General features: G+C 47.9%; 1 protein-coding gene across 1 annotated transcript; it reads left to right on the top strand.

Moving 5' to 3' along the window:
- The first annotated feature begins 16,448 nt into the window (after nucleotides 1–16,448).
- On the top strand, nucleotides 16,449–69,208 carry epyc (epiphycan). The gene is made up of 7 exons (XM_038780484.1): nucleotides 16,449–16,618; nucleotides 18,155–18,370; nucleotides 38,242–38,389; nucleotides 50,255–50,413; nucleotides 52,534–52,736; nucleotides 60,115–60,210; nucleotides 68,351–69,208. The coding sequence occupies exons 2-7, from the start codon at nucleotides 18,164–18,166 to the stop codon at nucleotides 68,516–68,518; spliced, it is 981 nt and encodes a 326-aa protein (XP_038636412.1). The 5' UTR covers nucleotides 16,449–16,618; nucleotides 18,155–18,163; the 3' UTR covers nucleotides 68,519–69,208.
- The last annotated feature ends 2,881 nt before the right edge of the window (nucleotides 69,209–72,089 follow it).

Genomic DNA, 72,089 nt, shown 5'->3' with positions numbered 1-72,089 from the left:
ATGGGTTGGTGGAGTGGGCAGTAAAGCGGCAGATAAAATTTAACACAGAGAAGTGTGAGGTTATGGTGTTTGCTCATTCTCCACATGCCTGTGCGGGTATCACCCCCGCAACCCAAAGATGTGCAGGGTGGGTGGATTGGCCACGCTAAATTGCCCCTTATTTGGAAAAAACATAATTGGGTACTCTAAATTTAAAAAGAGAAACAAAGTGGGTTATGCATTTAGGGAAGTCACCCTGGGCAGCAGGGTAGCATGGTGGTTAGTATAAATGCTTCACAGCTCCAGGGTCCCAGGTTCGATTCCCGGCTGGGTCACTGTCTGTGTGGAGTCTGCATGTCCTCCCCCTGTGTGCGTGGGTTTCCTCCGGGTGCTCCGGTTTCCTCCCACAGTCCAAAGATGTGCGGGTTAGGTGGATTGGCCATGCTAAATTGCCCGTAGTGTCCTAATAAAAGTAAGGTTAAGGGGGGGGGGGTTGTTGGGTTATGGGTATAGGGTGGATACGTGGGTTTGAGTAGGGTGATCATGGCTCGGCACAACATTGAGAGCCGAAGGGCCTGTTCTGTGCTGTACTGTTCTATGTTCTATGTTCTAGTTATAGGGAGTACACAAGAAATGGGAGGGGTAGATGAAATGAGAGATCTTGGCGTACAAGTACACAGGTTCCTAAAGGCAGCAGTTCAAGCAGATAAGGTTGTAAAGAAGGTGTATGGAATGCTCTCCTTCATTGGCAGAGGTATAGAATATAAAAGTAAGGCTATAATGTTGGAATTGTATAGAACACTGGCGAGGCAACAACTGGAGTATTGTGTGCAGTTCTGGTCACCACATTACAGGAAGGATGTAATTGCTCTGGAGAGAGTGCAGAGCAGGTTTACAAGAACATTGCCAGGGCTAGAATAGTGTAGCTATGAGGAGAAATTAGATAGGTCGGGTTTATTGGGACAAAGAAGGCTGAGGTGTACAAAATTATGAGGGGGAGAGATGGAGTGGACAGAATAAAATTGTTTCCTCTGGTGGAGAATTCTAAAACCCGGGGACATAGGTTCAAGATAAGTGGCAGAAGGTGTCGAGGGGACATGAGGAATAACTTCCTTATGCAGAAGGTAGTGGGAGTCTGGAATTCGCTGCCCGAGTTGGTGGTGGAGGCAGAGACCCTAAACTCTTTTAAAAAGTACCAGGATCTGCACCTTCTATGATCCTTTGATTCTATGAGATCAACATGCTGGCTCTCACTGACAACACCTGAATATAGTTTCAGATTGCACAGCGCCGAGCTCTATTTGACCGCCACTTCTTTCAGCCCTTCCGCTGCCTCTGCACTGTACAACTGCCGATCTCTCAACTTGGATCAGCTGCAATTTCCTCCAATTGACATCAGGGAGACAGAATCCATTATTTTTAGCTCGCCACCCCCCCCCCCCCCACCCCCCCCACACCCCTCCCCCCCCACCCCACCCAAGACCAAGCGACTGGTCATATTATTTTACTATAGCAGAGGAGGGGGCAGCGGTCCCTGGATGCACGGTGGTGAGGAAAACTGGTTCCAGAGAGTTTACGTTCATCATACAATGAAACCATTTCTGTGTCAGTAGATCCTGAAATTCCACTGGGATCCCCTAGTTTTCTGCTGCACCACAGCTGAGGGATCAACGTAACATTTGTAATAAACAAGACAGCCAATTTTAACCATTGACACCGTTTCTCCGAGGAGATTCTGCAAATCACCCTCGGGGCAACTTCAGCGTTGGATGATGTTCATAGAATTCCCACAGTTCAGAAGGAGGACATTTGAAAGAGCACCGTACCTAGGCCCACACGGCCTATTCCCATTATTCTCCTTGCGCTACCCCCCTCCCCCCCACCCGCCCCACTAACCTTTTTGGGCACTAAGGGGCAGTTTAGAATGCTCGGTCCACCTAACCTGCACATCTTTGGACTGTGAGAGGGAACCGGAGCACCCGGAGGAAACCCCCACAGACACGGGGTGAAAGTGTAAACTCCTCACAGTCACCCAAGGCCAGAATTGAACCCGGGTCCCTGGTCTTGTGAGGCAGCAATGTTAACCATCGTACTGCCCAAAAGAAACTGGTTACAATTTGCAGGTGAACAGCTGAATTAAACACCACAGTGATGAAATGACCAAACACTCGTCTTTAGTAGAAAGAACAATCCCCATGACTTCTCTACCACAGAAGGCTGTGGAGGTCAAGTTACTGAATTTGCTTAAGAAGGAAATAGATCAATTTCTACACTCTAAAGGTGTCAAGGGGTATGAGGAGAGCGCAGGAGCAGGTTGAGATAGAGGGTCAGCCATGATCATATTGAGTGGTGGAACAGACTCGAGGGGCTGAATGGTCTACTCCTGCTCCTATTTTTTTTGTTTCTGTTGTCTATAACTATGTTGCGAATTATGGTGACCTGTTTTATTTGTATTGTCATCACAATTCGGCACCTGTTGCCATGAACATTGAACATAGAACATATAGTGCAGAAGGAGGCCATTCAGCCCATCGAATCTGCACTGACCCACTTAAGCCCTCACTTCCACCCTACCCCGTAACCCAATAACCCCTCCTACCCTTTTTGGACACTAAGGGCAATTTATCATTGCCAATCCACCTAGCCCTAACCTCATCTTTCATAAAACCGACGATCTAACTGTCTCTATAATGTGGAGATGCCGGTGTTGGACTGGGGTGAGCACAGTAAGAAGTCTTACAACCCCAGTTTAAAGTCCAACAGGTTTGTTTCAAACCACTAGCTTTTGGAGCACTGCTCCTTCCTCAGGTGAACCTGAGGACCTTCACCTGAGGAAGGAGCAGTACTCCGAAAGCTAGTGATTCGAAACAAACCTGTTGGATTTTAACCTGGTGTTGTAAGACTTCTTACTAACTGTCTCCAGTTCATTCTTTTCTGAGCAATATATTCATGTTTAGGCTCATTGTGGCATATGTTCATCAGTAAATATTTAAAAACTGGCTTCCAGATTAATGCTTGAAGCTTGATTTGTAGTACATATCTAAATTTCTCTTCTGGCTGTTAGTGTACAGGGAAAGGGAGCTACCTTTCAAAAGCTGCCTAATGAGATTCCCTTCGGCTATCAGATATTCTGCCTTCAACCAGATGTACAGCAGAAAGGTCATTGAGCATTCTTTTAGCTCCCTGTTGAAGATTTTGTGTTCTTGACACCTCTGGTAGACCGTTGTCACACAACCCAGAGAAAGTATGTGAAGTATTTCTGGCATCTTACATATCTTGCACTATTTTCCTCTCAGATGTGGAGTCCAACACGATCAATCATGCTCAAGTGTCTTGCTTGACTTCAGAGTTTGTGTTCCTACTTTCCTGGGATCCCATCCGTGGTGTACATGATCTGATGAGATCCTGGACTGTCACTGAACTAATAATCCAGAGGCCCAGGCTAATGGTCCAGGGACATGGGTTCAAAGCTCACCATAGCAGAGGATAGAATTTGGAATCAGTTCAGAAATCTGGAAATGAAAGCTCGGACGGGATTCTCCGACCCCCTGCTGGGTCGGAGAATCGCCCGGGGCCGACGTCAATCCCGCCCCCGCCGTGTCCCGAATTCTCCGCCACCCGAGATTCGGCAGGGGCGGGAATCGTGCCGTGCCAGTTGGCGGGGCCCCCCGCGGCAATGCTCCGGCCCGCGATGGGCCGAAGTCCCGCCGCTGACAGGCCCCTCCCGCCTGCGTGGATTAAACCACCTACCTGACCGGCGGGAGCAGGCGGCGCGGGCGGGCGGCAGGGTCCTGGGGGGGGGGGGTCACGGGGCAATCTGACCCCGGGGGGTGCCGCCACGATGGCCTGGCCCACGATCAGGGCCCACCGATTGGCGGGCGGGCCTGTGCCGTGGGGGCACTCTTTTTCTTCCACCTTTGCCATGGTCTTCACCATGGCAGAGGCGTAACAGGCCCCCTCCCCTGCGCATGCGCCGGGATGACGTCAGCAGCTGTTGACGCTCCGGCGCATGCGTGGACTTACGCCGGCCAGCTAAGTCCTTTCGGCCCGGCTGGCATGGCGCCAAAGGCCGTTCATGCCAGCCGGTGGAGTGGGAACCACTCCGACGCGGGCCCAGCCCCTCAATGTGAGGGCTTGGCCTCTAAAGGTGCAGAGACGTCCGCCCCTTTGGGGCGACCCGACGTCACTCCATCACGCCGGCTAATGGTCCAGGGACATGGGTTCAAATCTCACCATAGCAGAGGATATCTCTACCCGCCCCGTCGGGTAGGGGAGAATCCCGGCCCTCATCTCAGTAATGGTGATCATGAAACTATCATCGATTGTCATAGAAAATCCATCTGGTATCATTGATGTCCTTCAGCGAAGGAAATCTGCCATCCTTACTTGGTCTGGCCTCCATGTGACTCCAGACCCACTGCATTGTGGTTGACTCTTCACTGCCCTCTGAAATGACCGAGTAAGCCACTCAGTTCCAGGGTAATTAGCAATGGACAACAAATGCTAACCTTGCCAGTAAAGACCACGTCCTATGAAATAATAAATTAAACATGGGGAAGAGAATGGATGAAATCTCACAGCTATACCAGGAAACTACTGCTGCAGTGTCTGGTAGTATCCACCGAAACTGTAACACATTTGCTGGCACCTGGAAATGGCGGGTTCAGGGAAGAATTTCCACAGGGTGAGGGTGGAATTGTAAATTATGCCCACAAGGCCAACGAAATCCAAGGCTGGGAACTGTGACTGGCATTTAGAGCTCAATTTGCATGTGCAAGGTGTCTACTGGCTGGTTCAGCAGGAATGCTGCACATCCCCTTTAGAGAAGGAAATCTGCCTTACCTACCTGGTCTAACCTACATGTGACTCCAGACCAACAGCACTGTGGGTGGCATAGTGACACAGTGATTATAGCACTGCTGCCTCAAAGCGCCAGGGACCGGGTTCGATCCGCCTTGGGTGAGTGTGTGGAGTTTGCACATTCTCCCCTGCGTGGGTTTCCTCCGGGTGCTCTGGATTCCTCCCACAGTCCAAAGATGTACAGGTAAGGTGGAATGGCCATGCTAAATCTCCCCTTAGTGTCCAAAGATGTGCAGGCTAGGTGGAGTTAAGGGGATAGAGCAGGGTATTCGGCCTAGGTAGGGTGCTTTTCCAGAGGGTCAGTGCAGACCCGATGGACCGAATGGTCTCCATCTCTACTGTAAATTGCATCTTAACAACCCTATCAACCTGGGTGGCAACTTTGAGGGATCTATGTACGTGGACCCCAAGATCCCTCTGTTCCTCCACACTTCCAAGAATCCTGCCTTTAACCCTGTATTCAGCATTCAAATTCGACCTTCCAAAATAAATCACTTCACATTTATCTGAGTTGAACTCCATCAGCCACTTCTCAGCCCAGCTCTGCATCCTGTCTATCTCCTGCTGTAACCTGCAACAGCCCTTGACACTATCTACAACTCCACCAACCTGCGTGTCAATGGCAAACTTACTAACCCACCCTTCCACTTCCTCATCCAAGTCATTTATTAAAAACCACAAAGAGCAGAGGTCCCAGAACAGATCCCTGTGGGACACCACTGGTCACCGACCTCCAGGCAGAATATTTTCCGTCTACTACCACTGCTGTCTTCTTTCGGCCAGCCAATTCTATATCCAGCTAAATTTCCCTGTATCCCATGCCCACTGACTTTCTGAATGGGCCTACCATGGGGAACCTTATCAAATGCCTTCCTGGAATCCATATACATCACATCCACTGCCCGACTTTCATCAATGTGTCTTGTCACATCCTCAAAGAATTCAATGAGGCTTGTGAGGCATGACCTGCCCCTCATAAAGCCATGCTGACTATCGTTAATCAAACTATGATTTTCTAAATAATCATAAATCCTATCTCTCACAGTCTTTTCCAGTAGTTTTCTCACCACAGACGAAAGACTGACTGGTCTGTAATTCCCATGGATTTCCCTATTCCCTTTCTTGAACAGGAGAACAACATTCGCCTCACCTCCAATCATTCGGTACTACTCCAGTGAAGAGTGAGGACGCAACAATCATCGCCAACGGTGCAGCAATCTCCTCCCTCGCTTCCCATAGTAACCTTGGGTATATTCCGATTGGCCAAGGGAACTTATCTATCCTGATGCTTTTCAATATTTCCAGCAAATCCTCCTTCTTAATATCAACCTGTTCGAGCCTATTCACCTGGTTCAAACTGTTCTCACAAGCAACAAGATCCCTCTCTCTAGTGAATGCTGAAGCAAAATATTCATTTAGGGCCTCCCCTCCGTCCTCAGACTCGAGGCACAAGTTCCCTCCACTATCCCTGATTGGCCCTGATCTCACTCTGATCATCCTCTTATTTCTCACACAAGTGTAGAACGCCTTGGGGTTTTCCCTAATCCTTCCCGCCAGGGCTTTTTCATGCCTCCTTCTAGCACTCCTAAGTTCATTTTTGAGTTCCTTCCTGGCTATCTTGTAACCCTCCAGAGCCATGCCAGATCCTTGCTTCCTCAACTTTACATAAACTTCCTTCTTCCTCTTGTCTGGAAGCTCCACTTCTCCTGTCATCCAAGCTCCTTCACCTTACCATTCCTTCCTTGTCACAGTGGGACAAAACTATCCAGCACTCGCAGCAAGTGATTTTTAAACAACCCCAACATTACTGTTGTGCATTTCCGTGAGAACATCTGTTCCCAATTTATGCTCCTCAGCTCCTGTCTAAGAGCAGTACAATTAGATACCTTCCCATACTGTCTGTTCCTGTCCCTCTCTATGACTCTGGTAAAAGTGAAGGAGTTGTGGTTACTGTCACCGAAATGCTCTCCCACTGAGACATCTGACACCTGGCCTGTTTCTTTGCCAAGCACCAAATCCAATATAGCCTCCCCCTAGTCGACCTATCTATATAGAGTCAGGAATCCTTACTGGACACAACTGACAAAATCTGCACCATTTGCACTAAGGAGGTTCCAGTCAATATTAGGGAAGTTGAAGTCACCCATGACAACAATCTGCTAATTCTGCACCTTTCCAAGATCTGCTGCCCAATCTGTTCCTCCATCTCTCTGCTGCTATTGGGGGGTCTAAAGAAAACTCCCAATGAAGTGACTGCTCCTTTCTTGTTTCTGACTTCCACCCATACTTACTCAGTAGACAACCCTTCCTCGGCCTACCTCCTTTTCTGCAGCTGTGATGCGCTCTCCAATTAACAGTGCCACTCCTCCTCCTCTTTTACCTCCCTACCTATTCTTCTAAGAACTGGCAGTTCTAACATTGCACCATTGTTTAAAAATTATTGGAAAAGATTCTGAGAGACAGTATAAATTATTATTTAGGCACGGATTAATCAAACTTAGTCACTATAAAATGGGACCAGTTAACTCGGTTGGCTAGGCAGTTAGCATGTGCACAGAATAATGCCAACCACACAGGGAGCAATTCTGACTGTGATAGATGTGGGGCCTGCCTCTTCACCCTGCCATAGCAAAGTCATGGCATAAGCCATGGTTCAGCGATCCTCGAATAATCAAGGATATAATCTGTAGAATGAGGTAATATGGAAGGTCAATGGGGGTAGTCATTGATGTAGTCTGCTCTAATTTTGCAAGGTTCCAGATGGCAGAGAGGTCAAAGAAGTAAAATCTCATGAGATCCAAGGAAAACTGACATTTGATCGAGAATTGGCGCATTGACAGGAAGTAAAGATGGCTGGCCAGTGGTTTGGTGACTGGAAGGTTGTTTCCAGTGTGGTTTTGCACGACCAAAAGGGAAGAATACTGAGTCCCTTGCTTTTCATAGCATGTAACAATGATTTAGACTTTAGTGTAGGCGACATGATTAAGATGTTTGCAATTGATACAACAATTAGTTATATGTTTTATAGTGAAGAAGAACAAAAAAAGGTATCAATGGTTTGTTCAGATGGGTAGAAAAGTGGCATATGGAATTCAATCCATAAAAGTCTGAGGTGATGCATTCAGGGAAGGTTAACAAGGCAAGGGAATATGCAATAAATTGCAGGACACCAAGAAGTGTAGAGAAACAGAGAGACCTTGGTGTTCATGCTTATAGATCCCTAAGGGTAGCAGACAAGTGGATGAATTAGTTCAGAATGTATATGGGATATGGTTCTTTATCAACCAAGGCATAGAATATAAGAGCAGTGAGGTTATGCTAGAACTGTATAAAACACGAGTTACCCTGCAGCTAGGGTACAGTCTGGTAATTACATTGCAGGAAGGGTATGATCACACTGGAGAGAGTCAGAGGAGATGTACAAGGATGTTGTCAGGAATAGTAAATCTTAGTTTTTAGGAAAGATTAAATAAGCTAGAATTGTTTTCTTTGGAATAGAAGAGATTGAAGGGAGATTTAATTGAGATATCTAGGTAAAATGGATAATGTTATGATCCCAGTGGAGGCCAATAACTTTAAAAAATGAAATTTGAACTTGCTGTTAATACTGAACAAGTGACATAAGAGTTCATGGTTTAAGATGTTTACTGTAATAAAAAGACTAGAAGCACTATGATTAAGCACTATTTTTGTAGGAAATTCATACTTTATACAACAAAACAGAACTTTTAACACAACCAAAAACCCACTATCAGGTACAGGTATACTATCCTTTAAATAGACATTCAATTCTCCGGGAATCAATCCAAAATGACTCTTAGCTCCCAGTCTTTTCCTGGAAATGTTTACTTCTAGAATTCTCTTTTATGTTGCATGTTTTCCTGGAAATGTTTCCCTGTAAAGCTAGGCAAATCTTCTAGCCTTAATTTAATTCCTCACGAATTTGGTCTTTCCAATCTAAGCATGAGTTCCCGCCTACATTCCCACACAACCATATTAACATAATGCCGTTAGCTGCTCTCCCTATCCTGGACATTGGCAGACTAACTTATTTCCAAGTTTCAGGGATATCAGAAATCCTTCTCTTCACAAAGACTCTCTCCATGGCAGCATTTGTATACAGGTAGAAATACAGATTATGTATTCTGAAGAGACCAACTTCCTTTTATCTTGGAAATAAATGGACAGTTTAAAAGACAATTTTTACAAACAACCCAAAATTCTCAACACCTTTCTGGAACTTTAGAGACTGCTGCCATCGTGTTCAAGTATAAATGCCTGACCGCTTCTTCTCAGTTAAACAATCCGGATCTCCTTAATCTCTAATAATAAAATCACCTAGACTTGCTGTGCAGCAGACTTTGGAAGTCACATGACCTACCTCCATTTTACTTTAAATAAAAGACACAGTCCCAAAACATAACAACATAGGAAAGATGTATTTCCCTGAGGAGAGAGGTTAATAGCCAGGGAGCATAGAATTAGGGCACAATTCTCAGGAAAAATTTCAAAGTGTGGTAGTGAGCGGGAATTGCCGTGAGCTTCCCGACGCTCGGCCCAGCGAGGCCAGCAACGCAATTCAACCTTAATTGGTCCACTTAACGAGGCCTCACGGACTTTTCATCGTCAATGAAGTCTCACCGGATGATTCACGGAGACCGGGCTTGCCAGCTCTCCCCCCCCCCCCCCCCCCCCCCCCCCCCCCCCCCGCTAACAAGGCTGAGCAGCACTTACACTTGCCAAGGTTCAGGAATGCTGACCTGGGGAGGCTCCTAGACACGGCTGAGGCCAAGAGGGATGTCCTGTTCTCCCGACGATCCTGGAGAGTCAGCCACACGGCTACCTTGGGAGTGTCACCAGGAGGAGTGACTGTCAGTGCCGTAAGAAGGTCAGTGACCTACACCGGGCAGCACGTGTGAGTAGACACCACCGCCCCTCCCCCCCAAGGAGCACCACCCCCCAAATCCCCATGCGACCACCAGCCCTTCCTCCACCCCCCTCCCTTGTCAACCCCCCCCCCCCCCCATCCCTCCTTCACACACACACACCCTCAACCACTGTGAACTATTTGTGTGGCTAACGATGTCCGCTCTGTGTCTCTTCAGGAAAATCTTTCCCATAACCATTGGGAGAGGGCCCAGACTGGTGGAGGAATGCCGGGCTTAAGAAAAGGGCAGCACGGTGGCGCAGTGGTTTAGCCCTGCTGCCTCATGGAGCCGAGGTCCCAGGTTCGATCCCGGCTCTGGGTCACTGTCCGTGTGGTGTTTGCGCATTCTCCCCGTGCTTGCGTGGGTTTCGCCCCCACAACCCAAAAAGATGTGCAGCCTAGGTGAACTGGCTGCGCTAAATTGCCCCTTAATTGGAAAAATGAATTGGATACTCTAAATTTATAGAGGGCGGCACAGTAGCATTGTGGATAGCACAATTGCTTCACAGCTCCAGGGTCCCAGGTCGATTCCCGGCTTGGGTCACTGTCTGTGTGGAGTCTACACATTCTCCCCATGTCTGTGTGGGTTTCCTCCGGGTGCTCCGGTTTCCTCCCACAGTCCAAAGATGTGCAGGTTAGGTGGATTGGCCATACTAAATTGCCCTTAGTGTCCAAAATTGCCCTTAGTGTTGGGTGGGGTTACTGGATTATGGGGACATGGTGGAGGTGTGGACCTTGGGTAGGATTCTCTTTCCAAGAGCTGGTGCAGACTCGATGGGCTGAATGGCACTGTAAATTCTATGAATCCTCACCTCCTCCGAGGTGACTGGTGTGGCCGAGGACAGATCGGTCACTCACGTGTAGGCTGGTGGACGCCGCAGAGGTGAGTAACCACTGGGCTCCACCCGGAGGACCTGTCAAACATGAGTTGTTATTGCCTTACTGACTGACCCATCCCTCCCACTGACCACATGTCCATTCTCTCACAAATCTGACAGCTGACAGCGCCAGCACATCCTGGGTGGCCCCAGAGCAGAGCTCCGAGGATGCAACCGTTATAGTTGCGGCACAGCTGTCATCCCCACCCTCCACCAGTGCAGATACACGCACTTCAGTGAGACGTTAGTGGTCAGGCTTCGGGAGCACAATCTGGGGAGCACTAAACCACTGATGATGCACATCGGGTGGAGGCAGGAACCCCCAGGTGAGACAGCAGTCGGAGGGCTGCTGGATCCCAGGACCTAGCTGGGTCCCAGCTTGACACTGAGCCTGTGGAAGTGTGTTAACTTGAGCTGCTGGAGATAATAGAGTGTGGCCGCGACATTCAGAGGGAAATATCAGCGTCACTCCAGCAGATCCATAGACGTTTGGAGGAGTCCCAGAGGCTAGGGGTGCAGAGGATGGTGCCAGCACTGAGTGGCTCTGAGGCCAAGATGATGATTGCAGTGGAGAGCCTGGTGTACGAAGTCGGCACCATAAGTGAATGTGTCCAAGGCGTCACGCAGTCGGTGACAGTCATGGCTGAGGGTCTCGGCGGTATGTCTGAACACTGGGTGATGTGACCCAATACCAGGCTGACCTCGATGATATTCTGCGGAACTTGTCCCAGTCACAGGTGAGCATGGCTGAGGCACTGCAGAGCATGGACCAGTCACTGAGGAGCATCGCTGAAGGCCCCGACACAATGGTGTGGACCATGAGGCACCACTCCAGCCAAGGGTCCCTCACCCCCCATTGAGCAGTGGGGTAGCAATCCCACCGCGCCTGGCCTCGTTGCCTGTGAGCAAAGATGGCTGCTCACCTTCTCGGCTCCCCACAGAAGCCCTTCCACCAATTTCACAATTTCCCTATCTATCTATCTATCGACCTCTCTATCTATCAATCTATCAATCTATTTATCTATCGATCGATCTATCAGTCTATCCATCGGCGCCAGCATGACCACTTGCTGGAGAGGCCTTTGGCTATGGGGTCGCTCTCGTTAATTGTATGGAAATGGGGCTTAAGTTGTGATAATTGATTTCTCACCACGTTATACCGAGGTCTCGACTTTGCCGACGGAAGCGGGCCGATTGCATTGCAAACTGTTTGGCGCCCGGCGCGGATCTCATTTTTGGCCTCTCCCGCTATTCACCTCCCTCGTTTCACTTGAGCAATAGCATAACGAGGCCGGAGAATCGTGCCCTTAAGGTAACTGGTGGAAAGATTAGAGGGGGGATGAGGGAACTTTTGTTACCCAGAGGATAATGGGAGTCTGGAATTCAGTCTGAAAGAGTGGGAGAGACGGGCGGCATCTGGCGCACTGGTTAGCACTGGGACTGCGGCGCTAAGGACCCGGGTTCGAATCCCGGCCCTGGGTCGCTGTCCATTTGGAGTTTGCACATTCTCCCCATGCCTGTGTGGGTTTCACCCCCACTACCCATAGATGTGCTGGTTAGGTGGATTGGACACACTAAATTGCCCCTTAATTGTAAAAGAAAAACAATTGGCTACTCTAAATTTTTTAAAAAGAAAAAAAAGGAAGAGTGGTAGAGGCAGAAGCCCTTGGTGTATTTAACAACTTGTATCTGCATTTAAACTGCAGGGCTACAACCCAAGTGGTGGGAAGTGAGATTAAACTACATTGATTATTAGTGGCCAACACAGAAACAATGGGCTGAATTGCTTCTTTCTGTGCTGTAATTTTCTATGATTCTATACTAGCGACATTTCAGGATTTGGTGTATAGTTAAAGGGAACTTGCCAAAAGTGATACAAGCTGTCAATATTGTGGTTATGATACTGTTTTATAATCCTATCAAACACTAACGATGGCAACTGATGCTATTTGACAACTTGTGGACTGGCATTACCAAAATAAATCCAATGGGTTCACTAATGACCTTCAGGGAATAGAGCCAACATCCCATTGCCTGTTTAGTCTACTTGTGACTCCAGAACCCCTACTGTGTGGTCAACTATTAATGGTCTCTGAACAAGCCATTCAATGATGAACTCAATCAGCCAAGAAGATCCACACTGCCTTCTCAACTTGTTCTATTCTAGACAGCCATGAGGTAAAGGATAGAGCTTGAAGTCGAATCTTTACACACTAAAAGCTTTTATTTACAGAGAGTTGCATAACAAACACGTACCTCCAAGCCCAAAAACCACAGCTTCAGTCTGCTTCAATTGTGATAGTCGGGGTATGTATTTTGTGTGTTATGTATGGATATACTCTGTGTAGATAAGGAAAGCTTGTCCATGTGTGTCTAGGGTTAATCAAAGGAGAGGTTTTAGAGTCAAACTGTGTATGGAGTATAAGGGCTGAAAGATTAAAGGTGTTAACTCTTTGCATTTGTAATGAGGCCTTATGGTGGGCTCTAGTTTATGGGGAAACAGGATAGTTCTGAAATTTATATATAAATGTTTTGGAGGAAAATGTAACTGGTCTGATTAGCAAGTTTGCAGATGACACAAAGGTTGATGGAATTGCGGATAGCGATGAGGACTGATTTAAATTGTTTGGAGACTTGGGCGGAGAGGTGGCAGATGGAGTTTAATCTGGACAATGTGAGGTAATGCATTTTGGAAGGTCTCATGCAGGTAGGGAATATACAGTGAATGGTAAAACCCTCAACAGTATTGACAGTCAGAGGGATATAGGTGTACAAGTCCACAGGTCACTGAAAGGGGCAACACAGGTGGAGATGGTAGTCAAGAAGGCATACGGCATGCTTGCCTTCATTGGCCGGGGCATTGAGTATAAGAATTGGCAAGTCATGTTGCAGCTGTATAGAACCTTAGTTCGGCAACACTTGGCGTATACTGTTCAATTCTGGTCGCCACACTACCAGAAGGATGTGGAGGCTTTGGAGAGGGTGCAGAAGAGATTTACCAGGATGTTGCTTGGTATGGAGGGCATTAGCTATGAGGAGAGGTTAAATAGACTTGGTTTGTTCTCACTGGAACGACGGAGGTTGAGGGGCAACCTGATAGAGGTCTACAAAATTATGAGGGGCATAGATAGAGTGGATAGTCAGAGACTTTTTCCCAGCGTAGAGGGGTCAATTACTAGGGGGCATAGGTTTAAGGTGCGAGGGGCAAGGTTCAGAGGAGGTGTACGAGGCAAGTTTTTTACACAGAGGGCAGTGAGTGCCTGGAACCCGCTGCCGGAGGAGGTGGTGGAAGCAGGGATGATAGTGACTTTTAAGGGGCATCTTGACAAACGGAGAACAGTACAGCACAGAACAGGCTCTTCGGCCCTCGATGTTGTGTCACGCAATGATCACCCTACTCAAACCCACGTATCCACCCTATACCCGTAACCCAATAGCCCCCCCCCCTTAACCTTACTTTTTAGGCAGACTCCGCACAGACAGTGACCCAGCCGGGAACTGAACCTGGGACCCTGGAGCGGTGAAGCATTTATGCTAACCACCATGCTACCGTGCTGCCCTCATAAAGTCAAAATTGCTTATTGTCACAAGTAGGCTTCAAATGAAGTTATGAAAAGCCCCTAGTCGCCACATTACGGCGCCTGTTCAGGGAGGCTGTTACGGGAATTGAACCGTGCTGCTGGCTTGCCTCGGTCTGCTGTCAAAGCCAGCGATTTAGCCCTGTGCTAAACAGCCTCAGCCTGAATAGGATGGGAATAGAGGGATACAGACCCCGGAAGTGTAGAATATTTTAGTTAAGACAGGCAGCATGGTCGGTGCAGGCTTGGAGGGCCGAAGGGCCTGTTCCTGTGCTGTACTTTTGTTTGATTTTTGTTCCTTGGGTGAAGTGTTGAAATTGTTGTGTAATTATTGCATTTCGCAAGAGGTTTAAAGGTAACAGAGTATTTGCATCCTACAGGAGAGCCGTGAGTAAACAACGGCAGACATTTTAAATTTAAAGAACAATTATGTTTAAAATAAAATCAATCCTAATCCTAAATTCTAATGTGTGAAAGTCAGCTAGAATTGAAACAAAATGATTCCACTCTTTAATGAAATAAATTATGAACTGAATCAATGATAATCCAAAGTCATATTTAGAAATGAATTAATTTAAATTCTGAATGATCCATTCAGAACAATGTTCAGTTATTCATATATCAAAAGTCTATGATATGAAGGCTCTCTAAAGTAAAGGCACGGTGGCATATGTACTGACTTTTCAGAATTACTTGGCCTCATCTCCATAAAAGATGTCAAGACATATGAGTCATGAAGCTCTACAGCACAGAAGGAGGCCATTCAGCCTATCTAGTTCATGAAGGCTCTCTTTAGAGCAATTCAATCAGTTCCATTCCCCACCTCAATCCTGTAGCCCTGTAGGTTTATTTCCCTCAAGTACTTTTCCAATTTCTTTTTTAAATCATTCATCATCTGCTCTTCCACCGCCCTCGTAGGCTATGGCTTTCAGATCATTGCCACTCACTGTGAAAACGTTCTTCCTCATATCCCCCTCTTGTTCAAAGCCCTACTTTCATAGAATCATAGAATTCCTACAGTGCAGAAGGAGGCAGTTCGGCCCATCGAGTCTGCACTAACCCTCTGAAAGAGCACCATACCTTGGACTATTCGTCCTGCACATTCCTGTAACCCCACTCAACCTTTGGACACTAAAGGGCAATTTAGCATGGCCAATCTGCCAAACCTGCACATCTTTTGACTGTGGGAGGGAACTGGAGGAAACCCATGCAGACATGAGGAGAACGTTCAAACTCCGCACAGACTGTCACCCTAGGTCGGAATTAAACCCAGGTCACTGGCGCTGTGAAGTAGCAATGCTGACCACTTTGCCGCTGTGAAAACGTGTTTTCATGGGGCATGGGTGTCGCTGCCAAGGTCAGCATTTGTTACCCATCTCTAATTGCCCTTAAACTGAGATTCTTGCTCAGCCATTTGCTATGGATGAAAATTTTTTACTAAATTCTATGCCGTGACAAAGAGGATAACAAAGCTCAAACTGTTCTGCCTTTTGAGCTATCGGAAGAATGCCAGGAACTTCATTCAGTGTCAACCATATTGGTGTGGGTGGAGTCACAAGTAGGCTGGACCAGGTAAGGGTGGCTGATTTCCTTCCTTAAATTACAGTGGTGAATCAGACGGGTTCTAACAACAATCAATGATGATTTTATGGTCACCATTACCAAGTTCAGATTTATTAACCAAACTTAAATTTCACCAGCAGCCATTGAAATCCTGAGCTTCTGGATTATTAGTCCAGTAACATTACCACTACACCATCATTGCCCTAATTGAACAATCATCTTTGTCTAGTTTATGTAAATTTCTCATAATCTTGGTAACCTCGATCACATCCACCCCCTTCAATATCTTTTCCTGGAAAAACAATCCCAACAATCCAACATAACCTTGTTGCTGAACCTCCCCCCCCTCAATAAATCTGTGAATAAAAGAGGCCCTCCAATAGTGGATGGTGTCAGACATGGCTTTACACATCAGAACGCAGTTGAGCAGCTGCCAGCAGAATCCCAATAGTTTTGGATTGAAGATTGACAAACAGAAAAAGTTCCAGTTGCATAGATCCAGCTTTATTGCAACAGGACGCGCCTGTGTTACGGATTCTGGGAAAGCTTTTATTCGCATAGAACACAACCCATTTGGAAATCCTACGATGCTGTGTGGCTTTTTTGACGAGACACTTGCAGAGGTAGTAGTATTAGGTTACGCAAGAGTAAACACTTTGTCCCAAGACCACTTGGTAGCAGCAGCAGCACACACGAGGCAAAGAGTCAGTTCCACTTCATTCAAGGGCAGGTCCTGCATCACATAAATGTACCTCCCTCTTGGAGTCCTGAATTCCATCATCGCTGGTCTACATCTTGATACTTTGCACCATTTCAGAGGGTAGCAGCTGAGGGTGAGTGGGCTTTTGGATGAATTTAAAGCTTCTAAATGCTTTTATGTTTTGGTTTTGATCAATGTAAAATTACAAGACAACCTTACACAAACTGTGCCAATTTTACGTGACTATTCCTGGTGTAACCTTCTGCACCATCCTGAGAGAATGAGTATGTAGTGGTGAATCAATGAAGACCGTGCTTCTGTTTGGCAAATACAAAACTGATACTGAAAACATTCATTCAATAAACAGTAAATCAATTGTTTTATTTTCCAATAGATCCTTCTTTTTATGGATTAAAATCTTTTACTAAATTCGACGCAGTGACAAAGGGAATATCAAAGAGCAAACTGTACCTTTTTGAGCGATTGGGAGAATGCAATGAGCTTAATTCAGCCAAGCTAAATAGAACCTAGATAGATAGTGACAGCCGTATGAAGTATGACTGAAAACAAGCCTACCTTTGAAGCATTTACTAGCACATCTCTCAATTTGCAAAATCTGTAATGTGAGAGAAACCAATGCGTTCGTGGAATAATGTGAGAGGTTCTGAAATCACTGGTCATCTCTTCCCATTTTATTCACATTTAAAAAGATAAACTATTTCTGAATCTGAGGTTAGCCTAAACTGTACGTTAAAATAAGGGCTGGCTTGAAGGCTGTCGCTGAGGTTTTTAGTTTGATTCCATCTACAGCCACATTAATTATATTGGCCAATAAGTGTCACAAGGTTTCATTTGTAACTCGTCTGTCTCAATAATTTACCCTTTTGGCTGAAGAGTTTATGTGAAGCGGTCTGAAAAGGAAACGACTGTGAAAACCGTGGGTTGCACAGCAGTCCTCTGCCCCCAGAGGAATTTCATATAGTCATGAGGACAGGAACGCCATACACACAGACTTGCTTTCATATGGGAAATTCTGACTGTAAATAGAAATGCAATGAAAAAAGAAATGCCAGTTAGCACTAGCCGAATATAATTTTCATATATATATATATATGTACACAAGGAGGCGTTATTTGAGATGCAAGGAGCTTTCTTGCAAAACAAGCCCTTGAATTATATTTGCTTTGTATTAGATAAGTTCCATATATTAGGTATAATTATATCATTGTTCTTTACATCATTGCAAAGAGTAATTATTTTATTATCGCAGGATCATAATCTAGATACCCCGAAAAGAACTGAGAAGATTATGTTTTGCCACACAAATTATGAGCGGAACCATTATTCTTGTAGCTTAATATGGGCAGCACGGTGGCACAGTGGTTAGCATTGCTGCCTACGGTGCTGAGGACCTGGGTTTGAATTCTGGCCCTGGGTCACTGTCCGTGTGGAGTTTGCACATTCTCCCCGTGTCTGCGTGGGTTTTGCCCCCACAACCCAAAGATGTGCAGGGCAGGCGGATTGGCCATGCTAAATTGCCCCTTAATTGGAAAAAATAATTGGGTACTCTAAATTTATTTTTATTTTTTTTAATTCTTGTAGCTTAATGCAGAAAGAGCAGTGCCATTTTCAGAAGTATTAAGGAAGCTGTTTCTTTATCTCTTCCAAGAATTGCAGAATGAAGACCTTTGCCTCGGTATTGTTGTTGGGACTTCTAATCCTGGAGGCTGTTTTTGCTGCCCCTACAAAGAATGAGGAGAAAGCAAAGAAATTTAAACAGATACAATTGCTACCTGATGATCATTTTGCAGAAGCAGAATTTTTGAATCAGGATCCAAGGAATTTCTATGAATATGAGGACGAGCTGACTATTAACGAGCCACTGGTAATGGTTTTAACCTCTCCAAGGAAAAATGTTCTGTTGCATGCTTTTCTAAACTTTGAAAATAAATTAAGGCCTGATCTTTTTAACCAGAATATATTAATCAATAAGAGGGCTTTGTCACTGTATGTAATAAACCTACCTTTTCTTCAGACTAATACTGGCAATAGCTTGTAGGAAATGTTTTATAAATTGCCCTGTGTTGGTGTTGTTTATAAGCTTGGCCTCCGTTCAGTGGTTAGGTACCCTCTAAGGAATAAATGGTTAGACCAGATGAGCCAGTTAGTGTTGAAAGCTGGTTTCCATTCCCACACCGAGTGCTCTGCTTCCATAGCTAGTGATTCCTGGAGTGGGTCGCTCGGGACTTACAGCTTAAGGGGCACCACTCAACATCAAGCGTGGCTAACTAGGAATCACTCCCACTCTTACTGCCAGCAATTGGCATGTTGGAAGGATTTTCAGGTTGACCCACTCAACTTGTTTGACCGCACTATGAACGCACCTTCCTCGGCCATCAAGTCCTGGGATAGGACTCGAACACGGAGCTTCTGGCTCAGACGCAGGTACACCATTTCACCATAAGGCCTCCGAAAGGCCACTTGAAATGACTGAATCACACTTTTTTTTAAATGTCACATAGAATTGTGTCTTACTAACTCCAGTGAATGGATTGTGTGGGAATGATGATTTTATTTGTTTCATTAGCAATAAACTAATGGCCATGGTCTCATAGACAAGTAAATACTACAGCATGTGACAGTACTACTGTCCAGTACATATTTTGTTTTCTTTAGATGGTAAGGGATGACCAACAGCACTTATGAACAGTTACATAATATGCTGAACAAATAATTGTAGACTATTAGTGTTTAGTTTAACCATTACGGTATTTCAGAAACTTTTCCGAATGAACTGAGCAGACTTGCTGTCTCCTGAGCTTATTGACAAACTTGCCTTAGCTGCTAAACTGCAACACTGATTTCAACAGTTTGGTTCTGGAATGCGACCTTTATGACCAGTATGATGGGGCTCATCGCTAATGAACCAAAGACGGCAGAGTTCAGTTCTTGGCCCATGTAGAGTCCAGGGATTACAGACAGTCAGAAGTCCTTGCCTCACAGCTGTCAGTTAACCATGCCCAGCCTGAATTCCTAGAGATATAAACACATGCTGGAAAATAGCGGGCGTATACCATGCTTACGTGGCTCTGTGGGATGTTTGATAAACTTTATAGATTATACTTTCGCAATGTCATTTTGGGATGGAGGAATAGTGTACTTGGTGCTTCCAAGTTGTAAGCTGTTCCAAGCAAAACAGTATAAAATGAAAAGTGTACTTTGAGGAACACAATCAACTTTCAGAGCAAGAACATTATAAACACTGCGCTTACCTGATCGAGCACATGACTAATAAAGAGATGATTTTCACATACAATGCGCCCTTCATGGTCTCATAGCTAATTCAGAAGAATCCTAGAATGGTTACAGCATATAAGAATACCATTTAGCCCATTTTGTCCCTGCCAGCCTTCTGTATTAGTAAAAGTTTGAAGTACTTTGAAGGTGCAGCCGCTGTTGCAATGTAGCAACTGTAGCAGCGAATTTGCACAGAACCGGCAACATGATAATGAACAGGTAATTTGTTTTAAGTGTTGATTGAGGGATAAAGTATTGTTCAGGATAGGGCGTGATTCTCCACACCTGGGAGAAATCGTGAGGCTGGCGTCAAAAACGGGCGGGTTTGACGCCAGCCTCCGCCCCCCCCCCCCCGACCAGGAACCGATTCTGGTCCCCGGTCGGGGCTAGCATCCCGCGGCCGTGAACTCCGGCATCGCGGGATTAACGAATTTCATTAAGCCCGCTAGCCAGAGTTAGCGACGGCTGACGCGTCAGATGACGTCAGACGCGCATGCGCGGATTGGACGACTCCAACCCGCGTATGCGCGGATGACGTCATCACGCATTTGCGTGAAACCCGCGCATGCGCGGGCCGGTATGCCCCTCAGCCGCCCCGCGAATGGATACAGCGGGGCGGTGGAAGGATAAAGAGTGCGCGGGGTAAGTACCCGCTGCCCATCGATCGCGGGCCCATGGCACCCTTGGCATGGCCGTGGTACTGCCGTGCCAATCGGTGCCATGGTTCTCCAGATCGGGACTTTACGGCCGTTTTTACGACCGGTCAGACCAGGTGTGTTTGACGTTCATAAAAACGGTCGTAAAGGCCTTGGAAATCGGCCCATCGGCCAGCTGAGAATCGCTGCTCGCCGTAAAAAAACGGCGGGCAGCGATTCGCGTCGGGAGGCGGGCTTGGGGGGGGAGAATAGCGGGAGGGCATCGGACCAGCGTGGCCGTAAAAATTTATGCCGCCCGCTATTCTCTGCACCGTTGTGAGTGCGGAGAATTGCGCCCGTTATTCTCCTCTTTGATATAGCCCAATGAGACCTCATATGTTCATCCGGGAAAGCAAGCTCAATGCCCTGAGCTATGTATATTATTTCTTATGTCTGAATAAAGCTCGTAGTCTTCCAGTTGAAGTAAATGTTTTATTGAGTAAGTTCGTTCTCTCTCCAGAGCTTATACTGGATGTTACATGAGAGCTGTCTGTCTGTGTCTGGTCACATAACCCGTAACAGCCTCCCCAAACAGGCGCCGGAATGTGGCGACTAGGGGCTTTTCACAGTAACTTCACTGAAGCCTACTCGTGACAATAAGCGATTTTCATTTTTTCATTTTTCATTTCACTAGCTGCCGTTCCTGTGTAGAATCTGATCCCGTCCGTCTATTTTATACCTCTCTAGAGCGCTCCCTCGAGTGATCACTTAGTTGTAGTGTATTTACATTAGCCACTTGTATACATGCAGATGTGCAGATCACTACACTATGAATTCAAAAATTCATCAAAGTATCTTGCTCCTGATCACATTTGAAAATCGCTTATTGTCACGAGTAGACTTCAAATGAAGTTACTGTGAAAAGCCCCTAGTCGCCATATTCCGGTGCCTGTTCGGGGAGGCTGGTACGGGAATTGAACGGTGCTGCTGGCTTGCCTTGGTCTGCTTTAAAAGCCAGCGATTTAGCCCTGTGCTAAACTAGCTCACTTTGCAGGAATCTTATGGACGAGAGCATTTGTGTAGGTCTAGTGAGGACAGGAACTGTCAGTAGGCATTTTCCTTAATCATTCCTGAGATGTAAGTGTTGTTGGCAAGGCCACTTTTCATTTACTGTCCCTAATTGCCCTTCAGCTGGTGGTGAAAGCTCGGCCATTTCGGAAGGATGTTCAGAGTAGGGTTTCTCTGTCCCACTGCACCAGATTTGTGGTTCAGCATGCCGTCGGGATTCTCCGTTTCACTGGCTAGTTAATGGGGTTTTCCATTGTGGGTAAGGCCCAGGCCGTCAGGAAACCCCCGCGCTGCCGGCAAAACGGAGAATCCCGATGGCGGAGAATTCAGCTCAGTGAGTCTAGAATCATGCGAAGCATAAACCAGATAAGGACAGCAAATCTCTTCTTTAAACGTGCCGCCTTCTTGAACTGCTGCAGTCCATGTAGTGTAGGTACAAACATAGTGCTGTTAGGGAGGGAGTTCCAGGATTTTGATCCAGCGACAGTGAAGGAACGGCGATATATTTCCGAGTCAGGGTGGTGAGTGACTTGGAGGGGAACCTGCATGTGGTGGTGTTCCCACGCATCTGTTGCCCTTATCCTTCTAGATGGTAGATCTCGCAGGTTTGGAAGGTGCTGTCAAAGGAGCCTTGGTGAGTTGCTGCACTGTATTTTGTGGATGGTACACCTGTGCGTCGGTGATGAAGTGAGTGAATGTTTAAGGTGGTGGATTGGGTGCCAATTATGTGGGCTGTTTTTTACTGACATAATTGTTAATGCAGTTCCAATCAACCTCTCCAGCCCAGAAAGTGCAACATCTCATTTCTGAAGGTTGTGCATTGTTTTAGGAAATTATGAAAACACATTTTAAATGAAGGCATTTTGCCTGCCTTGACTCTGTTTTCTTTTTTTTCTCTGAATCTAATCATTCATTCCCTTACTTTATTTGTCTTTCTGTACCTGATTATTGCACTTATTCGTTCAAACTCATCTGTCTTCTCCAGCTGTCTTGTATATTTCTCAATTCTTTGATCTCATTGGTTCAGCAGATACTCCCTTTGTCTCATTGCTGACCAAGATGACAGGTTTCCTGTTGTCCTGCCCACGCTGTTATCAGTTTTCATTTCCAGCAACCTTCTCGGCAAAGAGGTGTTAGAGTTTAACTAACGAGGGAACGCTGTGGGATACTATCCTTCAGCAAATTCTGGCCCAATATCCTGCTGCTCATGTGTGACCTACTTTAACAGTAGTGTTCTGTATGTTTCACCACTCTGCTGGGTTACAGTTGAAGTACTTTTCCAGCAATAACATTTCCTTCTCCGAATGCTTAGAGCTGATGAACAGCTTGCTATCAGCTTGCCATGCAGAGTGCAGGCATTAAATTTATGTTACTAGAAACAGAAAGCGACAAAAAAAAAAATTCCTTGTCCCAGACTGATGCTGGATGAAAATAACTGCTTCTGTTGTGAAAGGTGCCTGTGAGATAACAAAATTTATGGCTGAATAATTTGTGAAATAGAATAACTTAGAGACAATTTTGATTTCTGGGATGAGGGGGTTAATTATCTTCTGAGGAACGGTTGAGCAGGTTGGGCCTATGTTCAGTAGAATTTCAGAAGAATATGAGTCTTATTGAGTCAGATAGGATTCTGAGGGATCTTGACAGGGTAGATGTTGAGGGGATGGTTTCACTCATGGGGGAAATATTTTGAGTACACAGCTTCAGAAACAAGGGATCTCCCATTTAAGGCAGCAATGAGGAGGAATTCCTATCAGACGGTCATTAGTCTTTGGGATTCTCTTTCTCAGAGAGCAGTGGAGGCCAGGCCATTGAATATTTTCAAGATTGAGTTAGATTTTTGATTGACAAGGGAGTCAAGGATCATGAGATATGGACAAGAACGTGGCATTGAGGCCACAGTCAGATTAGCCATGATCTTATTGAATGGTCTTGATGGGCTGAATGGCCTACATATGCTCCTACCTCTTCTGATCTTACATGGCGTCAATCATCTCAAAATGGCAACAGGCCACAGCAAGGAAATTACAGGCCCATTAGTTTGATTTGTTTTGACAAGTTGTTGAAGGGATCACTGGGTCCACACTTTACAACCCACTGGGTGGAGAAGAGGCTTTGAAGCGACTTTCAACATGGCTACGAGAAAAAGTCACTCCTCATTAATGTAGCTGAATTTTTTGAGGAAGTTCCGAGGTTGGTGGATGTGAATAGGCTGGCCGATAATCTGTACCTCATCTGCAAAAAGCTTTGGACGACATATCACGCAATAGGTTATGTAATAAGATAGGGCTTTGTGGGGTTGGTGAGCTGTGGTTGTGCTTCCAGCTGCCTGGGCTATAAGCTCTGCAATTCCCTCCCTAAACCTCTCCAACTTCTTTCTTTCTTTAAAGATGATTCTTAAAACCTTAAAACCTTGACCAAGAGTGTGTTTATCTATTATAATATCTCCTTATGCAGATCTATGCCTAATCTTGATTGTTAATGTACTTAGCAAGAATCTTTATTAGTGTTACAAGTGAGCTTACATTAACACTGCAATGAAGTTACTGTGAAAATCCCCGAGTCGGCAGACTCTGGCGCCTGTTCGGGTACACTGAGAGAGAATTCAGAATGTCCAGTTCACTTAACAAGCATGTCTTTCGGGACACATGGGAGGAAACCAGAGCACCTGGAGGAAACCTATGCAGACAACGTACAGACTCCGCACAGACAGTGATCTAAGCAGGGAATCAAACCCAGGTCCCTGGTGCTGTGAAGCAACAGTGCTAACCATTGTGCTACCGTGCCGCCCCAAATTCTTTGGGACATTTTTACTATGTAGCGGTGCTATATAAATATTTCTTGTTGCTGTTTATATTTTTACTGTGGGGCTACCATGAGCAAATAGCAATAGACTGCGGACTCCTGAAATCAAACCATGTGGTTTGGCTCGCAGTCATGTAGTATAATGTGCTTCGGCTGGTAACATCATAGTACCTGGTTAATTATTGTATCATCTAAACAAATAGAAAATGGACACCTAAGCATTGGTGTTGTCCACAGCAATGCGTTTGAAAATGTATTCCTCCAGGCTTTTAAAGATGTCTGTCTCTAAGGAATTGGGTTTAAAACTGCATCCCTGGCCCTTAGTAGATCTAAGTAATCCCCAGGGACATCTTCTCGGTCAGCAGATTTATGTATTGATGACGACAGTGTGATTCTTCTGAGTGATATGGAATGGGTGGATAAAATTTTACGAATTGAGACAACATCATGGCAATACAGAGAAATAATATATCCAAGGATTCGCCCACTGACTCTATATGGGTTGAACTGAAAAATAAGAAGGGCGAGATCACTTTGATAGGACTGTACTACAGGCCTCCAAATAGTCAGCGGGAAATCGAGAAGCAAATATGTAAGGAGATTACAGATAGCTGCCGGAAAAATAGGGTGGTAATAGTAGGGGACTTTAACTTTCCCAACATTAACTGGGACAGCCATAGCACTAAGGGTTTGGATGGAGAGAAATTTGTCGAGTGTATTCAGGAAGAATTCCTCATTCAATATGTGGATGGCTCGACTAGAGAGGAGGTAAAACCTGACCTCCTTATGGGGAATAAGGAAGGGCAGGTGACGGAAGTGATAGTGAGGGATCACTTTGGGACCAGTGACCATAATTCCATTAGTTTTAAGATAGCTATGGAGAATGATAGTTCAGGCCCGAAAGTTAAAATTCTATATTGGGGCAAGGCCAATTTCGATTAGGCGGGAACTTTCAAAAGTTGATTGGGAGAACCTGTTTACAGGCAAGGGGGCAGCTGGTAAGTGGGAGTCTTTTAGGGTTCAGGATGAGCACATTCCTTTTAGAGTGAAGGGTAAGGCTGGGAGAAGTAGGTAACCCTGGATGACTCAGGATATTGAGATCATTGTCAAAAGGAAGAAGGAGGCAAATGACATACATAGGCAGCTGGGATTAAGTGGATCCATTGAAGAGTATAGGGCTTGTCGGAATAGAGTTAAGAAAGAAATCAGGAAGGCAAATAGGGGACATGGCACAATGGATAGTGAAGTAGGTTATATAAGATTGCAACAGGATCTTGACCAATTGGGCCAGTGGGCCAATTAATGGCAGATGGGAGTTCAATTTAGATAAATGTGAGGTGATGCATTTTGGTAGATCAAATCAGGGCAGGACCTACTCAGTTAATGGTACAGAGTTGGGGAGAGTTACAGAACAAAAAGATTTAGGAGTACATGTTCATAGGTCCTTGAGCGTGGAGTCACAGGTGGACAGAGTGGTGAAGAAGGCATTCAGCATGCGAGGTTTTATTGGTCAGAATATTGAATACTAGAGTTGGGACGTCTTGTTGAAGTTGTACAACACATCGGTAAGTCCACACATGGAATACTGGGCGGGATTCTCTGATCCTAAGGCTAAGTGTTGACGACATCGTAAACGCCGTCGCGTTTCTCGACGACGTCAACATGCCCTCAGGAGCAACGAGTCTGACCCCCTACAGGGGGCCAGCACAGCACTGGAGCAACCCACGCCGCTCCAGCTGCCGATACCGGCGTCAGATGAACGCCGCAGGTCTGCGCATGCACAGTGTGACCGGCACCAATGCGCGCATGCACAGTGCGACCGGCGCAATTGCGTGCATGTGTGGTTACTCCCTTCTCTGCGCCGGCCCCAACGCAAAATGGCGTGGGGCTACACGGGCCGGCGCGGAACAAAAGAGGCCATCAGCCTGAGAGGCCAGCTCGCCGATCGGTAGGACCCGATCGCAGGCCAGGCCACAGCGGAGGCCCCCCCCGGGGTCGGACCCCCCCCTCCCCCCCCTCCCCCACTCCCCCCCTCCCCCCCCCCCCCCCGCCCCTCCCCCCCCAAAGCAGGCTGCCACCGAAAGGATACACACCGAGGTCCCACCGGCTAAGATCATACGTGGATGGCGCCGCCAAGACTTGAATTTATTGTACGGCCCGCTCGGCCCATCCCGGGTGGGGAATCGCCGGGGGGGGGGGGGGGGGGGGGGGGGGGGGGGGGGGCCACGTAGAGCGACTACCGACCGGCACCATGCCGACCGCGCCGGTGCCAATGGACTGGCATCGCGCAATTTGCGCCTGGCCTGCCGATTCTCCGGTTCCGGCCTGGGCTGAGAGAATCCCGCTCACTGTGTTCAGTTCTGGTCACCCTATTATAGGAAGGATATTGTTAAACTAGAAAGAGTGCAGAAGAGATTGACGAGGATGCTACCAGGGCTTGATGGTCTGAGTTATGAGGACAGGTTGGATAGGCTGGGATTTTTTTCCCTGGAGCGTAGGAGGCTTAAAGGTGATCTTATAGCGGTCTATAAAATAATAAGGAGCATAGATAAGGTAGACAGTCAACACCTTTTCCCAAAGGCAGAGGAGTCTATAACTAGGGGGCATAGGTTTAAGGTGAGAGAGGAGAGATACAAAAGAGACCAGAGGGGCAATTTCTTCACAAATAGGGTGGTGAGCATCTGGAACGGGCAGCCAGAGGCAATGGTAGAGGTGGGTGCGATTTTGTCTTTTGAAACACAGTTAGACAGTTACATGGGCGGCGGGGTGGTATGGAGGGATATGGGCCAAATGTGGGCAAGTGGGACTAGCTTAGTGATAGAAACTGGGTGCATGGACAAGTAGGGCCGAAGGGCCTGTTTCCATGCTATAAACATCTAGGACTATGACTATGACTCAGAGAGGTGTTTTTCATTTTGATGGGAAGAATGAGAGGCAACACAAAGCAAAGGGTGAATTCTGAAGGGGGTGCAGGAGAGAGGGATCTGGGGTATCTGCAGAAATCATTGAATATGGCAGGACATTGGGGAGCAGATAGATTGGAGGCAGTTAGGTCAGGGGAGTATTTGAGTTGAGTTGGGGGTAGTTGAGTTGGAGGAATAGTTGAGATGAGCTGGTGGTAGATGCGTTGGGGAGTAGTTGGATTGGGAGTAGTTGGGTCAGGGGAGTATTTGATTGAGTTGGGGGTAGTTGAGTTGGAGGAATAGTTGGGATAAGCTGCTGGTAGATGAGTTGGGGAGTAGTTGCATTGGGGGTTGTTGGGTCAGGGGAGTATTTGATTGAGTTGGGGGTAGTTGAGTCACGGGTGCAGTCGGATTGAGTTGGTGTAGTTGGGTGAGGAGAGTATTTTGGTTTATCTGGGGACAGTTGGGTCGGGGGAATGGTTAGGTTGAGTTGGGGTTAGTTGGGTCAAAGGAGTAGCTGGATTGGGGTAGATGTGTCGGGGGAGGAATTGGGTTGAATTGCACGGAGGGAATAGCTAGGTTGTGTTGGGGATTATTGGGCTGGGGAATAGTTGGAGTGGGTTGTAGGTAGTTGGATCAGTGAAGTAATTGGGTTGGGGGCAGTTGTGGTAGGGGAGTAGTTGGGTTGAATTGGGTGGTGTTTAGTCAGGGGACTTGTTGTTCTGTTGTTACACTGACTACTCACTGTGTTGAGCCAGGCATTAAGCAGCGTAAGATCTTCAGTGGTATTATGCCGGAAAATATTGTTTATCTGGCCCAAATCTCTGACATTCAGCTCAGATTTTAAGGCATTCGGAGAGGGTACTGGGCAGCAGAAATCAGTCTATTGAAAGTTAAAATTCCAGGGCAATTACTGTGTGCGTCAGGGCTTCTGCGAGTCCTAATGCACATATTTCAAATTACGTTCCAATTTTGATGATATAGAACCATTTGATGAGATTTAGTTGGGTTTACTCATGACGGATGCCCACATTGGGTATGGACCTAAGAGAGATACTGATCCTCTTGGACCTACACATCGACGAACCTAATGAGAATCTTTGTTTAGAGAGGGGAAGGAGGGTGGCAACAGAATTGTTTTGGAATTTACAAGATACACTTCAAGAAGCAGTTTAATGCTCCTCGAGTGGGATGGATATTGGGAATTGGAAGCAAGGTCTAGTGGACATCCTGCAACATCTTCCAGCTATGAAATCCTTTATAATCTCCGACATCCATATCCAAATGTCCTGACAGTGTGCTCCAGCAGAATAGCCCTTTGCTCCAGGAAATGTCCATACATCCCTCTACATGCTTAGTGCTCGGTTACAATGAGGAAACACAAGGAGCTGGAAATACACTAAAATGTAGCATGAGAAATGGAATAGATTGAATTCCTCGGAAAAGGCACACTTTTTCAAAATGCAATTTACATTCACAAAGTTCAAGTCCAGCATTTGTTGCCCATTCTTAATTGCCCTTCAACTGAGTTGCTTGTTAGGCCATTTCAGAGGGTAGTTACGAGTCAATCACATTGCTGTGGATCTGGAGTTACACGTATGGCAGATTTCCTTTCCTATAGGACATTAATGAACCAAATGGGTTTTTACAACAATCGATGATAGAGGGTCCCCATCACTGAGAATAATCAGATTATTTTGAATTAATTAATTGAATTTAATTAAGTTCCGCCAGCTGCCATGGTGGGATTTGAACTCCTATCAGCAAAGCATTAACCTGGACCTCTCGATTACCGGTCCAGTGATATTGCTACCTACTACATCACTGTCTCCACCATGTGCCCTTCAATGGCTTTGAGCGCGATTTAACGGAAACATTTTCATAAGTCATTTTGGGCGCGATTGGCAGGCTCGTTCTCAATGGCTGCGTTGGCCTAATTGTATTTAATGGCACTAAGTGCCGGAAATGAGACCCCACAAGCTTCTCACTATTACTGCCGGTTTCTCCACCTGATTCGCCAAACTCGCGTCTCAGCATCTCGCCATTAATAAGGGGGGGCTGCTTTAAAACGCTCCGTCACCACTCACTCCAGTTAACACACAAGCATGGCAATGCTCAGACCTGCTCCTCGCTTCAGTGATGCTGACCTCACAAGGCTTCTCGACACCGTGGATGTGAGACGGGACATCCTGTTCTCCCGAGGGGGCGGGAGGACCAGCAGTAGGGTCACCAATACTGTCGGGAGTCACTGGCTGCGCTGTCAGTGCGGGCAGCATGACAAGGCGGACCGACATCCAGTGCAGGAAGAAAACAAATGACTTCCAACGAGCTGCAATTGCAAGTTACCACCTCTCTCCTGGCATCAGTTCCACCTGCCACCCCTCAAAATCCCAAGCACCTCCCCTCGCACCCAAATCACTGACTGACACCTCACACCCTCCACACATCCGATTTTCGTACTTGTTCCTCAGAACCCCCTGGCACCCACCAGCACAACCCCTTCATGTTGCGGGGCACACACATGTTACCTGCCATAGAACCCCCCCCCCCCCCGACCCATGAAACGTGAAGCTCACAATGCCCTCTCTTTGTCCCCACTGGAGAAGATAGTCCATAATAAGCGAGAAAGGGCCAAGTTGGGGGGGACCAGAGGTCCGAGTCCTCACCCTATCAGGAATGGCGCTGGAGATCACGGGGTTGACCGGGGAGAGAGTAGTCACTGACAGCGAGGTTGGCCTGCACCGCAGAGGTGAGGATCCACTGCCCCTTCACCCAGTTTCAAGTGAGTTGTTCATGTCCGACAAAATGAACCTTCCATCTCTCTGACCACATGCCCATTGTTTCGCAGGATCTCCATCTGATGGAGCCGGCCATCTAGAGTCGTCATCCCTTCCTGCCACCCAAGAGACCACCTCAGTGGAGACCACCGGCGAGGCGTCATACCTGTCCCCCACACCTCACGCCAGCACAGAGATTCACACCTTGGAGATCATCATGAGAGGGTGGAATAGGGTAGTTGGGTAATGCCAGAGTCAGGGAATGGGGGGGGGGGGGGGGGGGGAAGGAGGGGAATCAGGAGATGGGGATAACGAGGGGAATGGGGGGGAGGAAGGAAATGGGAAAGAAGGAAGGGAATGGGAGGGAAGGAGATGAATGGAGGGGAGGGGAGAGGGGGTAAGCTGATAGACAAAGCCTCGTTTTATCAGAAGCGGCAAGGATGAGGGCCACCTTGGGGCTGCCTGTCCTTCATGCTCTGGCTCCTCCTGCGGCTCCTCCTTAGGCTGCATGTCCCTCCTCCTCCTGCATGTCATCCCGCTGCTGTGACAGGTTGTGGTGAGCACAGCAGACCACCACAAAGAGACCCTCTGAGGATTGTACTACAGGCCACCAGCAGAGTGGTCCAGGCAATGGAACCGTATTTTGAGCAGTCCAATGCACTGCCCAATGACAGCTCAGGTGGCACCACGGGCGTCATTATATTGGATCTCCGCTTCGGTCTCCGGCTTCTGCGTCATCAGCCAGGACCTCAGTGGATGCCCCTTATTTCCCCATCAGCCAACCTGTCATCCTCTAGTGGACCTCGAAGGCACTGGGAATCTCCAAATGTGTGAGAATGTACCTGTCGTGCACACTGCCTGGGAGGCATGCACACACGTGCATGATCTGGAGTTGGTGGTTGGTGGAGTTGAACATTCAGGGAGTGAAACCTCTTCCTGTTCATGAAGAGCACTCTCTGATGCACCGGTGTGTGTAAGGTAACATGCGTGCCATTAATTACCTCCTGGACTTGGGGCATCCCAGCGTAGACGGAGAATCCAGCTGCCAATGACCTCACGGATATAGCTTGTGGGATATAGCTTGTGGGCTTTAGCTTGTGGGCTATAGCTTGTGGGATATAGCTTGTGGGCTATAGCTTGTGGGATATAGCTTGTGGGATATAGCTTGTGGGCTATAGCTTGTGGGATACAGCAAGTGGGATATAGCTTGTGGGTTATAGCTTGTGGGATATAGCTTGTGGGATATAGCTTGTGGGATATAGCTTGTGGGATATAGCTTGTGGGCTATAGCTTGTGGGATATAGCTTGTGGGATATAGCTTGTGGGCTATAGCTTGTGGGATATAGCTTGTGGGCTATAGCTTGTGGGCTATAGCTTGTGGGATATAGCTTGTGGGTTATAGCTTGTGGGATATAGCTTGCGGGCAATAGCTTGTGGGATATAGCTTGTGGGCTATAGCTTGTGGGATATAGCCTGTGGGATATAGCTTGTGGGATATAGCTTGTGGGATATAGCCTGTGGGATATAGCTTGTGGGCTATAGCTTGTGGGCTATAGCTTGTGGGCTATAACTTGTGGGATATAGCCTGTGGGATATAGCTTGTGGGATATAGCTTATGGGATATAGCTTGTGGGCTATAGCTTCTGGGCTATAGCTTGTGGGCTATAGCTTGTGAGATATAGCTTGTGGGCTATAGCTTGTGGGATATAGCCTGTGGTATATAGCTTGTGGGACATAGCTTATGGGATATAGAATGTGGGATATAGCTTATGGGATATAGCTTGTGGGATATAGCTTGTGGGATATAGCTTGCGGGATATTGTTTGTGGGATATAGCTTGTGGGCTATAGCTTGTGGACTATAGCTTGTGGGATATAGCCTGTGGGAGAAAGCTTGTTGGCTATAGTTTGTGGGCAATAGCTTGTGGGATATAGCTTGTGGGATATAGCATGTGGGATATAGCTTGTGGGATATAGCTTGTGGGATATAGCTTGTGGGCTATAGCTTGTGGGCTACAGCTTGTGGGATATAGCTTGTGGGCTATAGCTTGTGGGATATAGCTTGTGGGCTATAGTTTGTGGGCTATAGTTTGTGGGCTATAGTTTGTGGGATATAACTTGTGGGATATAGCGTGTGCGATATAGCTTGTGGGCTATAGCTTGTGGGATATAGCTTGTGGGCTATAGCTTGTGGGATATAGCTTGTGGGATATAGCTTGTGGGATATAGCTTGTGGGCAATTGCTTGTGGGATATAGCCTGTGGGATATAGCTTGTGGGATATAGCTTGTGGGTGGGATATAGCTTGTGGGCTATAGCCTGTGGGATATAGCTTGTGGGATATAGCCTGTGGGATATAGCCTGTGGGATATAGCTTGTGGGCTATAGTTTGTGGGATATAACTTGTGGGATATAGCTTGTGGGCTACAGCTTGTGGGATATAGCTTGTGGGCTACAGCTTGTGCGATATAGCTTGTGGGATATAGGTTGTGGGATGTAGCTTGTGGGATATAGCTTGTGGGATATAGCTTGTGGGCTATAGCTTGTGGGCTATAGCTTGTGGGATATAGCTTGTGGGCTATAGCTTGTGGGCTATAGCATGTGGGATATAGCTTGTGGGATGTTGCCTGTGGGATATAGCTTGTGGGCTATAGCTTGTGGGATATAGCTTGTGGGCTATAGCTTGTGGGCTATAGCATGTGCGATATAGCTTGTGGGATATATCGTGTGGGATATAGCTTGTGGGATATAGCGTGTGGGATATAGCGTGTGGGATGTAGCTTGTGGGATATAGCTTGTGGGATGTTGCCTGTGGGTTATAGCTTGTGGGATATAGCTTGTGGGATATAGCTTGTGGGCTATAGCTTGTGGGCAATAGCATGTGCGATATAGCTTGTGGGATATAGCTTGTGGGATATAGCTTGTGGGATATAGCTTGTGGGATATAGCTTGTGGGATATAGCTTGTGGGATATAGCTTGTGGGATATTGCCGGCGGGATATAGCTTGTGGGCTATAGCGTGTGCGATATAGCTTGTGGGATATAGCTTGTGGGATATAGCTTGTGGGATATAGCTTTTGGGATGTTGCCTGTGGGATATAGCTTGTGGGCTATAGCTTGTGGGATATAGCTTGTGGGATATAGCTTGTGGGATATAGCTTGTGGGATATAGCTTGTGGGATGTTGCCTGTGGGATATAGCTTGTGGGCTATAGCTTGTGGGATATAGCTTGTGGGATATAGCTTGTGGGATATAGCCTGTGGGATATAGCGTGTGGGATATAGCTTGTGGGATATAGCCTCTGGGATATAGCCTGTGGGATATAGCCTGTGGGATATAGCTTGTGGGATATAGCTTGTGGGATATAGCCTGTGGGTTATAGCCTGTGGGATATAGCCTGTGGGATATAGCTTGTGGGCTATAGCTTGTGGGCTATAGCTTGTGGGCTATAGCTTGTGGGATATAGCTTGTGGGATATAGCTTGTGGGAAATAGCTTGTGGGATATAGCTTGTGGGATATAGCTTGTGGGATATAGCTTGTGGGATATAGCTTGTGGGAAATAGCTTGTGGGCTATAGCTTGTGGGATATAGCTTGTGGGATATAGCTTGTGGGCTACAGCTTGTGCGATATAGCTTGTGGGCTATAGTTTGTGAGATATAGCCTGTGGGATATAGCTTGTGGGCTATAGCTTGTGGGCTATAGCTTGTGGGCTATAGCCTGTGGGATATAGCTTGTGAGATATAGCTTGTGGGATATAGCCTGTGGGGTATAGCTTGTGGGCTATAGCTTGTGGGCTATAGCTTGTGGGCTATAGCCTGTGGGATATAGCTTGTGAGATATAGCTTGTGGGATATAGCCTGTGGGGTATAGCTTGTGGTCTATAGCTTGTGGGATATAGCCTGTGGGATATAGCTTGTGGGCTATAGCTTGTGAGATATAGCCTGTGGGATATAGCTTTTGAGCTATAGCCTGTGGGATATAGCCTGTGGGATATAGCCTGTGGGATATAGCCTGTGAGATATAGCTTGTGGGATATAGCCTGTGGGATATAGCCTGTGGGATATAGCTTGCGGGCTATAGCTTGTGGGCTATAGCTTTTGTGATATAGCCTGTGGGATATAGCCTGTGGGATATAGCTTGTGGGATATAGCTTGTGGGATATAGCTTGTGGGATATCGCTTTTGTGATATAGCCTGTGGGATATAGCCTGTGGGATATAGCCTGTGGGATATAGCTTGTGGGCTATAGCCTGTGAAGTGCTGCACTTGTCCCTGCTGGAATGAAACTGGAATGAACTGATTGCATAAACTTTCGGGGCTGTGGTGACCTCCACGGCTACCGGGAGCGGGTGCCCTCCTCCTCTGGCGTCTGACCGCCTGGACTGTCACCAGCATTGCGAGGGCATCAATTTTGGTATCTGTAAGGAACTGGAGAAGGCGATAGACCAACATTCAGTTAGGGCTTCCATCCCGGAACCCACAAATCCCCCAAGTCCCACCCACCCTTACGTGCCCTACATTCTCTCAGAGTGCTGTCCACCAAGCCAGTTGTCTGGAGAATCTCGCTCTGCACACTCAGCCCGGCCACACCAGGAGCTCCTAGACCGCAGATCCCTGCCAGGAGCATGTGGGAGATCAAGCTTGGTCGCAAGGATATCCCCAGTGCTGATGCCCAGCTCTCGAGTGGTTGATTGTTGGCTGCTGCCTCTATTGTTCTGATGCTTCTAGAGTTCAGGCAAACAGTTCAGGCTTCAAAGTTTGATTGAAATGTGATGCAGTCATAATTGGCTGAGAGATGGCATGTGTGCCCACGAGGGCGCGCTTGAAAATATTATGGGTGGTATTCTCCGACCCTCCTCGCTGGAATCTTGCCCGGCGCGGGGGCAGAGAATAGCCGTTCACGCCAGAAATCCAGCGCGATGGCACTTTAGTGGTTCTCTTCAGACGCACTAGTCCCGCGCGCGCAGTCGATGCGGCATCGTTCGGGGGCCGTTGGAACAGGCCCCCACGGCGATTCTCCGTGATCGACCGGCCGAGCTCCCGCCGCGTGTTATCACCTGGCGGGAGCTCAGACCCGTGGCCGCGGTGGCGGTCCTGGTTTGGGGGGGGGGGGGGGGGGGGGGAATCTGACTCCGGGGGGGGGCCTCAGTGGTTTGCTGGCCTGCGATCGGGTCCACCGATCGGCGCGCCGTCACGATCTGTGAGGGACCTACCTTACTCCGCGCGGACACGCTTGCGGGCGCGTTGCGCATGAGCGGCCGCGCGGTCTGGACAGAAAGGCCCCGGCGGCAGCCAGAGCCGCAGGATGCACGCCGGGGCTCTGCTAGCCCCCTGGAAAATGGAGGATCACCCCGGACTTTGGAGAAAAAGGTCCGGAGTGATTCTCACTCGTTGTCCGGCGGGCTTGGGGACTTAGTGCCACCCAATATTTACTAAATGGTCATCATTAACAAACATTTGAAAATCAACTAGGTAACATTCCACATATCACACTAATCATTGATCAACAATGAAACTTCACCGTTCCATTTTGGTACCAATACAAAGCTATATGAGCTCATTTCCACAAATAAACCAAACACACGGTATCAGCCCTCACAAGTTCCTCAACAGAAATGGAGGAGAAGCCTGAGAATGTGCTATCATGTCCCGAACTTTGTCATAGAAATTATCGTTCATCAATGTGTTACTTGTTCCACGTATCAGTGCCATTCTCCGTCTGCTGTGTAGGCCCTCCCACACGGCCCAACCTCACCGGAACCAAATCCTGCCAACTACATATTCCACCGGCAGTCAAGGTGCAGTTAAACATCCTTGACTTCCAGCGTGTTTAATCCGTGGTGATATGCTAGTTACATGCAGCACTCACCACACCAGCAACAAAAGCATCAAAAATCTGCGAAAGCATTTCTTCAATGGCGCCATCAGGTGGCCCCATTTGGGACAATGTCGCACTCCAGGTCCCTCAGCGTCTTCTTGCTTCAAACCGGATTGCATTCAGGATTCATATATCTCCCTGAGCCGGTGTTCCAGGACCCAGGGGCGCGATTCTCCCAAAACGGGAGAAATCGTAAAGCTGGCGTCAAACCCGGGCGGGTTTGACGCCAGCGCGCCCCTTCCCGACCGGGAACCGATTCTGGTCCCCGGTCGGGGCTAGCAGCCCGATGCCGTAGGCTCCGGCATGACGGGCTTAACGAATATCGTTAAGCCCGCTTGCCGGAGTTAGCGCCGGCTGACGCGTCATATAACGTCAGCCGCGCATGCGCGGTTTGGAAGACTCCAACCCGCGCATGCGCGGATGACGTCCTCGCGTATTTGCGCGAAACCCGCGCATGCGCGGGCCGGGTTGCCCCTCAGCCGCCCCGCGAATGGATACTGCGGGACGGCGGAAGGAGAAAGAGTGCGCGGGCATCGGGCCCGCTGCCCGCGATCGGTGCCCACCGATCGCGGGCCCATGGCACCCTTGGCACGGCCGTGGTACTGCCGTGCCAATCGGTGCCATGGTTATGAAAAGCGAGTTTGTGACGCCGTTTTTACGAACGGCCAGACCAGGTGTGTTTGCCGTTCGTAAAAACGGCGTAAAGGGCTGGGACTTCGGCCCATCGAACAGCTGTGAATCGCTGCCGGCCGTAAAAAAAAGGCGGCAGCGATTCGGGTCGGGAGTTGGGCGGGGGGTGGGGGAGAATAGCGGGAGGGCGGGAAAAATGTCGGGAAGGCCCTCCCGCTATTCTCCGACCCGTCGTTGGGGTCAGAGAATTTCGCCCCAGGTACCTTAGAAAAAAATTGTCCTTCTTTCCGGCTACAGAAACGGAAGGAAACGGCAACAAAAGCCTCCAGGCATCTGCAGCCACCAGCAGGAAAAAGCAGCAAACACTATTCCCATGAATAGGATGGGAATAGAGGGATACGGACGCAGGAAGTGTAGAAGGACGGGCAGCATGATCGGCACGGACTTGGAGGGCCGAAGGGCCTGTTCCTGTGCTGTACTTTTCTTTGTTCTTTATTCTTTCACAACCTGCAACTGTGAAGTGCTCTCACAACTAACGAGGCTAATTCTTTATTAGCAATAGCCTTCAGCTGTGAAGCTAGAGCAGGGGTGGGCAAACTACGGCCCGCGGGCCGCATGCGGCCCGCCAAAGGTATTTCTGCGGCCCACCAAGTCACTAAAAAAAAAAAAAAAAATTTTTCTTTTAAAATTTTTTTTTTTTTTTTTTTTTAATTTTTTTTTAAGGTTAATGGGGGGGGGGGCTGTTGGGTTACTTACTGGTATAGGGTGGATACGTTGACTTGAGTAGGGTGATCATTGCTCGGCACAACGTCGAGGGCCGAAGGGCCTGTTCTGTGCTGTACTGTTCTATGTTCTATATGAGGCGCCCAGAATCATAACCGGGTGAAGTAATTATTTTACTTTATATACGTACTATGCGGCCCTTTGTGAATTGTGAATTTCTGAATGTGGCCCTTGCACGGAAAAGTTTGCCCACCCCTGAGCTAGAGGCTGTTCATAGTCAAAGACAGTTAAAGTGATCTTCAGCATATAACCAAGAACAGGGCTCTGCCCTGGAATAGTTTGGTAGGAGAGACAGGCAGAAGCTGTGGTTTCCCCTGTTATGGGTATCCACAATTTGACTTGAAGGTCTCACAGGCGAAAAGCTCCTCAACCTCAATCTTGCTATTGAGATTGAAATTTATGCAAATTGGGGTTAATCATCTGCTCGCCATATTTGGGCGAGATTCAGACCTCATCATCGGGAGCGGGCCGGTTAGATAACAAACTGATTCGCGCCCAGTGCGAACTTTGATTTTGGCCTTACCCGCTATTTAACTGGAGAGCCCAAATCTGCGCCGGGCAGAACGTTGCGTTAAATTGTTCCCTCAATATCTGATTGAAGGAAATCACAAGTTGGAAAGTAAGAAAACCAAAGCATGTTTCTCCAAGTATACACAGTCTAAGAACTGTTAATGCTAAAGTAGAATTCGGACACATTGGTAAGTTGGATGCAGTTTGATCAGCTTTTTTGGCTGCTAAGTACTTTGAGATATATGGTAGTTGTGAAAGGTGCTATATAAATGCAAGTCTTTCAGTTTTGCAAACTTGCCAAGTACCTGATTGGGCTTCAGACTGTAGTGCCCTCATGTGGTAGGAGACGGCTGGACTGTGATTGTCACAGTTGCAACTGCACAGATATATAAAACTCTAAAATTCAGGTCAATGTGAAATGCCTTTTTAAAATTAAGAAAACTGATGCATGGTGTCTTTTTGGTCCCATAGATCGAGATTGGTAGTCTGACGCCTTCCGGGAACAGAGAGCTTGTTAATTATGATAGTGACTACGAGGAAGAAGAATATGTGCCCCATGAACCTTTGGATCCTGGCGCTCCCAGTGTGCCGGGTTTCCTTGGCCCGGAGTCGAAGGAAGGTTTGTAGCAGCAACAGTGTGAGATTTTATTCAGAATCTGGGTCTATTTACACTGAATGGAATTTGGGCTGACTGCCATAATTTACACACTCAATATTTTACAAAAGTGTAAATATATAACCATTTAAAACTTAGTGTGGTTTTGTACTCATTTTTTCGCTTCTCATCTTGCGATTTGTGATTTGTGAGTGATGGTTTTATTTTCAGCATATTGGTTGGAGGTGACAAGGGCCCTTTTGTAATTTGCTTTTCATTGTAATGTTGGCAGCGCAGAGGAAAGGTTTCTCAGAATGTTCCACCACAGCGTGTGACTTTCCGCCCTCTATCATCTGACCACAGCAGACAAGAACTATTCAAAAGTGTGGAATTACATCGAAAATTCCAGACTCTGACTAAATTCATGCCATTGTCCATCAAGTAAAATCCAATCCTGACATTCACATTGCATGAAAAATTAACACACGCAGATTTGCAGTCTGTTAGCCGAATAATAATCTTTATTATTGTCACAAGTAGGCTTACTTTAACACTGCAATGAAGTTACTGTGAAAGCCCCTAGTTGCCACATTCCAGCGCCTGTTTGGATACACAGAGGGAGAATTCAGAATGACCAATTTGCCTAACATCACGGGTGGGATTCTCCCAGCCCTGGGCCAAGCCGGAGAATCCCCGTGAACGAGCCACGCCGCCCGACACCGGCAGGCGATTCTCCACAGAGCGGAGAATCTCTGGCATTGGCGTCGCCGTGGTAGGCACAGCGCCGGTCGGGGCCGCTTTACGCGGCCGGCCTGCCAATTCTCCGGCCCGGATGGGCCGAGTGGCCGTAAGAAAAGAGCCGAGTCCCGCCGGTGCCGTTCTAACCTGCTCTGGGCCGGTGGGACCTCGGCGTGTAAGGGTCCAGTGGCGGCCTTTGGGGGAGGAGGGGGTCCGACCCCTGGGGTGGGGGGGAGGGGGGGGCGCCTCTGATGTGGCCTGGCCCACGATTGGGGCCCACCGATCGGCGGGCCGGCCTCTATGGCTGGGGGCATCCTTTTCTACGCACCTGCCCCTGTAGTCCTGCGCCATGTTGCTTTGGGGATGGCGCGTTGAAGGAGGCCACTGTGCATGAGCGCATTGACGCCGGCACCACTGCGCATGTCCTCAATGTTGCCTGCGCAACTGCGCATGCGGGGAGCCCGCGGCGCGCAGTTCGCGTCGGGGTCGACAGCTGGAGCGGCACGATACGCTCCAGCGCCATGCTGGAATTCGTCGTGGGAGTGGCCCGTACATGCGACGTGGACACACTGCCGCGGGATTGGAGCGGCCCGTTTACGGCGACGTGAACACTCTGCCGCGGGATTGGAGAATCCCGCACCACGTCTTCCGGCATCTGTGGGAGGAAACCAGAGCATCCGGAGGAAACCCACGCAGACACAGGGAGAACGTGAGGGCTGGTTTGGCACTGGGCTAAATCGCTGGCTTTTAAAACAGACCAATGCAGGCCAGCAGCATGGTTCAATTCCCGTACCAGCCTCCCTGAGCAGGTGCCAGAATGTGGTGACTAGGGGCTTTTCACAGTCACTTCATTTGAGCACAGTAAGAAGTCTTACAACACCAGGTTAAAGTCCAACAGGTTTGTTTCAAACACGAGCTTTCGGAGCACGGCTCCTTCTTCACCTGAAGAAGGAGCCGTGCTCCGAAAGCTCGTGTTTGAAACAAACCTGTTGGACTTTAACCTGGTGTTGTAAGACTTCTTACTGTGCTCACCCCAGTCCAACGCCGGCATCTCCACATCATGACTTCATTTGAAGCCTACTTGTGTCAATAAGCGATTTTCATTTTCATTTCATTTCACGAGCAGACTCCACACAGACAGTGACCCAAGCCGGGAATCGGACCCGGGACCCTGGCGCTGTGAAGCAACAGTGCTAACCACTGTGCTATCATGCTGTGTGAGGACTGGACAAATGATCCAGAGACATGAGTTCATATTCCCACCATGGCAACTGGGGATTTGAACTTTCATTTCGTTAAGCATATTTGGAATAAAAAGCTGGTACCGGTAACAGTGAACATGAAACTACCAGGACCCATTTGGTTCACTAATGTCCTTTAGGGAATGGAACCTGTTGTCCTTATCAGTGATGGACATCAATTTGGTCGAGACGCTGAGTAGTAGTGAACCGATGCTTTAATAGACTAAAAGTGTGCCGACCTGTAGCTCCTCCTGCACTGCAAGACTGCCCCAGATCGACGGGCTTTATACCTCCTCAGAGGGGCGGAGCCACAGGCGGAGCCCACAGCAGCACCAATAACAACATTCCAACAGAAACAACCAATAACAGAACAGCAATAACAGTAAGTATATACAGCAGTGGAGATAATGATAGTAATAGAACAGTAGAACAATAGTGAACATATATACAACAGCCTTATGTAGCCAGATGTGGCTCACCACATTCGCCACCCGTTAAGAAAAAAAGTCCAGCGGTGGTGAAGTGGATTCACAAGTTCAGTCTCACAGGAGGATGAATTGTTCCCTGCGAGCGCCTCAGCTCCGGATGATGCGTGGACACTGGCGTCAAGACCTTAGGCTCCGGGAGCACATCGTCCGCACAATAGGGTCCCGGATAGGGTGACATCGCAGAGGCAGGGCTAAAGGACCCTGTGGGAGATGTTGGTGAAGGTATGGGTTGGGAGGTGAGTGGGGAGGTGGCTGGGAGGGGAGTGGTGATAATGGGCGCTGGGGTACCCACGGGAGCCAGGTCCTGGAGGGAGACTGTGTCCTGTCGTCCATTGTGGTGTGCCACATACGCATACTAAGGGTTCGCATGTTGAAGCTGAACCCGCTCGACCAGGGGATCGGCCTTATGGCTCCTGGCCTGTTTCTGTAGGAGGACCGGCCCAGGTTTCATTAACCAGGACGGGAGCGAGACCCCGGAGATCGACATCCTCGGAAAGACAAATAGACGGTTGTGAGGGGTCTCGTTTGTGGCAGTACACAGAAGCGACCGGATGGAGTGGAGTGCGTCAGGGAGGACCTCCTACCAGCGGGAGACTGGGAGACTTCTAGACCGTAGGGCCAGAAGGACAGCCTTCCAGACGGTAGCATTCTCCCTCTCCACCTGCCCGTTCCCCCGGGGGTTATGGCTGGTAGTCCTATTTGAGGCGACGCCCTTACCGAGCAGGTACTGACGCAGCTCATCACTCATAAAAGAAGAGCCCCGATCGCTGTGTATATAGGTGGGGAAACCAAACAGGGAGAAAATGCTGAGCAGGGCCTTGATGACAGTGGCAGAGGACATATCAGGACAAAGGATTGCAAACGGGGAGGGAGTACTCGTCAACAACGTTGAGAAAGTGCACATTACGGTCAGTGGAGGAGAATGGCCCTTTGAAGTCCATGCTGAGGTGTTCACAAGGGAGGGAGGCCTTCACCAGGTGAGCCTTGTCCATCCGATAGAAGTGCGGCTCGCACTTTGCACAGATTTGGCAATCCCTGGTCACAGCCCTGACATCCTCAGTGGAGTAGGGCAGGTTGCGGGCCTTGACGAAATGAAGAAGCCGGGTGACCCCCGGGTGACAGAGGTCATTGTGGATGGCCCGTAACCGGTCTGTTTGCGCGCTGGCGCACGTACTGCGTGGCAGGGCATCTGGGGGCTCATTGAGCTTCCCAGGGCGATACAAGTTTTCATAGTTATGGGTGAAGAGCTAGATTCGCCACCACAAAATCTTGTCGTTCTTATTCTTGCCCCGCTGTGTGTTATTAAACATGAAGGCAACTGACCGTTGGTCTGTGAGGAGAGTGAATCTCCTGCTGGCCAGGGAATGCCTCCAGTGTCACACAGCTTCCACAATGGCTTGTGCCTCCTTCTCGCGGAGGAGTGTCAAATCTCGGAGGCATGGAGGGTACGGGAAAGAAGGCGACAGGCCTTCCTGCCTGGTTGAGGGTAGCGGCCAGGGCAAAGTCAGACGCATCGCTCTCCACCTGGAATGGAAGGGATTCATCCACAGTGTGCATTGTGGCCTTGGCAATGTCGGCTCTGATGCGGTTGAAAGCCGAGCGGGCCTCAGCCGTCAGGGGAAAAATGGTGGACTTGATGAGTGGGCGGGCCTTGTCCGCGTAGTTGGGGACCCACTGGGCATAATACGAGAAAAACCCCAGGCATCGTTTCAGGGCCTTGGGGCAGTGGGGAAGGGGGAGTTGGAGATGAGGGCGCATGCAGTCGGGGTCGGGCCCTAGGACACCTTTTCCAAGACATAGCCGAGGATGGCTAGCCAGGTTGTGCAGAAAATGGATTTCTCCTTATTGTAGGTTAAATTAAGGAGTCGGGCGGTGTGAAGGAATTTGTCTAGGTTTGCGTTGTGGTCTGTAGGTTATGGCCGCAGATGGTGACATTATCCAATTACGGGAACGTGGCCCGCAGCCCGTACTGCTCCACCATTCGGTCCATTGTTCGTTAGAAGACCGAAACCCTGTTGGTGACGCCAAAGGGGTCACGGAGGAAATGGAAGAGGCAGGCATCTGCCTCAAAGGCAGTGTACTGGCAGTCTTCCGGCTGGATAGGGAGCTGGTGGTACGTGGACTTCAAGTCTACCGTAGAGAAGATTTGACACTGCGCAATCTGATTGATCATGTCAGATATGCGTGGGAGGGGGTACGCATTGAGCTGTGTGTACCGGTTGATTGTCTGACTGTAGTCGACTACCATCCTATTTTCCCTGGTCCTAATGGCCACCACTTGCACTCTCCAGGGGCTGTTACTAGCCTCGATGATCCCTTCCTCCAGAAGCCACTGAAACTCTGACCTGATGAAGGCCCTGTCCTGAGCACTGTACCGTCTGCTCTGGGTGGCGACGGGCTTACAGTCTGGGGTGAGGTTTGCGAAGAGCGATGGAGGGGCGACCTTCAGGGTCGCGAGGCTGTAGATTGTGAGAGGGGGCAGGGGTCCCCCGAATTTTAGAGTTAGGCTTCTGAGATTGCACTGGAAATCTAAACCGAGCAGGAGGTGAGCGCAGAGATGAGGAAGGACGTAGAGCTTAAAGTTAGTGTACTCCACGCCTTGTACTGACAGTTTTGAGACAGGAGTGCGAACCGGAGGCGAGGGATATAGTCTGCGAGATGGGGAAGACCCGGAGGGAGCAGCGCCTTACCATATCCGGGTGGACGAAACTATCTGTGCTCCAGGAGCCGATGAGACAGGACGCCTCCTGCCCGTTGAGTTTGACAGCCATCATAGAATTTTGCAGATGGTAAAGCCGGGACTGATCGAGCTGGACCGAGCTGAGGTAATGTGGAGAACAATCTGTGGCAGCAGCGTGATCACAACATGGCGGCGTCGACGATGTCGGCCAAGATGGCAGCCCCCACGGGTCACACACGGCGGATGACGCGTTGGAAGGGGGCTGTCCTGGCAGGAACGATGCCACATTGTGAGGTCTGTGAGCCTCAGGCCGGCCCTGACAGGCTTTTGATTTTAGGGCTTTAGAGTGGCTCAGACATACCTTCGCAAAATGACCTTTCTTGCCGCACTCATTACGCACATCGCTGTGTTCTGGGCAGCACTGCCGGGAATGCTGGCCCTGTCCACAGCGCTGCGTGCCGGGCAGCACTGCCGGGGATGCTGGCCCTGGCCGCAGAAATAACAGCAAGGTCCTCCGGAGCTGGCCGGCAGCCGAGCGGCGCAGGAGTGAGGTACGCCTGGGTCGGGTGATGGCTTCACCTCTGACAACCCCGAGGATGCCGCGTGGTCGGACGGGAAGGCCTCGAGGCTCTGGAAAGCCACTTCTAATGGGGTAGCCAGCTTCACTGTCGCCTCGAGGTCGAGAGCCCCTTTTTCGAGGAGGCGCTGCCGGATATAGACCGGACTCCAGCCACATAAGTGTCCCGAATCATTATCTCCGAATGCTCCGATGCAGAGACCGCCCAGCAGTTACAACTGCAGGCGAGTACCCTCAATTCACAAAGATATTCTGCAAGCGACTCACCCTGGCGCTGACGCCGCGTGGTCAGGAGTTGTCGAGCGAGGACCACATTGACCGGCCTCACAAACTGTCCCTTGAGTACATCTACAACCTCCGTCCCTGATTAACTGGAAGATCCCGTGGCACACCCGGGCGTTGAGGAGATGCTGTTTGAGTGCCGGGGAACCACAGCAGTCGAGGAGTCGAGGTAAGCCTCAAAGCAACTGAGCCAATGCTCAAAGATAGCGGACGCTTCAGCGGCCTGCGGGTCCAGTTTGAGACGTTCAGGTTTGAGGGCAGCATCCATTATCAAAAAAACTTTTAGTCTATTAAATTGATGGACATCAATTTGGTCGAGACGCTGAATAGTAGTGAACCGATGCTTTAATAGACTAAAGTGTGCCAACCTGTAGCTCCTCCCGCACTGCAAGACTGCCCCAGATCGATGGGCTTTATACCTCCTCAGAGGGGCGGAGCCACTGGCGGAGCCCACAGCAGCACCAATAACAACATTCCAACAGTACAACAGCAACAACCAATAACAGAACAGCAATAACAGTAAGTATATACAACAGTGGAGATAATGATAGTACTAGAACAGTAGAACAATATTGAACACATATCCAACAGCCTTATGTAGCCATACGACAATCAGGTCCAACACATGTGAGCCCAGATCCATACCTAGCTGGTGTGCTCTGAAAGGGCCTCGCAACCATTCAGTTATATTTAAGACTTTCTCAAAGGTAATCAGGGATGGACAAAAAATGCTGAGCTTTCCAGTGCCATCTGTGGTGATCACAAGTTAACCAGATGCAACACAACTGAGCAACCACTAGAGGGAGCACGGGAGAGCCATATAAATAGATCAGGACAGGAAGTGAGGACACACTTCACTGAGGGCAGAACTTGGAGCAACACATATACACAAGACACACTTCACAGCAGGGGGGCTGGTAAGCAGGACACACACACAGCAAGCAAAGCTGGTAGTTAGCACTGGAAGGTCGTTCTAGGTCGAGCTCTGGAAACTGAACGAACTCACAATAAAGCATCTTCTCCACACTTGAGACTACGAGCTTTATTAAGACACGAGTAACAACACATGGTACCCAGGAGTGATTTCAGACGCTTATGACAGGACAACTCAGCTGCAGATACAGAAAACAAAAAAAAATGGCATGGAAATCTCCTACTGGACATTCGACTTGGGAAGACATTGCTGATGAGAGGATGTGCCTTGGATTCCCACTTCACCTGGACACGACTGGAAAAGTAAGAAGTGCCTGGGAAAGGTTTAAACAAATGTTCGATTTCGCTATCATAGCATATGATGCAGAAGCAGCCTCAGACGAAATTAAAATAGCAATTCTCATCGAAGGAAATGAAGCTTGGAAAGTTTATAATGGATTTAAATACTCAAAAGGTGAAGACAGAAACAGCTTACAAACGGTACTAAACAAATTTGAAGAGTACTGTGAGAAATTTGAACAGCAAGACATGCTCAGAGTCCAAACTGCACAGAGAATGAGTGATGCAAAACTTAAAAAATCACGAAAAGAGCAAGAAATCGCGAATGAAAAGTACAGATCAAAAAGAAGAAATAAAAAGAATTTCTCACAAAGCCAAAACGCTGAAACCCTGTCCAAATCGGGAAGAGAAGATCACTTACGAATTTTGCAGTCCTGGTGGGACAGTAAAATCGCTGAAATCCGCGAAAAACGGCAAAAAATGGCGTCGGAGCACATTTTGCAGTCTCCGGTAAGCAAAGAACTACAAATGGCGTCTGCGCATGCGCCGGAACCGGAAGCCGTGCATGCGCAGTTTAAAAAAGATCGCGGTGCCGATCGTAATGCGCATGCGCACGCCGCGCATGCGCAATGGAAACAAAACCGCACAGTGAAGGAGGAAGGCCGATTTGCGCATGCGCAATGCATTCCTGCGCGTGACGTCATGACGTCTGAGCATCCTGACCACGCCCACTTAAAAGGGAAATGCCCGAAAATTGAAAATAAGACTCTTAAAGTGGTAAACACAAACTTTCTTGCCTCAGAACACAGAAAAACGCCTGAACTTACACCAACAGTTAAAAACAACTTGCACAACACCCTGAAAAAAGCAGTCTGCACCACCCAAAGTGAAGAGAACAAAAAGAGTTCCGAAACAACAAAAGATGATTTGTTTTTCGAAGAATACTACTCAGACACAGCTGAGTCAGTCGGATATGCTTCTCACAGCATCAGCGACACGGTCGCAAAGTTCAACACGAATCAACTCGTGGTAGAAGAATCCAACCAGGATGATTTGTTTTTCGAAGAATACTACTCAGACACAGCTGAGTCAGTCGGATATGCTTCTCACAGCATCAGCGACACGGTCGCAAACTTCAACACGAATCAACTCGTGGTAGAAGAAGCCAACGAAGATGAAATGGGTATCAAAGAATACTACTCAGACATGGAGGAGTTATTTGGACATGCTGATCACAGCATCAGCGACACCGTTGCAAAGCTCAACACGACTCTACTCATGGTAGATGAATCCAACACCATGAGGCCATGGCAGCTCGTCGATACATTGGATGACAGCAATACCCAAGACGAAGACGACGCCACACAGAGAGCACAGGAAGACTCCACAGAGCGAGCGATAACAGGCTCCACAGTGCGAGTAATGAAAGACTCCAAAAGGGATGCAAGCAAACACTCCCTGGCGAACACCATGCATGAACAAGACCATGCAGGTAAACCCGCAGTATCTGAGCAACCGCAAGCAGACTATGACAGTCTACCAAGCTCACAGGAACAAGAAGAAGACAACGTACATCTCACCACTGACACCATGCATGCACAAGACCATGAAGGTCAACCCGCAGTATCTGAGCAACCGCAAGCAGACTATGACAGTCTAACAAGCTCACATGAACCAGAAGAAGACAATGCACCTCTACCCACTGCATGCGAAGACAGTGACAAGATGATCACACTCGACGTACAGGATCACAGCGAGACTGACAGTTCTCAGCTTGTCTGTACCGACGCACAGAGCGAGAACAGTAACAAGGTGATCGCACTCGACGTACAGGATCACAGCGAGACTGACAGTTCTCAGCTTGTCTGTACAGAAGCACAGAGTCGGGCCACCCAACAGTCCAGAGAGACGATGCCGAAAGAAAACATGCAGATTTTGACTCCAGAAGAGGAGCACCTGGAGTCCAGAGAGACAACGCCGAAAGAAGCCATGCAGATTCTGACTCCAGAAGAGGAGCACCTGGAATCCAGAGACACCAAACAAAAAGAAACCATGCAGATTTTGACTCCAGAAGAGGAGCACCTGGAGTCCAGTGAGATAACATCAACGGAAATCATGAAGATTTCAACTCCAGAAGCGGAGCACCAAGAGTCCGGAGACACCACGTCAACTGAAATCATGCAGATTTGGACTCCAGCAGAGGAGCGCCAGGAGTCCACAGACACCACGTCAATTGTAATCATGGAGGTCTTGACTCCAGAAGAGGAGCGGCAAGAGTCCACAGACACCGCGTCAAATGTAATCGAGAAGACTTTGACTCCGGAAGCGGAGCACCAAGAAAGCAAAGATGCGGAATCCAATTCTCCACAACTGATTGATGTCACCTGCACCGATGCAACATCAGATCATTCGCACCACTCGCGAGACGGAATGCTAAATGACTCAAATTATCCACTCGGGACACTCATAGAGTATAACAAAAAAAACAAAAGTCAAAAGAAACACAGCAAGAACAAAAGCAACATGAAGCGCGACAAGACCAACAACAATAGCAAGAAGCACAGCAGAAACGAGAACGACAACAGAAAGAACAAAAGCAACATGAAGCGCGACAAGACAAACAACAAAGTCAGGAACAAAGATAGCGACAACACCAAAGACAGAAACGACAAAAACAGCAACACGAACGGCAACGAAAACAACAAAGTCAGGAACAACGACAGTGCCAACACCAAAGACAGAAACGACACAAACTGCAACAAGTACGGCAACGAAAACAACAAAAACAGGAACGACAGAGACAACAGCAATGAAACAACGACTTGTACACAATGGTACTACTTGGCACATGACGGACAATGCCACAGCGCATGGCAAAACGATGACAAGACTACAAACATGTCATGGGATGACGACGAATCGCATAAACACACGTCTGCTCCAGAACGAGCAAGCACACCAGCATCCAAGGCGGATGAGACAATAAATCAACACCACAAGCACAGAAAAAAGTCCATGCCAGTCAACATCAGTGATGTGACCATGCAAACACCTCGGGATGATGCATTGGGTACTTAAAATAACAAGGAACACCAACAACATTCACAGCGGACTTGCAATATCAATATCACCACGTCATCAACAACAACAAAAAAAAAAAGAAAAAAAAGCTCTGAACAAATTCATCAAGTTTGGACTCATAAATGTTTTATTGAGATTGGACATATAACTACATTGGCTTTGTACAGTATGCAATAGCACCATCACCTGTATAGATACGCATATCATAAGTAACTGTTTTCTATAATTTTCTTTAACAATGTACAGCAAATATGTAAAGAGAAAAAGGGGGATGGGGTGATCGTAGATTTACTAGATACAAAACAACGGAGCAAACACCAGAGGGAGAGCTACAAATACACCGGGACAGGATGTACAATTTTCTTTAACGATGTACAGAAAATATGTTAAGAGAAAAAGGGGGATGTGGTGATCACAAGTTAACCAGATGCAACACAACTGAGCAACCACTAGAGGGAGCACGGGAGAGCCATATAAATAGATCAGGACAGGAAGTGAGGACACACTTCACTGAGGGCAGAACTTGGAGCAACACATATACACAAGACACACTTCACAGCAGGGGGGCTGGTAAGCAGGACACACACACAGCAAGCAAAGCTGGTAGTTAGCACTGGAAGGTCGTTCTAGGTCGAGCTCTGGAAACTGAACGAACTCACAATAAAGCATCTTCTCCACACTTGAGACTACGAGCTTTATTAAGACACGAGTAACAACACACCATCCACATCCTATGAATGTTTTCTTTTTAAAACAAATTATTTATAAACAATTTGGAGTTATGTAAGAAACGCGTATTATACTAAAAGATGTGTCTTAAATATTGTACCTTGAAATGTCTGGTACTTTTCCAAAATGCTTGATGATGCACTATGTACTGCAGGGATATATTTTCATCCTGTATACATTCAGTATTTGTGATTTGTCAGTTTATAACATAGATCTGTTATTGCAAAAAAAAAGATTTGCGGAAAGTTAAGGAAACCTCTTGACGACTTTAGAGCAACGTGCCCAGTGATACATCATCAGCATCCTTCAATCTACCAAAGTTGATGAACATGCAGCAAACAAATCTATTTCACATGAATGATGTTTTAATCAGCACTTTTCTCTCATGCCCACATGTCCATCCTCAGCCTGCTGCAATGCCACAGTGAATTCCGGCGCAGGCTGCAGAACCAGTATCTCATCTTCCGGTGGGCACTTCGCAGCCCTCGGGAATCAATGCTGAGTTCCACAACTTAAGATTTAGAACTTCCCTCCTTTTTTTAATATCCCATGCATGTATTGCCTCAATGCAACCTACCCTCCCCACCCCCGCACCAGGCCATCTATCTTCTATTCTTAAAGTTGCTACTTTTTGTTGTAGTTTCTACAGTTCTAACACCTTTCTGTTCCGATCAATAGTCTAAGGACTCAAAACATTAACTCTGTTTTTCTTCTGTTAGATGCGGGCAGACCTGCTGAGTGTTTCCAGTATCTTTTGATGATGGTGAACTAAACCTGGTGAAACATATTTAAATGTTATCATTGAATCATAAGCATGCAATGTCAATAAGCCAATATTTACCTAGTGGTTTTATCCCTCAGGGCTTTCAACCTGCCTTATGTGTACCTGCCTGAGTGGATCTGTCTACTGTGACGATACAGATATCAAAAGTATACCTGCTCTTCCCAAGGAGACCACTCACTTCTACGCACGGTTTAACAAGCTCACCAACATAAAGAAAGGAGATTTTGCTGGGCTAAGTACGACACTATGACATTTCAAGTGTATAATTAAGAAAGAGAGGATAATTATATAATGTGTGTTCTTATTCTAGTTTAGAATTTTTGGGTGCTTGCAAACTTGCTTTGCTGAGGTTACAATATAATGAGAGTAATAATCAGATAGTAACCAGCCAAAGTGCTTTAACATTTTGAGCGAAGGGGCTTATGGCATTGGCCTTGGCTGAGATAAATGGATTTAAGATGCAGATATTCATAGTCCACAAGGGATCAGAGGTATCTCTGTCTATTTGAGAAGGACAGGTGGTTGCATACATAGCTTGAGCTGTGGGGCGGTAGGGTGGCTCAGTGTTTAGCACTGCTGCCTATGGCGCTGAGGACCTAGATCCGATCCCGGCCCCGGATGTCACTGTCCGCACATTCTCCCTGTGTCTGCATGGGTTTCACCCCCAGAACCCAAAGATGTGCAGGTTAGGTGGATTGGACACATTAAATTGCCCCTTAATTGGGAAAAAAAAAATTGGGTACTCTGAATTTTGTTTAAGAAGCTTGAGGGCCACCACTCTGTATCAAGCATTGGGTAAGCTAAGGAGGCACCCCTCTGTGAACTACCACGGCTAGCACAGGAATTGAAACCACATCGTTGGCATTATTCTGCACCACACTGTAGCCATCGAACCAAATGCACCCCCCACCCAACCCCCACCCCCAAGCTCAACCAAAATCTACTTGAATGGTGGAGCAGGTACTTGAGAAATTAAATGGCCAACTCCTACTTTTTGTAAGAGGTAATGAAGAGTCCACGCCGAGTTGGAGAGGAAAACAGAACTTACTTTATGGAATACATTAACTATTATGTACAGCTCCAGTTATTCCCTAGTCGGTGCCTGACTGGCCAACTCTATTTATACAAAGACACAAAACCCTTGTTAAGGATCCCCGCCCCTTTATTGGGGGAGCTCATATTCTGCAAGCTCTACGGGGTAGTGGATCATCCCTACCCCATAAGACCCGTGAGGGATATAACACCGATGATCCTACGGGAGTTTTATGGAGTCTATTTTCAAAGCATGACGGCGTACTTGGGCTACACTGCCTTGTTAGAGGGCAATCCTTACTTCAATACCCATCTTATATGATAGCCTTCCAACAGCTACTGCTTCAATGGGAATTTGATAGGGTAGACAGGGATAAGCTATTTCCTTTGATGGAGCAATTCGAAAAAAGGTGGTTTAACCTTTAAATTCGAGTGAGGCCATTCATGAGTGATGTCAGAAAGCACTTCTTCATACAAACTTCTTCATACAAACTTCTTCATGCAAACTTCTTCATACAAATGTCTTCATACAAAGGGAAGCGGAAATCTAGAACCTCTGGAATGATGTAAAATTCTTTTGTGTCTCGCTGCTGGAGGCGATGCTGCGGAGGCTTCTTGTCACGTTCCTGACTCTCACAGAGCCTCCAGCATCAGGCAAGGAAACAGGATCAGACTGTGAAGCAGGGTTTGAGGTGGCAAGGAAGGCGGTACAACCGGGAAGCAAAGACACAGGTCAGGAGACCTACAAAAGAGAAGAGGAACCATGTTAGTCCCCTTACACGGTGACACTGATTGTGTACAATATTGGAAATGAGTAATCCATTCCTATTTCTTAAGGGCAGCACGGTAGCATTGTGGATAGCACAATTGCTTCACAGCTCCAGGGTCCCAAGTTCGATTTCGACTTGGGTCGCTGTCTGTGTGGAGTCTGCACATCCTCCCCGTGACTGCGTGGGTTTCCTCCGGGTACTCCGGTTTCCTCCCACAGTCCAAAGATGTGCAGGTTGGGTGGATTGGCCATGAAAAATTGTCCAAAATTCTATGATTAACCTAGGACAAAAGTTCGGCGCAACATCGTGGGCCGAAGGGCCTGTTCTGTGCTGTATTTCTCTATCTATCTATCTATATGGAGGTCACATTATCTGAGTGTTACACTGACTTCAAATTAGCACATTTCAAACTGCTTTTCTTTGTCAGGCAATTGTTAAAACCATATAGATATGAAGTGGGGACAATTTCATTTGTTGCTTGCCCCATGAAGAAATAGTTAAGGCTTATTTCCTTAAGTGTATTTTGGCTGATTTTTTTTTTCATATCATCTCAGATCACCTGAAGAGGATTGACGTGACAGGTAATAGCATTTCTTCAATTGATGAAGATGCTTTGAGGCAGCTGCCTGAGCTGGTGGATCTGATGGTTGCTTCAAATGAACTTGCGCAGCTCCCTGAGCTTCCGAAGACTATGGTCAGCATTGATGTGAGTTACAACAAACTGCACAGCAATGGAATAAAAAAAGAGGCATTCAAAGTAAGACCCATTATTATACACTTTTAGCACATCTATTTTGTTAAATGTCTTGCATGAGGGTCAACTTTCAAATAGCAAAGTGAGGTCCAATTAATATGGAAGTTCATTCAGCTTCCTCAATGCAGAAGATCCTTGCTTCTTAAATATCTCAGGCAAGATTCTCCGTTTCCCGATGCCGAATTCATAATTAGCGATCGGGCGGAAAATCACTTTTTAGGGCGGAATTGGGGACAGCGTCTGTTTTACGCAGGTTTCACATGGTCCACCCCCTCTGAAACAGTGTCATAGCGGTGTGAGCCGCAAGCCGTTGGGACAGCCTCTGGACTTCACCTGATGGCCCTCCCCTAATGCTCCGCCCCAGAAGGGCCGTGTTCACGCAGCGCAGGGGATGTGTGTCGCAACCCATAGGGGAACCCAGCGTGGAGGTTGCGAACTGTATCCAGTGCTGCCACAGTCAGGTGGGAGCTATGCTGCTGGCCGGGGGGGGGGGGGCATCCGCGAGGGCTGAGGGAGGGGGGGGGGGGGGTGGCCAGGGGGTGGCAAGGGGATGTCCAGCGGGGGTACTATCTGGCAGGCCGGGTCCGTCAATGGACAGCGCCATGTTGTACGGCGTGAACGCTGAAGTTCGTCGCCGTGCGCATGTGCGGCCCGGACCTGGCAATTCTCTTGCCGTTTATTTCCTGGAGGCCCTGCGATTTACGTGGTTTGGCTGCTAGCCCCTCACCGGTCGTAGAATTGGTGAGGGGGCGCCACCAATTTTCTCCACGTAAACAGCACAGAACCTCCACCCTTAGCCTCAGAATCGGAGAATCTGTCCTCTCATCTATGCATCACTAAAGATCTTTTTGTCCATTCACACTTATTGCCTGCATTACGTAGCTATGTGGTCATGAATTTGTATTATGTTTTGAGTCAGATAACTACGTAGTAACTTTCAGGAGTCGGTGCCAGCCCTGTGGTCATCTTGTTTTCTTTCCCACATCGAAATAATTAAGTATTTAGGAACTTTCTTCAACCATTTTCAACCGTGAGGGGGCCTCACGGTAGCATGGTGGTTAGCATCAATGCTTCACAGCTCCAGGGTCCCAGGTTCGATTCCCGGCTGGGTCACTGTCTGTGTGGAGTCTGCACGTCCTCCCCGTGTGTGCGTGGGTTTCCTCCGGGTGCTCCGGTTTCCTCCCACAGTCCAAAGATGTGCGGGTTAGGTGGATTGGCCATGATAAATTGCCCGTAGTGTAAGGTTAATGGGGGGATTGTTGGGTTACGGGTATACGGGTTACGTGGGTTTAAGTAGGGTGATCATTGCTCGGCACAACATTGAGGGCCGAAGGGCCTGTTCTGTGCTGTACTGTTCTATTTATGCTTCCTTACTTCATAATAAATATTTATTCTCAAAATTCTCTTCAGTTGATGTGGTAATCACCACTAGCGGCATATTATATGTATTACGGCACTGCCCGTATATTAAAGGTACAATGGTAAATCCCTGCCTGCTGGCTCCGCCCAGTAAGTGGCGTATAAATGTGTGTGCTCTCCTGTGCTGCAGCCATTCTGGTTCCAGCTACAGGAGGCACAGCATCTTGCTCAATAAAGCCTCGATTGTTCCACTATTCTCATCTTTGTGGTAATTGAATAGTGCATCAATTTATTGAGCAAGATTTTTTTAAACGATGGATCTCCGCATCAAGCCTGATCGCCTGCAGCTTAGCCCTCAAGCAGCCAATGTTACACCCACCTTTGACCACTGGCTAGTCTGCTTTGAAAGCTACCTCAGAACAGCCACTGAAGAACCCTCGGACTCGCAGAAGCTCCAAGTCCTCTATTCACGGGTGAGCCCTGATATTTTTCCCCTCATCCGGGATGCGCCCGCCTACTCCGAAGTGATGGAGCTCCTGAAGGGACATTACGTTCGACCAGTCAATCAAGTATACGCCAAGCACCTCCTGGCCACGAGACAGCAACTCCCCGGGGAGTCTCTGGATGATTTCTGTCGTGCCCTCCACATCCTAGGTAGGAACTGTGACTGCCAGGGAGTTTTGGCAGTCCAGTACACAGAACTTTTAATTAGAGACGCTTACGTCACGGGCATGAAGTCTGCGTACGTCCGCCAGCGGCCGACCCCAGCTCACCGCAAGCCTGCGCAGCGTGGCAGCCAGCCAACATTGGGGGGGCCCAAGTGTTATTTTTGCAGACAAAACAAACACCCCAGGCAGCGCTGCCCGGCGCGATGTGCGACCTGCAACAGGTGTTGGAAGAAAGGACACTTTGCTTCTGTTTTCCAGGCCCGGTGGGTCGCCGCTGTTTTTAGGCCTGGCGTTCCTACACCCCCCACGTGCGACCCAGGGGCGCCGTCATTTTCCCCTTTGCAAGCCACAACCCCTCACTGACTGCGTCGTCAAGTCGATCCACTTAAGGTCGATCCACCTTCCCTGTTTGCGAACCTCACCCCGGATTGCAACCCATCATCACTAGGAACAGATGGTACAGTGCCCAGGACAGAACCTTCATCAGGTCGGAGGTCCAACGGCTCCTGCACGAAGGGCTCATTGAGGCCAGCAACAGCCCCAGAGAGCTCAAGTGGTGGTAGTGAAGTCTGGGGAGAAGCACAGGATGGTCATTGACTACAGTCAGACCACCAATCGGTACACGCAGCTCGATGCGTACCCCCTCCCATGCATATCTGACATGGTCAATCAGGTTGCGCAGTATCGAGTCTATTCCGCCTACCACCAACTCCCCATCCGCCCGGAGGACCGCCAATACACTGCGTTCGAAGCAGATGGCCCCCTCTATCACTTCCTTAGGGTTCCCATCGGTGTCACTAATGGGGTCTCGGTCTTCCAGCGAGATATGGACCGGGTTGACCGGTACGGACTGCAGGCCACCTTCCTACCTAGATAACGTCACCATCTGCGGCCACAATCAGCAGGACCACGACGCAAACCTCCAAAAATTCCTCCAGGCCGCCAAACTCCTTAATCTCACATACAATAAGGAGAAATGCGTGTTCCAAACCAACCGCTTAGCCATCCTTGGATAGTGGAAAATGGAGTCCTAGGGCCCGACCCCAACAGCACGCACCTCCTCCTGGAACTCCCTCTCCCCCACTGCCCCAAGGCCCTGAAACGATGCCTGGAGTTTTTCTCCTATTACGCTCAGTGGGTCCCTAATTATGCGGACAAAGCCCGCCCACTCAGTCAGTCCACAGTTTTCCCCCTGGTGGCTGAGGCCCGCCAGGCCTTCAACCACATCAAGGCAGACATCGCCAAGGCCACGATGCACGCAGTCGATGAGTCCCTCCCCTTTCAGGTGGAGAGCAATGCATTGGACGTAGCTCTGGCCGCCATCTCAACCAGGCAGGCAGGCCAGTGGCCTTCTTTTCCCGCACCCTCCATGCCTGCAAAATTTGGCACTCCTCTGTCGAAAAGGAGGCCCAAGCCATTGTGGAAGCTGTGCGACATTGGAGGCATTACCGGCCGACAGGAGATTCATTCTCCTCACTGACCAACGGTCAGTTGCCTTTATGTTTAATAATACACAATTAAGATCAATAATGACAAGATCGAGGTGGAGGATCGATATAATTATGAGATCTTGTAGCGCCCGGGGAAGCGCAACGGGCCCTCTGATGCCCTATCCCGCGGTACATTTGCCAGCGCACAAGTGGACTGACTCCGGGCTCTCCATTATGACCTCTGCCACCCGGGGGTCACCCGGTTCTTCCATTTCATCAAGGCCCGCAACCTGCCCTACTCCATTGAGGAGGTCAGGACCGTCAACAGAGACTGTCAAATCTGCGCAGAGGGCAAGCCGCAATTCTACCGGCCAGATCGAGTGCACCTGGTGAAGGCCTCCCGCCTCTTTGAATGCCCCAGCGTGGACTTCAAAGGGCCCCTCCCCTCCACCAACCGCAACACGTACTTTCTGAACGTGATTGATTAGTATTCCCGGTTCCCTTTTGCCATCCCCTGCCCCGATATGACTTCTGCCACGGTCATCAAAGCCCTGCACAGTATCTTCACTCTGTTAGGTTTCCCCATCTACATCCACAGCGATCGGGGATCCTCTTTTATGAGCGATGAGCTGCGTCAGTTCCTGCTCAGCAAGGGCATCGCCTCGAGCAGGACGACCAGCTACAACCCCCGGGGAAACGGGCAGGTGGAGAGGGAGAACGGGACGGTCTGGAAGGCCATCCTGCTGGCCCTGCAGTCTAAAAATCTCCCAGTGTCCCGCTGGCAGGAGGTCCTCCCCGACACGCTCCACTCCATCTGATTGCGCCTCTGCACCGCGACAAACGTGACCCCTCATGAACGTGTGTTTGCCTTCCCCAGGAAGTCCACCTCCGGGGTCTCGCTCCCAACATGGCTGATAGTTCCTTGATCCGTCCTCCTTCGGAAGCATTTGCGGACCCATAAGTCGGACCCCTTGGTCGAAAAAGTCCAGTACACCTACATGGCACACCCCGACGGGCGCCAAGAAACTGTCTCCCTCCGGGACCTGGCACCCGCTGGATCCCCACCCATAACCCCTGACCTGACACCCCCCCCCCCCCCCCCCCACCGGTTGCCTCATTCACCCCTGCGCCACTCACCCTCCCTCCAGCGAACCTCACCGCAGCCCCCACCCCAGCAGGATCCGTCCTCCCACTGGTTCCACTCAGGGGTGATGAAGACGAGGACAACACGCTTCTGGAGTCGCAGGTGACCAAGTCGGCACCCACATCACCACCAGGATTGAGGTGATCGGAGAGGAGGGTCAAGGCCCCCGACAGACTTAACTTGTAATGTTTTCCACCACCTCCGCCGGACTCTTTTTTTTTCACAGGGGGTGAATGTGGTAGTCACCACCAGTAGTATATTACATGTATTACGGCACTGCCCGTATATTAGAGGTACAAGGGTAAATCCCTGCCTACTGGCTCCGCCTAGTAGGCGGCGTATAAATGTGTGTGCTCTCCTGTGCTGCAGCCATTCTGGTTCCAGCTACAGGAGGCACAGCATCTTTCTCAATAAAGCCTCGATTGTTCCACTATTCTGGTCTTTGTGGTAATTGATAGTGCATCAGTTGATAAGGTCCTGACCTTGTATTATTAAGGGTAACTGGGACTCTGGGTATTAGCATAAAGTGGGCGATGTCTAATTAATTGTCCACCTCTCCCGATTCAATTCACTAGAAATTAAATTGGCGGTTCTATAATATGATTGAAACTACACAATAAAGTTGAAATCACCCCTGCGTCAGAAGTTCGATACAGCTTGAAAAGTCCTTCCTAAGTCAAATAACCAATAACCCTAATCACGAGGCGGGTTTGAGAGGCGGGCACTGATTCTCTTGCTTGCAATCTCGGGCTATAGAGTGAATGAATTTATTCTACAATATTTGTTCAAGAGCAACTTGCTGATTATTACTTCGCTGATCAATCATGACGATCTTTTAAATGAAAATAGACAGCGAAGTCCACCTTAACCAATTGGTTGGAAGGGAAATGCTAAAAATGGGTCACTGTTTGAGCCAATTGAACCATTATCTGATGAAAGGGAGAACTCGCATTTATATGACTCAATTTCCAACCGCAAATGCCCCAAGATCATTCACAGCCAACAAAGTATATTCATTGTTGTTTTGTGGCTTCAATGAAGTTACTGTGAGAAGCCCCTAGTCGCCACATTCGGCGCCTGTTCGGGGAGGCTGTTCGGGGAGGTGCTGGCTAGGTTGCATAAATCAATGTTCCACAAACAGCAGTGAGATAGATGATTAATTCATCTGTTTTTGCAATGTTGGTTGAAGGACTATTTGGATTTATCTTCTTTTTCACGCTGTTGAACAATGGCAGCCTTTTGAAAATGGCTAGCTGGAAAATAAAATTTGCAGAGAGCAAAGCATCGTAGTATTTGTCCACAAGATTACTCGTTGGACATTTCTTTTCAAAGCCAAAGCAGTTACTTTAAAATTCACAAACCCACACGATTGAAAGTCCCTGTGACACATATCTGTTGAAGGTGGCACAAAAAGGGCCATAAATTAGGGCAGGACTTGAACTTGCCACATCCCATCTTTCCCTATTTGTTTCCAGAAGCCTTGTTTAGGGCACAGTCTCAGTTTGCTCCCTGTGTCACAAGAAACAGGGGCCTCCCAGGATCAGATATTTCCTTATACCCGACATGCCAATCTGTGGAAGTGGGAACAAGATGGGGGGGGCGGGGGGGGGGGTTGCAGTTTCTTCAGGTCTCCTGATAATTTGATAGGACATGTAGGATATCTTGGGTGCCAGGCAGCTTCGCCAGAAATAGGCATGGTCATTTGCAGATTTCCCTCCTCTGTGCCCTTCTTCTTCTTGGGCAACCCCTCGGGACCGAGGATGACTTGCTTCCATTCTGGTTGAATGGATTTTGAGATGTCTGATAGTCCAACACGTGATCTGCAGACTCTGCCATGTGCTGTGCTTGGACGGTTGGATAAATTGATTGTTTGGAGATGTGCCCGCCCTCCGATGCAACTTCACCTTCGCATGTTCCTCTAATGCCTCTCGCTGGTTTCAGTACCTTCCCGAATGAACCTCCTCCATATCAGCTGGTCACAAGCCAGCGATGTCTATGAGTCAGAGCTGGGTTTGCGTGATTAGCTTCTCAATGCTGGGCATGTTACCTTGGGAGAGGACTCTGGTGTTGGACTGCCTTTCCTGTCATCGGATTGGGAGGATCTTGCGAAGGCACCAGCAGTGGTACTTCTCCTGTGCTTTGAGGTACTAACTGTAGGTTGTCCAAGTCTCTGAAGCATATAGGAGCGCAGGGATCAGTGCTGTCCAGTAAATCATGACATTAGTGTCATTAATAGCATTACCACTTACCTGAAGGATGCAAATAGAGTGACCTCACCTTAAACTCATTGAAGGGGCCCAACACAACCCACAGATTATCGTCTTTCATTCCCCCAACAGGCCTCCCGAATGCCAAGCTCCCAGTCAATGGAAACAAAAATGGAAGCGATGTGAACAGATTGTTGATTCACTCTCACCCATTTTAGATTGTCACAAAAAGCCAAAAGAATCCTCAATATCTTGTCTGCACCATGAAATGTACTAAAGGTGGCTGCCGTCCACTTCAGGGCAGATTTTAAAAAATACTCAAATAATGTTGTCCTTCAGTCTTCTCAATATTTAAAGCAACGTTGCTGTTTGATGAAAACTCCGCTCAGGTAAAAGCCATAAGCATTAATAATCTTGCACTTAGGAATGAGTTCAATGTTCTTTACTCTCTATACCAATACTAAACAGTGTGACAATCATAAATATTTTGCCACAGCATTGTGCAAATTGATATTGATTGAGAGTTGGTGATGCATTGTTTGGTCATTGTTTCTTTTTCCTTTTAATTGATAGGACATGAACAACCTTGAGTATCTATACCTTGCTGGCAATGGACTGAATTATGTTCCACTTCCTCTGCCTGAGAGTCTCCGTTCTATTAACCTACAGGTATAGTATGCAGCATCCAAGCTGGACATTTATTGCGAGAAACCTGGGGCGAAATTCTCCGACCCCCAGCAGGGTCAGAGAATCGCCTGGGGGCGCGTAAAATCCCGCCCCCGCCGTTGCAGAGATTCTCTGCCACCCGGGAAGTGGCGGGGGCAGGAATCTCGCCCCGCCGATCGGAGAGGCCCCTGCGGTGATTCTCCGGCCCGGATGGGCCGAGGTCCTGCCGCTGGGAGGTCTCTCCCGCCGCCGAGGTTTAAACCACCTCTGGAACGGCGGGCTCAGCGTCGCGAGCAGGCCCCCGGGGTCCTGGGGGGGCGGGAGGGGTGATTGGACCCCGGGGGGTGCCCCCACGGTGGCCTGGCCCGCGATCAGGGCCCCCCGATCAGGGGCTGGGCCAGTGCCCTGGGTGCACTATGTTCCTCCGCGACCGCCACGGCCTCCGCCATGGCGGAAGCGGAAGGGAACACCACATCGCGCATGCGCCGGCAGTGACGTCAGCGGCAGCTGGCCGCTGACGTCACTGCCGGCGCATGCGCCGACCGGCGAAAGCCTTTTGGCCAGCCCCGCTGCCGGGGGCACCGGGTTTTTGCACCAGTCTTCTGGTGCAAACCACTCCGGCACGGGGCTGGCCCCCAAAGGTGGGGAGAATTCACCACCTTTGGGGAGGTGCGACCCCTGAGTGATTGACGCCACTCCGCTACTCCGGCACCCTCCGTCACGCCGGGTAGGGGAGAATGCCGCCCCTGGTAACTTAGTATCATCATTCCGTCCAAAATAACATTACTAGGGCCAGGTGCCAAAACTGGAGAGATAATTGGACCGGTTTATGTTACTTTCACGAAAAATATTGCTGAGTATGAAGATGGAAGTATGCATTATTTTTAACATGTACATAGTAGCAGAGCCAAGCAATAACTTTGTCAGTGGCTAGATGGAGATTTTAAGACTATCTACAAGGCATGTCAGGAGTATGTCACTTGTCTGGATGAGTGCAGCTCCAACAACACTCAAGAAGCCCAACACCCTTCAGAACAGCCCTTGATTGACACCCCATCAACAAACATTCACTACCTCCACCATCGACGTACAGAGGCAGCAGTGTGCACCATCTGCAAGGTGCCCTGCAGGAACTCATCAAAGTTCCTTCGGTGGCACCTTCCAAACCCACAACCACCAACACCTAGAAGGACAAGGGCAACAGATACCTGGCAACAGCATCTGGAGGTTCCCTTCTGTGTTGTTCTCTGCCTTGCTCGATCCAGATGGCTTCGATATGTAGTGTTGATCAGAGAACAATGAGTCTTGTAAACCAACAAAACTATTTTATTGAACACTACTAACTGGATTTGACACTTATCACTAAGAAACAAACAATTAATTGATCACATATATACATTTTCTCATCTACATCTAACTCACTAACAGATTAAACGACTATCTTGCTCTCTCACAATCTTCAGTCCTCCTAGCCAGCTCCTGTTCCTACCATATATTCCAATCTTCTGTCCCACAAGGCTCAGCATCATCCCTTACAAACTCATAGGGCTAGCTCCCTCTGGGACCTCCTGTATCCACTTCATTAATCCTTGCATTATCTACATGCATAATAATACTACACCTTCCAAGTCACTCACCACCATATATTGCCGTTCCTTCACTGTCGTTGGCGCAAAATCCTGGAACTCCCTCCCTCCCAAAGACTTTACGGTGGAACAGTGGAGAACTTTCCAAGCGATTTTTCACAGTGCTCAGCAAAGGTTTATACCAACAAAAAGGAAGGACGGTAGAAAGAGGGAAAATCGACCTTGGATATCTAAGGAAATAAGGGAGAGTATCAAATTGAAGGAAAAAGCATACAAAGTGGCAAAGATTGGTGGGAGCTGGCTAGGAGGACTGAAGATTGTGAGAGAGCAAGATCGTCATTTAATCTGTTAGTGAGTTAGATATAGATGAGAAAGTGTATATATGTGATAAATGAATTGTTTGTTTCTTAGTGATAAGTGTCAAATACAGTTAGTAGTGTTCAATAAAATAGAGGACTGGGAAATCTTTAGGGGGCAACAGAAAGCTACTAAAAAAGCTATAAAGAAGAGTAAGATAGAGTATGAGAGTAAACTTGCTCAGAATATAAAAACAGACAGTAAAAGTTTCTACAAATATATAAAACAAAAAAGAGTGGCTAAGGTAAATATTGGTCCTTTAGAGGATGAGAAGGGTTTTAATAATGGGAGATGAGGAAATGGCTGAGGAACTGAACAGGTTTTTTGGGTCGGTCTTCACAGTGGAAGACACAAATAACATGCCACTGACTGATAGAAATGAGGCTATGACAGATGAGGACCTTGAGAGGATTGTTATCACTAAGGAGGTAGTGATGGGCAAGCTAATGGGGCTAAAGGTAGACAAGTCTCCTGGCTCTGATGGAATGCATCCCAGAGTGCTGAAAGAGATGGCTAGGGAAATTGCAAATGCACTAGTGATAATTTACCAAAATTCACTAGACTCTGGGGTGGTCCTGGTGGATTGGATATTAGCAAACGTGACACCACTGTTTAAAAAAGGAGGTAGGCAGAGAGCGGGTAATTATAGGCCAGTGAGCTTAACTTCGGTAGTAGGGAAGATGCTGGAATCTATCATCAAGGAAGAAATAGCGAGGCATCTGGATAGAAATTGTCCCATTGGGCAGACACAGCATGGGTTCATAAAGGGCAGGTCGTGCTTAACTAATTTAGTGGAATTGTTTGAGGACATTACCAGTGCAGTAGATAACGGGGAGCCAATGGATGTGGTATATCTGGATTTCCAGAAAGCTTTTGCCACACAAAAGTTTGCTGCATAAGATAAAGATGCATGGCATTAAGGGTAAAGTAGTAGCATGGATAGAGGATTGGTTAATTAATAGAAAGCAAAGAGTGGTGATTAATGGATGTTTCTCTGGTTGGCAATCAGTAGCTAGTGGTGTCCCTCAGGGATCCGTGTTGGGCCCACAATTGTTCACAATTTACATAGATGATTTGGAGTTGGGGACCAAGGGCAATGTGTCCAAGTTTGCAGATGACACTAAGATGAGTGGTAAAGCAAAAAGTGCAGAGGATACCGGAAGTCTACAGAGGGATTTGGATAGGTTAAGTGAATGGGCGAGGGTCTGGCAGATGGAATACAATGTTGACAAATGTGAGGTTATCCATTTTGGTAGGAATAACTGCAAACGGGATTATTATTTAAATGATAAAATATTAAAGCATGCTGCTGTGCAGAGAGACCTGGGTGTGCTAGTGCATGAGTCACAGAAAGTTGGTTTACAGGTGCAACAGGTGATTAAGAAGGCAAATGGAATTTTGTCCTTCATTACTAGAGGGATGGAGTTTAAGACTAGGGAGGTTATGCTGCAATTGTATAATGTATTAGTGAGGCCACACCTGGAGTATTGTGTTCAGTTTTGGTCTCCTTACCTGAGAAAGGACGTACTGGCACTGGAGGATATCCAGAGGAGAGTCACTAGGTTAATCCCAGAGCTGAAGGGGTTCGATTACGAGAGGTTGAGTAGACTGGGACTGTACTCGTTGGAATTTAGAAGGATGAGGGGGGATCTTATAGAAACATATAAAATTATGAAGGGAATAGATAGGATAGATGCGGGCAGGTTGTTTCCACTGGCAGGTGAAAGCAGAACTAGGGGGCATAGCCTCAAAATAAGGAGAAGTAGATTTAGGACTGAGTTTAAGAGGAACTTCTTTTCCCAAAGGGTTGTGAATCTATGGAATTCCTTGCCCAATGAAGCAGTTGAGGCTCCTTCATTAAATGTTTTTAAGATAAAGATAGATAGTTTTTTGAAGAATAATGGGATTAAGGGTTATGGTGTTCGGGCCGGAAAGTGGAGCTGAGTCTACAAAAGATCAGCCATGATCTCATTGAATGGTGGAGCAGGCTCGAGGGGCCAGGTGGCCTACTCCTGCTCCTAGTTCTTATGTTCTAACAGCACTGTGGGTGTACCTACACATCAGGGGGTTCAGGGGTTCAAGAAGGCACTTAACTCCACTTTCTCAAGGGCAACTAGGGATGGTTAAGAAATTGTTGGCTGAGCCAGCAACACCCACATTCCATGAATTAATTTTTTAAAAAGACTGGCTTCAGGTTTAGTCAGCAGACAGTCCACAGCAGCAACCTGAATGGTTTTCACAACTCCACTGGGTGGCTGCACAGTCCAGAAATGATTTAATAGGGGCCATTCCTGCCTTATGAGATCAAAGTCGGTGGACAAGCAGAGGGGTCGACAATGAGAAAGTGTTTTCTGATGGATGTTTTCTGCTGCCAATCCTTCTGCCATGGGTCCTCAGCTGTTATTCCTCGACATGGTGGTTTGAACCACATGGGCTGGCGTGAGTGAAGGTGTATTGAGGAGATCCGTGAGTAAGGGTGGGATGGGTTGTGAACAGGCAAAAAGAGAGAGAAAATAATGCTCTGATCAACACTGTTCATTTTTCCTCATTTGTGCCAGATCTCAGCAACCAATAATTCTCACAATGCAATACATCAGCCACATGTCGGATGCCAGTTTGCTTATCAATTCAAGCTACCACATAAGGAATACAGACTCTTGCACCCATCTCAAGTATCTCAGTTTTTTTTACACAAACCACAACAACTGTACTGAATGGACCCTCAGGAATACTTGCTCATATAATCATAGAAGGATAATTATCACCTTTTGGACAGGCATATGCTCCATTATTGGCTAAGAACATAAGAAAAAGGAGGAGTAGACTACAGCATCCATCGAACGTGTTCCATCAATTAATATGGTCATGGTTGATCTTGTACCTCACCTCCACTTTGCAGCCTGCTCCCCTTACCCTTGATTTCCTAAAGGATCAGAAATCTGTCCATATTAGCTTTAAATATATTGATTGAATATCCACAGCTCTCTGGGGTAGAGAATTCCGAAGATTCACAACCATTAGAATAAAGAAATGTCTCCTCATTTTAGTTCTCAATAATCTACTCCATGGGCTGGATTCTTCAGCGATGCCCGCCGTAAAATCGCCATGGACCGGGCACGGAGCATGTGTAGGTCCATTGACCTCGGGTGGGAATTTCCGGTCGCTGGACAAACGTGGCTGAAGAATCCCGTCCCAACTCTCCTGACTACGCCCCCTAGTTCTTGAATCCCCAGCCAGAAGAAATAACTTCTTGGCGTCTACCCTATGTTGTAATCTCGAGGGAGAACTGGGTTGGGATTGTCCGTCGGCCAATGCCAGAATCGCGAAGCGCGATTTGACTGAGAATCAGTCTCGGCGCCGAAATCGTGGCGGACATCGGGTTCACGTCAGATCTCAATTCTCCGATGCCTCAACAGCAGCATCAATGCATTCCATCCCGCATGTACAGTAAACGCTGTTTGCATATCATTAGCGAGCCTGACCCACTATTCTCTGGATCCTTCGCCTCCACTGGGGAGAATTCCCGACTCCGAGGTTCACTTTTGCTTTTAAAAATGGGGAATGAGGCGCCGTGGCTGGTAAAAGAGACAGGAGGTGGGACAGGCAGATGTGCGACCATGGGCTACCGGTCCTGACACTGGCCGGCTGACTGGGCGGGTGGGGGGGGGGGGGGGTGCCCTGCCAGGGTACGGGGGTGGTGGTGGTGACCCCCCATTGGATTGGGGCAGTGTCCAGGCATGGACCCCAATTGCAGTGGCCATTTTGCTGCCACTGACCTCTCACCTTGGCCTGTGGCTTTGCAGAGTGACACCAGACGTATGGGTGCCCCCACCCCAACACCCCCGCAACCCAGCCGCCACCCTTCACCCCACCACCCCGCATCTCCTACTCTTGGTGGTTGTGCTTGGCTCTCTCTAAGGGGCCATCAGAAAATGCAGTGTTAGGATGTCCGACACATGCAACCCAGACGGTGGGTAGCTGGGAGCATCCGTGGTAAGGAAACCCGGTCGTGGCGGCTGGTATGGGTTCCGGCATGTGGAGCAGGGTGGATGTTCAGTTGCCCTCTGGATAGCGAAGGGGTGGGAGATGGGGTAACAGGTGTATGGGACGGGGGTTGGTCCTAGGGCACAGTGCTGTGTACTCACCCTGGCCAGCCTGAGGAGGTCATGCAGTTTTTTCTGGCACTGCTGGCGGTTATTGCGGTGTTGCCCATGGTGCTGACGCTCTCTGCCACCTGCACCCAGGCCCGGTGAATGGCAGTGGATGGCGACTTCCTTCCCACCCTGGAGTATGGGGTTGTCCGCCTCACCTCCACGGCATCCAGCAGGGTCTCCACCTCTGCATCGGTGAATCTCGGAGCCGCGCGTCTTGCTGGCATTTTGTTGGCTAGAATGGTGTGTGTGTGTGGAGGGAGTGAAGTGTGTATATGATCATAGATCATAGAATTTACAGTGCAGAAGGAGGCCATTTGGCCCATCGAGTCTGCACCGGCTCTTGGAAAGAGCACCCTAGCCAAGGTGAACACCTCCCCCATCCTAATAACCCAGTAACCCCACCCAACACTAAGGGCAATTTTGGACACTAAGGGCAATTTATTATGGCTAATCCACCTAACCTGCACATCTTTGGACTGTGGGAGGAAACCGGAGCACCCGGAGGAAACCCACGCACACACGGGGAGGATGTGCAGACTCCGCACAGACAGTGACCCAAGCCGGAATCGAACCTGGGATCCTGGAGCTGTGAAGCCATTGTGCTATCCACAATGCTACCATGCTGCCCCTATATGCGGCTGCAGCTTGTCAGCCTCCTGAGTGCCAATCCGGAAACTGGCAAACAAGACACCATTTCCCATTGGAATCAATTGTGTTCCACATGGTGCCGGTGCTAGTCCCTTAATCGTCGTTGAATTGGTCCAAGTGCAGAGCCAGCTTTGCTGTCATATAAATCCTCTAATCCTGCTCTGGCATCACAGTCAGGAACGGGGAATCCGACCACATAATATTCATTAAGAAAATTGAACTGCCAGTCATTAACTGCAAGAATTACTCCACAGGATTTTAAACAAAAACTTTTACTTTTTAAAAATTAAACCAAGCAAGTACTACTCAACACTATGGGCTGGATTCCCTGACGTCCACTATCCTTACCGGAGTTACTGATGTGGCGGAGAATCCAGTGTTGGGCAAGAAACAGGATTAGTGCCTGTTCGATGCTCCCGTCCCCCACTGGAGGTGGCATCGATGTTCACGCCCTAACCGCAATGTTTATAAACATCTAACTATGATTAACAGATCCTGAACTACATCAAAGACAGCTAAGTACTCTCACTTCCTTTTTTTTCTCTGCAGAAAGCAGGGGTTCATAGAGCCAGCAATTGGCTCGAAAAGACATCGGGCCACCTGATTTTAAGGGTGCGCGAGCAGCGTAGCAGCCTAACGGCCCCAAAGCCCCCTCCCCTCGTCATGGGGACCACTTCCCTTCACTCTTCAGAGTTCTGATCCTTCCCACCCCCCTCAACAATCCTTGAAGTTCCAATCCCTCCCCACCGACATCACAGAAGTATACAGAAGGGGCAGCACGGTAGCATGGTGGTTAGCATAAATGCTTCACAGCTCCAGGGTCCCAGGTTCGGTTCCCGGCTGCGTCACTGTCTGTGCGGAGTCTGCACGTCCTCCCCGTGTGTGCGTGAGTTTCCTCCGGGTGCTCCGGTTTCCTCCCACAGTCCAAAGATGTGCGGGTTAGGTGGATTGGCCATGCTAAATTGCCCGTAGTGTCCTAAAAAGTAAGGTTAAGGGGGGGGGGGTTGTTGGGTTACGGGTATAGGGTAGATATGTGGGTTTGAGTAGGGTGATCATTGCTCGGCACAATATCGAGGGCCGAAGGGCCTGTTCTGTGCTGTACTGTTCTATGTTCTATGTTCTATACCAGGCACTCGCCCTGCAGCACATATCAATGCAACCCCCCTTGGGTCTCCCACTAGGGTCTGCCGCTGGCACTGCCCAAGCACAGGTTGGCATTGTCAGGTTGGGACTGTGCTAACCTGGTGGAGCTAACCTGTGCCAGAGGACAGTGCCAGGGCAAGATGAGAGGCTTCAGTAACATGTCTCTATTTTCAGCAATGGTCAAGCTCCGTGCTCCCAAGTGACTACCTGTATCCTATTAAACTAATGTGCTGTTTTTTTTTGTCATGTTTTCAGAACAACAATGTTCAGCAGATTGACGATGACACTTTCTGTAATTCAAAGGACATCCACTATATTCGCAAGGCCCTGGAGCTCATTCGACTGGATGGAAATCCCATTAATCTAAGCAAAACGCCTCATGCTTATATCTGTCTCCCCCGTGTGCCCTATGGCAATTATTAAAGATCAGTAATCTTGTTTACAGCACACACATACAAAACAAACATACAACAGCAGGCCAAAGTCTTTCCTTATCATGCTTAGGATTTCCAATGGCAAAGAGTCTGTTTTAAAAATCTGTTTAAATGCTCCATCCACACTCCACCCAATGAACAATTCAATAACCTCTGTAAAGGATGATCGCTATTCAAAATAATTATTTGATATGCTGGGCAATAAATTAAGAGAAATAAAAAGTTGTAAATGTTTAATTTTAAAAAAGAAACTACTTTGGAATCCAATCTGTATTGACTTTCCCAAATAATATAATGTGGTTAGTACATTTTTGTTATTTGTTAAGCAAAATATATGCTCCATCAGCGTAACTTCAACTGAGTCCATGTTTTAATCCTGACTATAAATGAACAATTTTTCTCTTGCCTGTCTAGTCCTTTGAAGCATTATTTTATTGTTAGAGTTTAATGGACCCAGTCTGCCTTGTAACCATTGTTCCTAATTGTACTTGCAGCTTGAATAAATGTCTCATTAATATTTTATTTTAAAAGCCTCTTAATATGAAAAAAATACTGTATGCAAACTGTCAGGACAAATTTAAAATGTTACATATAACCAGACGTTGATGAACCAGCATTAAACTTTCTTTTGGACTGATTGACAAGCAAGCTGAACCAAGTAAAATGTTTTTGCGACAAACATTTCTTTGAATTGCATTTTTTTAAAGTATCACCAATGTGGAACCTAGCTTACAATGTTAAGTACAGTGCACTCATTTATTTATGTAAATTAAAGTTAAAAAATTTTCTTTAACATTTTAGGTCTCACTTAAGTGCTTTCTTGATCTCTGGAATGTACTGCTTTGAGCCAGACTGGCAAAGCTACAATGGACCAATAGTCTTTTGAGGCAAGTGTGCACACGGGGAAGCATCGCGGTTTGAGATGCAAGGATGTATCTGCTAAAGATCTCCATTGCTGACCCTATTAAGACATTCCCGGATCAGAAGGACTTTTCCTATTTTGCACCCCAGCGGCTGGTGCCCCTTTCCTCGGCTTCTGCCAGAAAATCTGGGCAATGCTGCTCGGTCCGGAAGGGTTCCTACCATTGTTTTACTGAGGTTCACCAGTCCTCAGGATAAATGTGAATGTTCTCTTGGGTGTGGCGAGATTCTGGTGGGGCTCATGCCCACTGCTTGGGCTCCTGAAGCGGCATTCCCCATCAGCAGTGCACCCACGCCTGCGGGTTTCCCGGCAGCGTGGGGTGGCCACAATGGGAAATTCCATTGGCAGGTGGCAGGAGTGGAGAATCCCACTGCCGGCGAGATCGGGCCAACCTGGGAAAACGAGGGTGGCGGGCGGAAGAATCTCGCCCCTGATCTGTCTGGTCTCCATTGTTTGAAGGCCGGGCAATGAAGAGCTCCTAATGTTGGGAGTCTCCACCTTTGAACACCTGGCTCCACCCACTCCTATGCAGCTGGTCATGTTTCATTGGGCTCGTCCCCATTTCTGAGCCCCATTGAAGTCTGCCATGAAGCTGGACACAGAACACCCCGTCACAGACTGACCTATGACGATTCTGGTGCATTTCCTCAGGATTCACAATGGGAATGGGCTGGGGTTCTTGGTCCCTTCATTTCACAAATAGGGAAGTAAATTCTTGCATTGACACAGCTATTCAAGCAGACTAAAGTACTTCACATCAAATAAATGAATTTGAGGGGTAAATGATCTTGAAATGTAGTCATTGGAATGCAGATTGACCATGATCCAATGGAATTGCAGAACAGGCCTGAGGGACTCAATGGCCTACTCCTGTTTCTATTCAGTCAAGGTTGCTTTGCAAGCAATGTAGCAGCCACTTTGCACACAGCAAAGTGCCAAAAACAGCAAAGGGTGAATAGCCAGTTAATGAGATGGTGGAGATCTGCCACTTTAGTTTAAATGTCTAATCCAAAAGATGGAACAGCCCACAATGCAGCAATGTCTTTGCAATGGAGTATCAGTCTTGATTATGTGTTTGAGATGTAACATGAACTGAAATAGTAAATTTATTGATGCTTGTAATCCCAGCTGTGCCCAATAGGAATCAGGATTGGAGACGGACTACAAAACTGTGTCTCCAAATCTGTTGCATCGTGGTTGTTGCTGAGGGGCCAGAGGTGCGTGTGTCAGTGGCGGCATAGAGACACATTCAGTGGGAAGGATTTGGCTGCTATTGCAGTAAGAGCTACATTATTGGAGACAACAGTTTCCACAAAGTGACTGCAATGGCATGTCTTCAGGTTGGGGAGACATGAGCACATCACAATACCACAATTAAATATCTGAGAAAATAATGAATACTCGAGAAAACCTTTTTCAATGTCCTTTTGTCTGATTAATGACAAGCAGAAAACATCTAGTTTGTCAGTTGTCTGTGAGTCCGTTTTAGTGTTGTCCGCATTCATCAACATTGATTAACTTGTTTCTAATAGTATGCTTTGAAGTTGAATAAACTTGCATTAAATAATTGAATTGCATTTAAGCCAGTAATAAATCAAGATTTGAATATCACTATCTTCAGGTTTACGGCTCTTTTATTTACAAGAACCACATATGGCTCTCTCCCACTGATACCTGTTCTTTGTCCTCCTCACCTTAGTCTTCTTTGTTTCCTCGAGGCAGTGTCCCAAGGTCAATATAGGTTCACAATTGTTGCTGACTCTCCAGTATCTCTCATGAGTAACTATCCTTCATGTGTGACCCTGGACAATGAACACTTTATAGATGGGAGGACATCACAGCCATATATGATCCTGGCCTCACTCAATGTTGACATAAATTCAATACACCAGAGGCTACTGGATAGTGAATAAGAACATGAAAACTAGATTATTTATTTTCCCTCCGTTGCCTGGGGCAAGAAAACTTTGGTGTCTCAAACACTGCCTTGAATATGGATAGACTGGGTTAGTAAATGTGGCGTGGGTCCCGAAGGTCAGCCAGCGTCAGTCCCAAAGGTCAGCCAGTTGGCAAAAGTGGGTCCCCGGAAAAAAAGATTGAAAAGCAGAGCTCTGGAGAACGGAATTGACATTTTAGGCAGAATTTTCCCTTCAGGTTTCTGAACGCTGACATTGGGAAGCTGCGTTAGTGGCTGATGGATCCAGAGTGCCGTGATCCTTAGCTCCACGACACTTCAGACAACCGTCTGGGATCAATCCGTGGGTCACGATCCACACATTGAAACACCCTGCTCCAGAATATAAACAATTCCAATGATAGTAACCAGCTGAATGTAGATACAGAGCAGCAAACTTAGACTGGCAGCATTGGTCAGTCAAGGACGCAAAGGAACGAACTGAGGGTGAGACTGATTAACCATCAGAGACTACCTCTGAGCAAATGACGTGGAAGATTTACTCATGACAACAAATACAATTATTCCATCCCTCCGTGTAACGGTACTAACTGAGCCAATTCAATAATACAAGATAGCCATGTTAAGATAAATCTTTCAATATCCACAACCTTCCACTGGTAGGTGTCGTTATTATTGTTCATGCTGCCTTCACAAATTATACTTGTTTAGATCTTCTAGCCA

This window comes from Scyliorhinus canicula, chromosome 20 (assembly GCF_902713615.1).
Source record: "Scyliorhinus canicula chromosome 20, sScyCan1.1, whole genome shotgun sequence".
In the NCBI taxonomy this organism is placed as follows: Eukaryota; Metazoa; Chordata; class Chondrichthyes; order Carcharhiniformes; family Scyliorhinidae; genus Scyliorhinus; species Scyliorhinus canicula.
Note: the sequence above shows the minus strand (reverse complement) of the source record. Positions and strands in the feature narration are given on the sequence as shown.

Excerpts from the sequence above, each read along its gene's own strand:
- epyc (XM_038780484.1), top strand. The coding sequence starts at position 18,164 with ATGAAGACCTTTGCCTCGGTATTGTTGTTGGGACTTCTAATCCTGGAG. Across the intron at positions 50,414-52,533 it reads AGGAGATTTTGCTGGGCTAA|ATCACCTGAAGAGGATTGAC; the intron begins GTACGACACTAT and ends ATATCATCTCAG. Across the intron at positions 60,211-68,350 it reads TCCGTTCTATTAACCTACAG|AACAACAATGTTCAGCAGAT; the intron begins GTATAGTATGCA and ends TCATGTTTTCAG.